The sequence below is a fragment of the Pelobates fuscus genome, chromosome 10, assembly GCF_036172605.1.
Source record: "Pelobates fuscus isolate aPelFus1 chromosome 10, aPelFus1.pri, whole genome shotgun sequence".
Lineage (NCBI taxonomy): Eukaryota > Metazoa > Chordata > Amphibia > Anura > Pelobatidae > Pelobates > Pelobates fuscus.
Genome location: NC_086326.1, coordinates 89332988 through 89405076, shown reverse-complemented (window position 1 = coordinate 89405076; position 72089 = coordinate 89332988).

Here is a 72089-nt window from a genome sequence, read left to right as displayed (position 1 = left end):
TAATTTTCCCGTAAAGATTGTCTAGAGCTTCCACCAAGCTTTCTTGAGAAACTGTTTTGCCTTTGACAATATTCTGTTTATCTGTCTGTCCTGAGTCTATAGAGGGGTTCATTAACTCATGCTGCTCTGGAGATATTGATCGTCTTTGATCTTTCCGAGAAGGGACGTTTATTTTTGGTGAAAAGAGGGTATTTATATTTGATGTTTTATTTTTCTCCAGTTCCGTTATTTTCTCTTTTTTTGGACCCATTTTCAGGGGATTTTTTTTTTTTCTAAATAGAGGATTAATAGAGGATTAAATTCTGGAGAATGTTAGCTCAGTATTAGCTCAGTATTAGCTCAAATTAATTCTGCTGCATTCCCGGTTGTGTCGTGGAATATTCTAACCACGTTATATGTTTTCCGCTATTACCCCAGGTGTCACTGGTTCGTCTGGGTAGTCTGGAAAGGCTTATAGAAGCTTATAGAGGCTTTATGCTAATTGTTTACTAATCATCCAAATTCATCCAAGGTATAGTACCCAGATAAAAGGATCTGTATAGAGATGTTTAATTCTGGGGAGTATTAGCTCAGTATTAGCTCAATGTTAGCTCAATATAAGCTCAGGTTGATACTACTGCATTCCCAATTATATCGTGGAATATTCTATCCCCGTTATCTGTTTTCCGCTTATTACCCCAGGTGTCGCTGGTTCGATCTGGTGGGGTCTGGAGAGGCTTATAGAAGCTTATAAAAGCTTATAGAGGCTTTATACTAATTATTTTGCTAATCATCCAAAATTCATTTATCCAATGTTTAGGATTGTGTGTTGCTTAAAAGAAAAAAGAGGGAACATTTTTTTTTTTTTAAACCTGTCTAAATTGCCAGTTGCTAGTTAAGCCTTGTATTGCTGAAACTATAAAAAGAGACTTAGCAGTATCTAACAACCCCCCATATCTAATCTTGAATGATATGCAAATATACTAAAAAAACCAATTCCTTTTGCGGTACAGCAGGTAATGCCAGGCAATGCCAAACAATTATATGGTGACAAGTGTTATTGTAGTTATTGCAATAATATTAATTTAAAATACTTGCGACCTCCATCGGCACCATCGTTTTTTTTTTTTGTTTTTTTTCCCGCCAGTACTTGAGATGGGTTTGCCAGTGCTGCACAACCTCCCGAAAACCCACTGGTACCATCCAGTGTCCAGCCAGCCAGTGATTCAGTATGCCGCCGGTTCAGTAAGCTGGTTCAGTAAGCCGCCGGTATCCCACTTGTCTGTTCAGATGATTAGCGTTCGTCGAGCTGGCATTTCTGAGCCGTTCCGACCACCCCTGTACCGAAGCCTCTGCAGCGCTCTCTCTCTCTTCCCGCTCAGCCGCCCTCCTCGCGCACCCGCAACGTCACTCCGCTGTCTACGTCATCACGCTAAATGAACATTTTTTGTGGGCTGCTAGGTCTGTATTAAGATGGCTGTATCGCAGTTACAGCGGCATAGTGTGCCCTAACGGTCTGCAGCCCTTCGATGAACACATCATTGTTTAAAAACTATAAAACATTTAGTTTGCATGCCCTATATGTGACCCAGTAACTTTCCAAACAAGCATAAAAACTGTACATTGGGGGTAGTGCTGTACTCTTTAGTCATTGCTGTGGCAGAACCACTGCCGTGAATTGCCTTTCTTTATATTGTGTGTGTTTTCCCCATTCTTTCGTGTATTGTGCTCGCTCCCCGTTCGGGAGGTCTTCCACAAAGGAAATCCATTCACCTCCTGAATGAAGACCACCCCAATACCTCATTTAGAATGTTAGATTAGAACGTTAACACCTCACTACATAGGTGTCAAACCGCAAAGGGAAATAGTTAATGAGTGCTTCCCTGGGTGAATGCCATTTGTACAGACATACAGAAAAACGCCACCAGGGGAGGCATTCGTGAATTGTTTTCCGACTAGTTTATCTCCCGAATGAGGACCTCCCCAGTGCCCCATTGAAACGTACACACCAATTAATCAGTTAAGTGTGAAACTGCAAGGAAAGTAATCAATGAGTGCACCCCAGGGTGGCTGCCATTTCGTATAGACAAACGCCATCCAGGGGCATTCATTTACCAAAAGGCAATGCTTCCCTTGCTGGGTTTCACACAGGAACCTTGCGAGCAGAGCCTGGTCGAGGAAGGCGCCGCTGTGAGGCTCCCTGAGGTTGGTGGGGATACTCATGGGGCACTGGTTAGGTGGACGGGCTTGTGGGTACCTGCAGGGACAAAAAGACCAGCTCTTTTCCCACTGGCGGGCTTTTCTGTGCCTGGGAGACAAAGGGATGGTACTTTTATCCCGCCTCTGGACTCCCAGGCACAGAGGCCCCTGGGAAGAAGACCGCTGGTGGTTAGTGTGGGAATCCCTGTGTTCACACTGGCGGGCTTTGGGGACAAAGACAATAAAGTCCCTTCCCGCATTAGGGTCCCGGGAGATGGAGGATCTTGGGATATGACATTGTCTGTTTGTGTGGGAAACCCCTTGCACGGGGTTATGCATAAGAGTCGTGTGTGGCCAATAAAGTGTTGTTGTACCTCTAGGCAGGGCCGGCGCTACCTGTTAGGCGGACTAGGCAGCCGCCTAGGGCGCCTCTTGGGAAGGCGCGCCGTCAGGAGCGCCAGCCCCCTCATGCTGCAGCCGCCCGAGCGCTCTGTAGAGAGCCTCAGGCGGCTGCAGCTTTGCCCAGGCTGGTGCGTCCATGAGGGCGCACCGCCCAGGCGCAGCCAGAGGAGAGGGGCTGACAGGAGGGAAGCTCTCAGCGCACCCTCCTGTCACTCCCTCACTGTAGCGTGGCCGAGCCCTGTATGGTCCGCAGGTACAGGGAGCATCTGTCTCCTGTACCCGGCCGGACTAACAGGAAGTGCACACTGAGTGTGCACTTTCTTTTAGTCCGGTCGGGTACAGGAGACAGATGCTCCCTGTACCCGCGGATCATACAGGGCTCGGCCACGCTACAATAGAGGTAGGGGGGAGGAATTGACAGTGAGGGGGGAGGAATTGACAGTGAGGGGGAGGAATTGACAGTGGGGGGAGAGGAATGGACAGTGGGGGGGGGGAATTGACAGTGAGGGAGGGGAGGAATTGACAGTGGGGGGAGAGGAATGGACAGTGAGGGGGGAAGGAATTGACAGTGGGGGGAGGAATTGACAGTGAGGGGGGAGAAATGGACAATGGGGGGAGAGGAATGGACAGTGAGGGGGGGAGGAATTGACAGTGGGGGGAGATGAATGGACAGTGAGGGGGGAGGAATTGACAGTGGGGGGGAGAGGAATGGACAGTGAGGGGGGGAGGAATTGACAGTGGGGGAGAGAGGAATGGACAGTGGGGGGGGAGGAATTGACAGTGGGGGGGAGAGGAATGGACAGTGAGGGGGGGAGGAATTGACAGTGATGGGGGATGATTTGACAGTGAGGGGGGAGAGAAAGAAATTAACAGGGAGGGGGGAGAGAAAGAAATTGACTGGGAGTGGGGGGAGAGAAATAAATTGAGAGGGGGAATTGACGGGGAGAGAAAGAAATTGACAGGGGGGTGAGAGTGACAGGGTAGGGAGGGTGAATGAGAGTGGGGAGGTGGAGGGGAGAAGAGAGTGACAAGGGAGGGGGGAGAGAGAAATTGACAGGGGAGAGAAAGAAATTGACAGGGGGTGAAAGTGACAGGGGAGGGAGGGGGAATGACAGTGGAGAGGTGGAGGGGAGAAGAGAGTGACAATGGAGGGGGAGAAGAGAGTAACAAGGGAGGGGGGAGAAGAGAGGGACAAGGGGGAAGAGGGGGAGAAGAGAGTGACAAGGAGGGGAGAGATTGACATCCATCCATCACACACACACACACACACAATCACACACAATGCACCCCTTACACACAAAGACAATGCACCCCTTGCACACAGAAAAATACACAATGTATTACACACACAATGCATTACACACACAGACACTCACACACAAGCAATGCATCCCTTACACACACAGAAAGACAATGCATTCCTTACACACACTCAATGCACCCCTTACACACACTCAATGCACAGACGCACACACTGCATCCCGTACATACACAAAAACACACCTTGCAGCCCTTACACATACAAACACAGATTCACACAATGCCTTCCTTACACACATATCAGGACATCCCCTACACACTCCAACCCCTGTGAACAAACTCATTGGTGGACAGTGGCGTACACACAACCCATGGGGCCCCGGTGCGAAAACTGATCAGGGCCCCCCCCCCTCCCACCGCGCGAGCGCTTACTCTGCGCAGGCTGGGGCCGCAACACATGGCGGCGGGCACCTGGTCGCAGGGCTGCGACCCGTGCGACCGCGGTATGTATGCCAGTGCATGCATAAACACATACACTTAAAGGACCACTACAGACACCCAGATCACATCAGCTCAATGAAGTGGTCTGGGTGCCAGGTCTCTCTAGTTTTAACCCTGCAGCTGAAAACATAGCAGTTTCAGAGAAACTGCTATGTTTCACTGAGGGTTAATCGAGCCTCCAGTGGCTGTCTCATTGACAGCCGCTAGAGGATTTTCTGCGATTCTCACTGTGAAAATCACAGTGAGAAGACGCTGAACGTCCGTAGGAAAGCATTGAGTAATGCTTTCCTATGGGCGGTTTGAATGCGCGCGTGGCTCTTGCCACGCATGTGCATTCGGAGCTGAGAGGCGGAGAGACGGAGAGATCCCCAGCGTTAAGGGAGTCCGGCGCTGGAGAAAGGCAAGTGCTTAAGACACACACACACACTCTCATGAACAGACGCACATATTTACTGACAGACACACACTCAGTGACAGACGCACACAAACATACTCAGTAACAGACACACACACTAACACACACACTAACACACACACACACTCTAACACACACACTCACTAAAACTAACACACTCACTAACACACACACTCTAACACCAACACACACACTCACTAACACTAACACACTCACTAACACACACAGTCTAACACACACACTCACTAACACACTCACTAACACACACACACACACTCACTAACACACTCACTAACACACACACTCTAACACTAACACTAACACACTCCCTAACACTAACACACTCACTCACTAACACTAACACACTCACTAACACACTCACTAACACACACACTCACTAACACTAACACACTCACTAACACACACACTAACACACTCACTAACACACCCACTCACTAACACTAACACACTCACTAACACACACACTCACTAACACTAACACACACACACTCACTAACACTAACACACTCAAAGTTTTTTTTTTTAATCCCCCCAGCCTCCTTACCTGTGGGAGAGCTGGGGGGTTCCCTGGGGTCCAGTGGTGTTGCTGGCCAGGCTGTCACCCGGCTGGCTGGCTGGCGGGCGCGCGAGGGAGCACTGTCCCCTGGGTGCTCCCTCTTCAGCTCCCTCGCGCGCCGCGTACTGATGCCAGAGCCGGAAGATGACGTCATCTTCCGGCTCCGGTTTCAGTGCGGTGCGCGAGGGAGCTGAAGAGGGAGCACCCAGGGGACAGTGCTCCCTCGCGCGCCCGCCAGCCAGCCAGCCGGGTGACAGCAGGGCCAGCCTCGGGGGGCCGGAGGTGGCCGGCTCCTGGGCCCCCCAGCAGAAGAGGCTGGCCCAGTGACCTACATACCTGGGTCGCAGGGCGGCCGGGCCCCCTGGAGGGCCGGGCCCGGTCGCAGCCGCGACCCCTGCGACCCTGGTATGTACGCCACTGTTGGTGGAACATGAAGGTGGACCCTGGGACCCAGACCTTGAGCTGTGTAAAGGGCCCCCAAAAAATGGAGCTGCTTCCCGTTCTCCCAGAACATTGATTTTTGTGACCACAGTTACAAACAGCCTCCAGCGAGCCTGTTCTACACCAGACCAGTGGAGCCAGACTGCAGCTAGAGCCCATCATCATCCTCATCTGGTTGTAAGTAGGCAATCTAGTATATTATTCGTGGCACTAATCTCTAATTTACCTCACATTAAAGAAGCACTATAGTCCCTAGAACTACTGCAGCTTAATGTAGTGGTTCTGGTGTCTATAGCCTGTCCCTGCAGGCCTTTTAATGTAAACACAGCGGCACTGCAGCACTGGTGTTATATGGGTGGGGCATTGTGATGTCACATGGGGGGGTGTCAAACTTTACTTTTGCCTAGGGCGGCAAAAATCCTTGCACCGGCCCTGCCTCTAGGACTGTGTGTCACCCAGTTACTGGGCGAAATGGGTCTCTTTGTACTTTAAATGGGTCCTGACTGGCTGAAGGAAGGGAATTATTAGAGGTAACCAGTAGGGGTACCCGTGGTCCACTCCTGGCAAGCGTCGGGATCATACTTCCCGGCAAAAAGTAACCAACATTCTGTAGCCAAACCAGTCCATGGACTACACTAAATTAAAGAGGCAAACACTACAGGAGATATTGACAGCCCTAGCCAATACCAGACTCAAGGTGGATTTGATTACCACCCTCATGGAGGATGATCTACAGAGTGACGGGGTCGCGGCACCACAACTGGTGGCCGAGAAGGATGCCTTTGACAAGGAGATGGCCCACCGCCTGGCTTACTATGGAGAAAGCCCATCCCAGGAGATCCAAGCCAGAACCATCTCAAAGGTACAGACCTACCTCCTAGCCCTGCCGGGAAGGGCAGCAGAGGGAACCCAGGCTAGCGTAGCCCCTGTCGAAACAGAAGCCCAAGGTGCTGTACATGGCGTTCAAAATGTTCACCAAAACAGAGGAGGACATTGACAAATTCCTCCAAGATTTTGAAAGACTATGCCTTTTACATGAAATTCATCCCACTGACTGGATTCCCCTGCTCTCCGGGAAGCTAAACGGTAAGTCTGCCGATGCCTGTAGAGCCATGCCAGCAGAAGGACTGAGAGATTATGACCTGGTATAGAAGGTCCTGTTGGCTTGATATGTTGTGACTCTGGAGGGGTATAGCAGGAAGTTTCAGAAGTCCAAAAGGGGGAGCCAAGACTCCTATACTGAATAGGCTTGCCGCATAATGCGGCTGCACTCCCAAGATGCCAAGTCCCCCGAGGCCATCCTCCAGCTGTTCCTGTTGGAACATTTTTACAATGGTCTCTCCCCCCGAGATAAAAATGGGTGAGAGACCGGCAGCCCAAAATTCTCACCAAAGCAGTTCCACGGGATGACGAGTACCTATATGCCCGCCGACCTCATTGTCCCGCTTCTGTGCCCATCTTCAGACCCCCCCTACATCTGGCAGGCCCAACCTACCCACCACCCAGAAACCCACCGGGCCCGGGACCAAACCGGAGGGTACCATCGCAGGCTGGCTCCAGGTGCCATCAGTACCAGCAACCCTGCCACTTCAAGAGGGAGTGCCCCCAGCTCAGTGACCAACCCCAGTGGGATCGCCCTGTGATCCCTAAGAGTAGCCACTCACTGTTACCAGGCTGCCCCAATATACCCTCTGACCCACCACATAGAAGCCTGGACCATCATACATGAAGTGGACCCCCTCCAAGCCACCACTGACAACTGAGCCTACCACAAGCAGCCGGTCCAGCTGAACGGGTGCACCGTCCAGGGGTTACGAGACTCTGGAGTCACGCTGACTCTAGTGCAAAGCCAGTTCCTTGCAGAGGCTGAGAAGAATAGGGGAACGGTCGCTGTCCGCGTAGCCGGGAAACCATCTACCACCTACCCACGGCAAACATCCGTCTCGACTGAGGCGCGGGAGACAAGAGGGTGGAAGTCGGGCTCATGGACGAACTGCCCGCAGAAGTGTTTCTCGGCAATGACCTGGGCTACCTCACTTCCACCTATGTGCAACCCCAGACGCCCGCGGAGTCCATCCCGGTTATGATCTGACAGCAAGCCCACACTACCCGGCACGGCTCACACTCTGACACTTTTAGGTAGGCACATGTACCTGTCCCTATAACACCATTCCCAGCAGTTGCCCCGGTAAGCAGGCCAACCGGGCTAGTCCCCCTGCCCCAGCACCACCTAGTCGTCCCTGTAGACAGGCCCCTTGTGCTAGCCCATCACTTCATGGCCCCGTGGTCCCCTTCCTACCCCAACCCCCTTGCCTTGCAATACCCCTGCCGAGTTTGGGAGAGAGGTAGTATCCAACCCTACCCTCCAGCTGTATAGGGATATGGCAGCCACTGGTAAGGTGGAGAAGGACGGGGAACAATTTATCTGGGATAGGGGGTTGCAACAGCGCCTAGCGGAAAAAGGGAAGTCAGGGACTCACCTGGTTATTTTGGACATTTGCCAACTGACAAATAAATGATCAGTCTATAATTTTAATGGTAGGCGTATTTTAACAGTGAGAGACAGAATAACAAAAAGAAAATCCAGAAAAACACATGTCAAAAAGTTTTACATTGATTTGCATGTCAATGAGTGAAATAAGTATTTGATTCCCTATTAATCAGCAAGATTTCTAGCTCCCAGGTGTCTTTTATACAGGTAACGAGCTGAGATTAGGAGCACTCTTATAAAAGACACCTGTCAACAGAAGCAATCAATCAATCAGATTCCAAACTCTTCCACCATGGCCAAGACCAAAAATCTGTCCAATGATGTCAGGGACAAGATTGCAGACCTACACAAGGCTGAAATGGGCTATAAGACCATCGCCAAGCAGCTTGGTGAGAAGGTGACAATAGTTGGTGCGATTATTCGCAAATAGAAGAAACACAAAATAACTGTCAGTCTCCCTTGGTCTGGTGCTTCATGCAAGATCTCACCTTGTGGCGTTTCAATGATCATGAGAACGGTGAGGAATCAGCCCAGAACTACAAGGGAGGATCTTGTTAATGATGTCAAGGCAGCTGGGACCATAGTCACCAAGAAAACAATTGGTAACACACTATGCCAGGAAGGACTGAAATCCTGCAGTGCCCGCAAGGTCCCCCTGCTCAAGAAAGCACATGTACAGGCCTGGCTGAAGTTTGCCAGTGAACATCTGAATGATTCAGAGGAGAACTGGGTAAAAGTGTTGTGGTCAGATGAGACCAAAATCGAGGTCTTTGGCATCAACTCAACTTGCCGTGTTTGGAGGAGGAGGAATGCTGCCTATGACCCCAAGAACACCATCTCCACCGTCAAATATGGAGGTGGAAACATTATGCTTTAGGGGTGTTTTTTTGCTAAGGGGACAGGACAACTGCACCGCATCAAAGGGAAAGGTGGACAGGGACATGTACCGTCAAATTTTGCGTGAGAACCTCCTTCCCTCAGTCTGGGCATTGAAAATGGGTCATGGATGGGTATTTCAGCATGACAATGACCCAAAACACACAGCCAAGGCAACAAATGAGTGGCTCAAGAAGAAGGCACATTAAGATCCTGGAGTGGCCTAGCCAGTCTCCAGATCTTAATCCCATAGAAAATCTGTGGAGGCAGATGAAGGTTCAAGTTGCCAAACATCAGCCTCAAAACCTTAATGGCTTGAGAGGATCTGCAAAGAGGAGTGGGACAAAATTCCTTCTGAGATGTGTGCAAACCTGATGGCCAACTACAAGAAACGTCTAACCTCTGTGATTGCCAACAAGGGTTTTACCACCAAGTACTAAGTAAAAGGGGTCAAATACTTATTTCACATGCGTTTTTTTAGATATTTTTTTTCTTTCTCTCTCACTGGTAAAATACACCTACCATTAAAATTATAGACTTATCATTTCTTTGTCAGTGGTCAACCGTCCAAAATCAGCAGTGGATCAAATATTTTTTCCCTCACTGTATTATTACATTATATAATCTATACATTTTATGCTTAAATGCAGTGCTTCGTGAGAAAAAAAGGCAACTGTTGCTTGGAGTGGATTTAGATATAAGGCCTCTATATGGAATGGAATAAGGAGAAAATATTTAGCTGAAGATATGCAATGCTAAGAAAGGGTGGGGGGTGGGGGGGCAGGAGAAATAAACCAATTGTTCTTTTAAAATAGAAAAATAACGTATTCTTGGGAGATTCTTCATGGGTAATTTAACAAAGTATCAATGAGTAAAAGTAGTGGAATTTCATTTTCAAAATGGCAGGTTCATTATTTTGACGCAAAGAGCTAACCGCCGCCACATCAATGTAAGCTGCCACATTTTTCCAATATTTCATCTTCTGATTTCTTTAAGGGGGGGATATCCCAATTTCTTCTTCCCTCCACTAATCACTGTCCCCCCCTCTACTTCCCTTCCCCCCTTCTCCACTCCCCCCCCCCCCCCCCGAGGTTGGGAAACTGTGATTTGTTCCAAAAATCTAAAAATCTAAAAAAGGGCCAGTACAAACAAGTGAGCCAACAGATACCCAAAAATACCCAAAAATATAGGACACCCACAAGCAAGCAAACAAATCTTGCATGCTCTCGTGTGATGGGGTACTCACATCACGTAATCACGTCCACCTTGGCTCACAAAAAAGTACCCGCAAATGGGGAGTTCACCTGAGGAAATCTTATAACACACCAGCACCCCCCCATGTTATTCTATACCGTATTCTTACACTGCGGTACAACATGCAGGAACAAAGAATGTCACTCGTTTGAATGATACATGTGGTATAAGAATATCGATTATGTACCATTATTTATGTGTATTGCACATGTGTATTCTTGTTATATTGCCAACTTTGTCAAGATGGAAAAAAAAAAAAAAAAGATGGGTCATCTTCCATTCATAGTCAAACAAATCTCCATACGCTAAGCATTTATTGTATGTAATATCATTGAAATTGGTTCATTAATAGAAAAATTATTGACCCTTCAAACCCTACTCTGAGTTTTGGCCCACAAGTTATATATCTATATATATATGGAAGGCGGAGCCTGTAGTTGTGGGAGGGGATATTGCTATAAATACACAGATCACCCCTCCCTCTGGGCTGAGACTGTCTGGTTCAGTAGAGAACCATCTACTTCCAGTTCAAAGGTCATCAACACAAACTCCCTAACCTCCAGACAAGCTGGTCTTGGCCTAGTGCGGCCCACGCGAGTATTCATTTTACCTCACTCTAGTAAACAGCCTCCACCTTAGAAGCTCATGGGGCACCGCTGTGTCTGGCCCAGCCGTGGCTGTCACTATTAACACATTTTTTTTTTTTTTTCTCTACAAATTTTAAGTTGTTCATTCAGATATGGCAAATTTCACTACTAATGCAAATTCAGCCTATTTCAATGGTACATAGCATTACAGCGATGCCTCAATTAGGTTCATGCTTTTACTTACTGTATTTGGCCATATATTGGCTCTTATCATGCAATTCAGTTGTCACCCTTCTTTTTATGTGTTCCTTGTCTGCCTTATGTGTTCCTTATCTGATAATCTCCTGATTTGACTCTACATTTTTTTCAACTAAGAGGTCTTTACGGTCTACCAACAGCGCACGTTTATATGCAGATGCTTGACGAAGAGTCAAATCAGGAGATTATCAGATGTATAGGGAATTTCGATGCGGGCTGGCATCAAATTATGAGTATCCTTGATAGGTTTTGGCCCCTACTGCACCAAGACCCACACCTACACAAGTTTTTTATTTTTGTTACATGAATACCTTTTACATGACCATAAGAATGGAGCATTAAGATGATCAGGTTCTGACATATCGGACTACTCCTTTACTGTACTTCATCTTTATACATATTCTAGTGAGTATGTACATATATACATTGTAATCGGTTTACAGGAGTGTGCCCTGAGTACATAGGATCATACTGGATTGGTGATTATGATCCATATTAATTGGAAGCCTTTGGGAGTGGGTATACCACTTTAATCTCTCCCTTAAAGGCCATCTCCTGGATCATCATAAACATATACAATATTGATCTAAACCTTTGATACATAATCAGTATCCTGATACATATAACTTGAATGTTATTCTGTGACACATTAGTAATATATTAATATTCCTGAGACATTGCCGCTGGAGGTATCTGCTATACACTACACACAAGGTGATATATGCCATTGGGGATATATTATGATTGATACACAGAGCCTATATGCATTTATGTATGGTAGCTTACGGTGTTGAAAAGCCTATACTGGACTTTCATCTTCACAATTTGTTTTCAGGCATCAGCCTGCTTCGTCATGTACCCGCCCACCTGATTTTGATGGGCGGGGTCTACTGACACGTCATTGAAGATCTTTTGCATACTGTGTCCAGCCTACATGATGTGTGGCCGGACAGATCACGTGACTCGTGACACGCCGGGTCACGTGACCGGCACTAAGCTCCTTCCCCCTGCATACCTCGTGGTTAGCTTGCTCGGGCGTGTACCCGCCCATCCGATTTTGATGGGCAGGCTACACTTACACATTATGAAAGACGGACATACAAGGTTTACAATTGGTCCAGCCCACATTATGTGGGGCTGGTCAGACCACGTGACTCGCGATATGCCGGGCCACGTGACCGGCACTAAGCCCCGCCTCCATGTACATCTCGTGGTTTACACTGATGTAATGACAGAACCCATTCAGCGAGATGCAGTACAGCTGGCACCACACTCCCCCAGCTTCTATTGGTCTAAGGTACTCATGCATCCTGGCACATATCATATATAAGAGACTCCTTAACAGTCTTATGTTGGCCCCTGACGAAGGTGCTTCTCTTTAGCACCGAAACGTACGTTGGGCGTTTTTCTTCTCATATCATGTATATGAGCACTGGGCACTGGTGGTTTTAGCACCATGATTATCACCTAAATTTACTTTCTATTTCTTTTCTTTTCTATGCCTGTCTAGTTAGATTAACAGGGAGAGAGGCTTCTTAATTTAAACTAGCAGTCTGATTTTTGACTGTTATTAGTACTTTATATCATCTTCTACCTCCCTCTATATCTGAACCAGCTCTATCTGGAGCCTTTTTTACTTATATACTGATTACTGACATTTTCTAGGAGGTATTTATGGTGGGGACTTAGGTATTTGATACTCATTCCCTTATAGTGCATTATAAGAAAGCTGATAATTAGGGTTGAGATATGACATTATATGGCATAAGTATATCCCTACCTATACCCCCTTCGATTGGCATGGAATTCTAGCATCACCTGTATATACCTTATTTGTTTATTATTATTATTATTATTGTTTCCTGTCTATGGGTCTATAGTGACAACTACAGCTTTATCAGCCAGGACCGTTATATCAGACGCTACCGCTATAGATATTTCCAGATATGTGGTTAGTCTCAAGCTATTTCTGAGTCTGACCACATTTTGTATTTGTTGTTTGGTTTTACAGTACAAACTCATCCACTTTTTAGACACTGTTAACATTTTGGCTGCTTGCTGTTTAGGTGACATGCCCCTACTGCCGGGAGGGGGGAGGGGCTGGCACAGGTATTGCACTAGTGACTGGGCAGCAAAAGCTGTCCAGTCACTTGTCATTTTAAATTTGTTTAGGCGATATGGCCCTACTCGCAGCAATGTATGTGGGTGTGTGTGTTTCTGACTGTGTGTGTGTGTGTGTGTGTGTCTGACTGTGTGTGTGTGTGTCTGTTAGTGAGTGTGTGTGTGTGTGTGTCTGTTAGTGAGTAAGTGTGTGTGTCTGTGTGTGTGTCTGACTGTGTGTGTGTGTCTGACTGTGTGTCTGACTGTGTGTGTCTGTTAATGTGTGTGTGTGTGTGTGTCTGACTGTGTGAGTGTGTGTGCCTGTTAGTGTGTGTGTGTGTGTGTGTCTGTTAGTGTGTCTGACTGTGTGTGTGTCTCTGACTGTGTGTGTGTTTGCCAGTGAGTGTGTGTGTGTCTGTTAGTGTGAGTGTGTTAGCTAGTGTATGCGTATCTGTCAGTGAGTGTGTGTGTATTTAGAAGGCGGGACGGGGGGAAGGGTTGAGTGGGGAGGTGTGGGGGGGGAGCGCCTGAGTTTTGTCCTAACTTTATACATATTTACACACATATTTCAATATATTTATATTGTTCACATAGCAAGGCAGTAAGGAAAGTCTGTGTTATTTCCTTTTTTTTCTTTTACTACAGTAGCAGTGAGCAGTCTTTCACATGCATCTAAATGAATACTGGTTGTAGCGGAGAGCCGATCTTGCACAGCTATTCTCCACTAGAGATTCCAGTGAGGCTCAGGAACAAGGTGATGTTAAGTCCATAGGCAAGGTTTCCAGCAGGTAAAGTAATACAGCAGTATCCCCATCGCAATCCCAATAACTGGACGACACACAGTTTCAGGAGTAGACTGACAAGCTTTATTCCACAGTTCCTTATAAAGCCCTCTCCCATGCAAGGGAGGAGGTTCTATCACTTAAGACATTATCCAATCTCTAAGTAGTAACCTCCCACAGATCTCCTCCCCTCCTCTAGCATCATAATCCCCTTATTGTGTACACAGTTTTCCCCGAGTTTTGGATGTACCCTAAATACATGGGGTACATCCACAAATCCAACATCCCCAGATAGCTCTATTCTGGGGGACCAACATACTTAAAAATTAGCCCATTCGGATGAATGGTTCGTGAGATATGGGGTTCCAAAGATTTGACCGACCGCATGGGTAAAGTATCCGAAAACAGTTCCATGCATTTTGGCCCTGCGGTCGGTCACAAACAAGGGAATGAAAACAGGCGAATTGCCTGTGTTATAGAGCCTGGAGAGGGTTTGAATGAATTCCCTTGTTTATGGGGTTCTTTCTACCGAACGGCGGGTCATTCGGTAGTTTCCATACGAATTTCTGGAAGTATGGGGGTCTCAGCGGTGTTTGCCTAGTCAAGTGTCCGATTTTAGTTCCAGACACTCGACGGCAAAACACCGCTGTTCGGTAGTTTAAGATGGCCGCCGCCACGTGTTTGTTTCCCGAATGGCGGCCACCCAGAGGACAAAGACCACACTGCACTGATTGCCAATTACCCGTTTGCAACATTGTTGCAAACGGTAATTGGAGGCACACTCATTCCTGGGTGGTCTGGTTGTTCGGTAGTTTCATTCCCTTGTTTTATTTGAATGATTCTACCGAACAACTAGAGGAATACAATTCTTTACATACATTTAACTGTCATTATACCCGGATACCATGCTTTCTATACATGTACATACACATTAAGCCAGCCATATGACCAAATACACTTATTCTCATATATGTCGTGGGACAGCCCGGTACCAATCCGCTACACTGCTCCCCCTTGCCCACAAGCCGGCATACACAGTCTGATCCAACACGGATCGGCTTGGGGATGTCCGGGGGCTCACGGATCATTTCTCTAAGTCAGTTTGTCTTGACAACCCGTCAGCATTTCCATTCTGCTTACCCGGCCGGTACTGGATATTAAAGTCAAAAGGCTGTAGCGCCAAACTCCAGCGCAGCAGCCTGGCGTTGTCTCCAGCCACCCGGTTCAGCCAGACTAACGGGTTGTGATCCGTGAGCAAGGAAAAGGGCTGTCCATATAAATAGGGTTGTAGCTTCTTTAGGGCCCACACCACAGCCAGGCATTCCTTTTCGATGGCGGCGTAGCTTACTTCTCGAGGTAACAGTTTGCGACTGATGTAAGCCACTGGATGTTCCCCGCCATCGGCCCCGACTTGACTCAGTACTGCCCCCAATCCAAACATAGAAGCGTCTGTGTGAACAAGAAAACGTTTAGTTGGATTGGGAGCTGCCAAGACAGGGGCATTTATCAGTGCATTTTTCAATTGTTGGAATGCCTGCTCACACTCCGGGGTCCAGTTTACTTGGCGGGGAAGGTTCTTACGGGTCAGGTCAGTGAGGGGTTTGGCCAGGGCGCTATAATTGGGAACAAACTTCCGGTAATACCCTGCTGTCCCTAGAAACGCTAAAACCTGGGTCTTAGTCCTAGGGGTGGGCCACTGGGCTACAGCCTCTACTTTGGCGGGTTCGGGTTTTTGTTTACCGCACCCTACTCTATGTCCCAGGTATTGTACCTCAGCCATGCCGATACTACACTTGGCCGGCTTCAAGGTCAGACCTGCTTCCCTTATCCTATCTAGTACAGCTCCGATGTGAGCTAAGTGTTCCTGCCACGTATTGCTAAAAATAGCAATATCGTCCAGGTAGGCACATGTATAGTCCTGGAATCCATCTAGGAGTCGATCCACCATCCTTTGGAAGGTGGCTGGGGCGTTTTTCATATCAAATGGCATGACCTTAAACTGGTACAAGCCAAATGGGGTGACAAAGGCCGACTTCGGGATGGCGTCTGGGGCCAGGGGGATTTGCCAATACCCTTTACACAAGTCAATAGTGGTGAGGTATTGGCCCCTGGCCATTCTGTCCAGTAACTCGTCTATCCGGGGCATCGGATAGGCGTCAGATACAGTCTTCTCGTTCAATCTCCTATAGTCCATGCAGAAGCGGGTCGTACCGTCTCGCTTTGGTACGAGGACTACAGGAGATGCCCAAGGACTGTCTGAGGGTTCAATCACCCCCAGTTGGAGCATTTCGTCGATCTCCTTACGCATGTTTGCCCGTACCGCTTCTGGAATGCGGTATGGCGTCTGGCGCATGGGTAGTTGCCCTGGGGTCTCGACCCGGTGAGTTGCCAGAGGCGTGTATCCAGGTACATTAGAGAACGTGTCGCGTTTCTCTTCCAATAGTTGCTGTACCTCAATCCGCTCCTGTGGGCTCAGCCGATCTCCCAGCGTAACCTCCCCTAAATCTCCGGACAGCTGCCCATCCCCCAGCAAATCGGGGAGGGGTAAGCTGTCAAACTCTTCCGTGTTAGGGGCACAGATGGCGGTTACCTCCTCAGTACGCTCGTGGTAGGGCTTCAGCATGTTCACATGGAGCATGCGTCGCCCCCCAGTCCCTGTGCAGGGGCCGATAATATAGGTGGTATCGCATCTTTGCTCCACCACCTTATATGGGCCCTGCCAGGCGGCCTGTAACTTATCATGTCGGACAGGTTTTAAAATTAGTACCTTCTGCCCGACCTGAAAGCTACGGTCCCTGGCTCCCCGATCATACCATGTACGCTGGCGGGTCTGGGCCTCCTGAAGGTTTTCCCGTACCGTCTTGGTCAACGCTTCTAGGCGGTCCCGAAAGGCCAACACATATGGTAGGATGGGAGTGCCATCTGTGCTCCGGTCTCCCTCCCAATGCTCTCTAATAAGATCCAATGGGCCTCGGACCCTCCTTCCAAACAATAATTCAAACGGGGAGAACCCTGTGGATTCCTGCGGCACCTCCCGGTATGCAAATAGGAGGTGCGCAGGAATCGTTCCCAGTCCTTGTGGGTCTCTGCGAAGGTTCGGAGCATCTGCTTCAAGGTACCATTGAATCGTTCGCAGAGCCCGTTCGTCTGGGGGTGGTAAGGGGCGCTGATAATAGGCTTAATGCCACAGATCCTCCAGAGGTGTTGGGTGAATTCTGCGGTAAACTGGGTACCCTGATCCGAGATAATCTCCCTGGGTAATCCCATCCGGGAGAATATCCGCATGAGGGCATCCGCGACCGTCTCAGCGTGGATGTTGGTCAGAGCCACTGCTTCTGGATACCTGGTGGCATAATCTACGACCGTTAAAATATACCGTTTTCCTGACGGGCTAACTTTATTGAGGGGGCCTATCAGATCCACCGCTATTCGGCTAAAAGGTTCCTCTATTATGGGTAAGGGGTGAAGTTTAGCCTTCCTGCGATCCCCCCTTTTTCCCACTCTCTGGCAGGTATCGCAAGTCGTGCAATATCTGCGTACTTCCTGGCTAATCCCTGGCCAGAAGAAACTCTGGGTTAGTCTGTACCTGGTGCGACTAACCCCTAGATGTCCGGATAGCGGAATATCATGCGCTATCCGGAGTAATTCAGCCCGGTACCGCTGTGGTACCACTAATTGTCTCCTCGCTATCGGGTCTAACCCCGTAATCTGTTTGGTTGTTTCCCTGTATAAAAGTTGTTTATCCCAGATAAACTTCTCTCCCTCCGCCCCGGGGGAACCCGTGCCAACCTTGTCCCTATACACCTGAAGCGTGGGGTCTGTTGCGACTTCAGCTACAAATTCATTAGGTGGAGCCCAGGGGACACATTCTAGAGGGGGGGTAGGGTTGCTTACCTGGACCTCCGGCAGTGTGTTGTGGTCCTGGGTGCGGGCCTGTTGTCGGGTGACTACAGGGTTGACCTCTCCTGTGGTGGGTGACTGGGGCTCAAAAGCAGAAGTGAGCCTCCCCAGATCGTTCCCCAATAAAACCTCCGCCGGTAAATGTGGCATCAACCCCACCTCCACTTCCCCTGCCCCCGCTCCCCAATGTAAATGTACCCTTGCTGTAGGTAGCCGGTACACTGCTCCCCCAGCTACCCGGACGGCAACAGTTTTGTTCAGTTTTGCCTGATCTGAAATCAGGTGGCTCTGTACCAAAGTGATGGTGGCTCCCGAATCTCGTAATCCCCGGACTGCTGTACCATTCAGATATACCGTCTGTCGATGGTGCCGTAGATTATCCACATTGGCCTGGACCGGATCTGCCTCGTGCAGTACCTCCCATTGTTCCACAGTAGTAATGGGGACTGCGGAACCATATGGGGTGGTGACTAGGTCCTGGTAGTGGTGGGCTGCGGCCGCCCTGGGTGGAGGTGGGCCTGGACGAATCCAGGTGGAACGGTCCCGTAGCTGTGGGCATTCCCTTTTATAATGTCCCCACTTCTGGCAGTGATGACAGGGGCCAGCGGTGGGTTGTCGGAACCGGGGCTGTGCAGCGGGTGGTGGAGGTGGTGGTAGCGGTCTCGGTGGAGCTGGGGTGTAGTTGTTTCCCCCGAATGTTTTAAAGGTTGCTTTTGGAGCTGCAGGTTTTTGTGACCTGCGTGCATCCAGGTAGTCATCCGCTTTCCTAGCCGCCTCGGTAAGGGAAGTAGGGTTTCTGTCCCTTACCCATTCCTGGACCTCATTGGTTACTCCCTCATAGAACTGCTCCATCAGCAACATTTGTATTACATCCTCCATAGAACGTGCCTTGCTAGCTTGCACCCACCCGAGCGCTGCCCCCTGTAATCGGCATGCCCACTCTGCGTGCGAGTCCTTCTCTGTTTTCTTTAGATCCCGGAACCTCCGCCGGTATGCCTCGGGTGTTATAGCATACCTGGCGAGTATAATTTCTTTCACTTTACTGTAATTCCTTATTTCGTCATTAGGTACAGTCCGATATGCCTCTGCTGCCCTCCCGGTTAACCTTCCGGCCAAAATAGGTACCCAGTCCTCTGCGTTAATTTTATGCAGTGCACACAGTCTTTCAAAGTCTTGCAGGAAAGCGTCTATATCTTCCTCTGCCTCCACATATGTTTTAAAAGCCTGGTATGGTATTTTAGGCTTACCTTCCTGTGGCACATTAATTGTAGAGCTTTGTTCTGGTGCCTGTGTCCTTAGGATGAATTCTTGTACCTCGGCCATTGTCCTGGTAACAATTTCTGTTGGGGGTTTTTCCCCATAAAAGGATAGCCTGAACTGAACCTGCCTCTGGAATTCCGATCCTTGTGGTGTTCCTCCCGGCTCCCTCTGTGCCGGAACTGAATCGCCCTCCATTCTGTACTCTGCCATGAGTTCTGTAACAAGTACTGCTTTCTTCTTATTGCTGGCTTGTATACCCCTTGCCTCTAGGAGGTCCTTTAGCGTGGAGCGTTTTAGCGCAGAAAAATCAATCTCCATCCGTACTCCATTTACGCTTGTTCCTCTGTGAGTTTGGATCCCAGCGCTGCCAACCAATGTAGCGGAGAGCCGATCTTGCACAGCTATTCTCCACTAGAGATTCCAGTGAGGCTCAGGAACAAGGTGATGTTAAGTCCATAGGCAAGGTTTCCAGCAGGTAAAGTAATACAGCAGTATCCCCATCGCAATCCCAATAACTGGACGACACACAGTTTCAGGAGTAGACTGACAAGCTTTATTCCACAGTTCCTTATAAAGCCCTCTCCCATGCAAGGGAGGAGGTTCTATCACTTAAGACATTATCCAATCTCTAAGTAGTAACCTCCCACAGATCTCCTCCCCTCCTCTAGCATCATAATCCCCTTATTGTGTACACAGTTTTCCCCGAGTTTTGGATGTACCCTAAATACATGGGGTACATCCACAAATCCAACATCCCCAGATAGCTCTATTCTGGGGGACCAACATACTTAAAAATTAGCCCATTCGGATGAATGGTTCGTGAGATATGGGGTTCCAAAGATTTGACCGACCGCATGGGTAAAGTATCCGAAAACAGTTCCATGCATTTTGGCCCTGCGGTCGGTCACAAACAAGGGAATGAAAACAGGCGAATTGCCTGTGTTATAGAGCCTGGAGAGGGTTTGAATGAATTCCCTTGTTTATGGGGTTCTTTCTACCGAACGGCGGGTCATTCGGTAGTTTCCATACGAATTTCTGGAAGTATGGAGGTCTCAGCGGTGTTTGCCTAGTCAAGTGTCCGATTTTAGTTCCAGACACTCGACGGCAAAACACCGCTGTTCGGTAGTTTAAGATGGCCGCCGCCACGTGTTTGTTTCCCGAATGGCGGCCACCCAGAGGACAAAGACCACACTGCACTGATTGCCAATTACCCGTTTGCAACATTGTTGCAAACGGTAATTGGAGGCACACTCATTCCTGGGTGGTCTGGTTGTTCGGTAGTTTCATTCCCTTGTTTTATTTGAATGATTCTACCGAACAACTAGAGGAATACAATTCTTTACATACATTTAACTGTCATTATACCCGGATACCATGCTTTCTATACATGTACATACACATTAAACCAGCCATATGACCAAATACACTTATTCTCATATATGTCGTGGGACAGCCCGGTACCAATCCGCTACACTGGTTCTCAAATTTATACTGGGATTAGACATTACCTTGAAATAAATCTGCCAGAATACAATGTGACCCTACAATGGTCCCATCCAAGAAATTCTCCATCAGATATACAGTAAAATTAATATAAGTCCAAAACCTATAAATTGTACATAAAGGAACATTCTAACATTAGGGATACTAGCATTATACTCACTATTTAAATTGATCCCACCAACCTGTCATGGTGTGACGGTTTAAGGTCACTCCTCGCCCATTAAGATCATCTTTACAGATGAAGCAATCAAATGCTTCACCATTATGCTGTAGTGGTTGTGGTGCTTACAATGTTCATTTAAATTACATGATTTTGCTATTACATGACGAAAAGTCATGATTTTATTAAAGACACAGAGGCGAGTATTGCATATCACTTTCTTTAAAGTCCACCAATAGCAGCAAAGATTGCAAACAGAATGGGAAAAAAAATAATGCATACGTAATAACATAGGCCACTCAACATCTAAGTCCCAATATAACAGCATCTTGAAGATGCGACACACCACCACAAGAAAGTCCGCAAAACAGAAACCAGCAGACGTAATCCAACAGCAAATAATATGTTAAAGCCCACATGGTTAATTCAGGACAACTGAACCAATAGCAGGAAACAAATCGTGAACAGCAATGGAACAGCTCCAACCCTGAAGAGGCTTCCCAAAGACAAATGAAGGAACATCATTCAGGCTGTGAAAACATAAATGAACAGGAGCCCAAGGGTTAAATCGCTGCCATAAACCAACATAAAGACCAGAAACAATAATAGGCACTAACCTCAATCCCAAAATAGTCAACAGTGCATACCTAAAATCTATACAGATATACCCAACCAAAAAAACACCGTATATACAATGCCCCACTTACCGTACCATCGAGTCCAATCAAATACAAAGAACAACATGGGGAGGGGAAACACACAGAAGTACAAGATGACAATAAAATACATATTGGGTGGGACATCCCCTCGCCTCTGTGTCTTTAATAAAATCATGACTTTTTGTCATGTAATAGCAAAACCATGCAAATTATTTTTTTATATTCTTTATTTTTGTAGTGCAAAAAGGTTTACAAACAGGCTTGCAGTGCAATGATAGCAGTAACAGGCAAATCAAGGCATTCAGTATTATGACATAGGATTGAACTGCACAATTTTAAATTTTTTAAAAAAGTAAACAGGGTAATGCAAGTCATGCCAGAAGATGAACAGGTATAAATAGTAATAAATGGTTATGTAATCTGGCATTTGTGGCATTTAAAAATAGGATAATAATATAATAAGATAATAATAGTATGCTTCACAGGTATAACCAGCTTCTGATTTATATGGGATTAGCATGGGATTGTAGATAAACCGTGAAATGTTCAGGCAATTTGCACATATATCGCTTTTCAAATGGGAAGGATGTTAGATAAGTATGATTATTAATGTTAGGCCACAACATGTGTAGCTGCTGGTCAAGGTTACACCTTGCAAAGGTAAAAAGGGCAAAAAACAACATGCTATTATGCCAGGGCCGTCTTTAATATGGATTGGACCCTGGGCAAACATTTGCTTGGGCCCCCTGAACCCTGTCGTACCCTCCCTGGCATGCAATCATGCCCCCCACCCCAACGCAGAGGCGGACGTAAAGTAGAAATGTGGTGGAATCTCGGTAAAAATAAATTTAGTAGGCCGAGATTACCACGTGGCATGTGTACGTGCATATGCTGACGTATCGATCAGTTGGTTGCACGAGGCAAGATACGATCAGTAGTGTACGGAGCATGTGCAAGAATACAGGATGTAGTATTCCCCTCCTCCATTGTGCTGGACAGGCCATGCGGTCAAGCAGGAAGTTAATTCTTATTTGTATTGATTGGTCAAGAGAATGTGCGGGTGGAGCTTAATATGGGAGGAGTTATGTGCCTATATAAGGAGCCTGCACTATTGTCCGGGGCTCAGAACTTGCTGTATTTTGGTGACATTAGTCCCTCTGAGTCCCGATCGGTGATCCAATAAAGAATCTCTTCCTTCCTGAAGAAACCTGTGTCCATCTCTCTGTGCTTTGCTTCCGTCAGTTTCTCCGGTATCATTTGGTGCATTGGCCGGGAAGCTCATCGTTCAACGGTAGCTGAGAGGCAGAGGCGTGAGACGGTCTATCTTTGCCCACGTTCTCTACGGCTGCACCCCTTAACTTCTGCGTGGACCTCCCTTCGTCTCGGCGCCACTGGTCTGTTGTCCAGGAGATCATCGGCCTCTACGTAAGAAGTGCTGGGGTGTCCCCGTCGATGAGTGTGAACTCAGGTTCAGGAACGAGGAGGTAAGACAACTGCTGTTTTAGACGGCAGACCCACTAGGGGTATACCGATTGTGCGGTAGGCCCATAAAGGGTTATTTGTGTATGGAATCTGCCCCCTCTGTCGGAGGGAAGGAGCGAAGGCGCACCGCTCGATCGAACGCTCTTTAGTCAGACCGTTTGATTTTGTTAGTCAGGCGGGGTTCTGGTGTAAATAGCCCTAGCCGGACACCGGTGTCTTGTCTAGACTAGCGTTCTAGGGTGTATATTTTGTTCGCTAGGTCGGAGGGACCGGGAGACTAAGCGGCGTCTGTGTAAATTCGGTTCGCTAGCTCTCAACCTATCTTGGCTAAGTGGGAAGGCGTGTAAATTTGGAACCCACTAGATTTTTGATAGTAATCGACTAAGAGGCGTCTGTGTAAATTCGGTCCTCTAGCTCGCTATATGTGGTGCTTGGGCAGTGTGGCTAACCAAAACGGATGTAGATAGTTTTAGGTAGTCCATTCAAGGTACTGGCCAATAGTTTAGTTGGGAATTGTAAATGTGTTAAAGATTGTTTAGTAAAGTGTATATCTTGTTAGATAGCGCGAGCTCAGCCGTCTAGCGAGAGTGTTAATAGTGTGTTGCTGTATCATAGTGCACGGTACCATAACCCTGTATATTTACTGACACTGTATATAAGTACTAATCATTGTCGTCTATTGCATGTTTAACACCATAACCACTAATAATTGTATTGTGACCTTAAATTGTGCTTTGACCTATGCTAACCGTACTGTAACCGCTATTTGTAAAAGACGATGTTACTGGGGTGTGTTATAGACGGGTAATTCATATATAGAGAATTATAGCGTGGGTGACTGTATAGTTTCGCCAAAGGGCATAATATTGATTATCTAGTGACTGGTGTAACAGCTGTGTGTGTACGGGAATTCCCTGAGTGTTTATTGTGTTATTGTGTACGTTTCACTTGGTAACCGTACCACGTGGTGCTGTTGCCAGAGGAAACGGGTGTGACTGTTGAATAGTACGCGTGCATAGTATTCGTTGTCAACGACGTTCCATTGATAAGTATGGGCGCGTCGGAGTCAACGATTCCGGATCCCTTAGGTTGTATGGTAAAGAATTTTAAAAAGGGATTCAAAACATGTGATTTTGGGGTTAAAATGTCTCCTGTACGTTTGGTCACTTTGTGTACTAGGGAGTGGCCTACTTTGGTTGCGGCATGGCCGCCACGTGGCAGTTTGGATCCAACTCTGGTACAGCGCGTACACGTGGCTGTATCGGGTAGGCCTGAACTTTACGGGCAGTTTCCTTATATTGATTGTTGGAGACAGGCCGTAAATGACTCGCCAAAATGGATTCAGACATGCCACGAGGAGCAATGTCGCCTCATGGTGGCTAGGACTTGTTTGTCCACTAGGACTGGTGTTAGGCCCATTTTGGACACGCCCCCTGAGTCCGAGATCCCTTTGCCGCCCCCTTACTTTCCTTTAAGAGGAAGTGACGCGAATGCAGGAAGTCCTGCACCCCTTCCCCCATTGCCCCCATCCACTTCCGCTTCCTCCTCCAGTACAGAATCCACCCCCTCTCGTACTAAATCTCCCCTTCCGGAACCAGAACCAACCCCCATTAGATCTGAATATCCTGATTTGGCGCCACTTCAGACTTCCGGTCAAGCTTCTTCTAGCTCGGCTCGAAGTGTTCTATTTACTAACTTTTCCCAAAACCAAGCTCCCACATCCTCATGCTTTATTACCCCCCGACCGGAACCTCTAACTGACGCCCCTCTACGTAGCCCCATACTAACCCGACAACTGATCGGTACCCAACAATTAAAACATTATCAGATGCCTCTTCGTCTGAATCCCGGGTCAGCCTATATCGATGCCGCAGGTCAAATGGCACATGCTGACCCAGTCTTCGTATATGTCCTGTTCACGACAACCGATCTCTTGAATTGGAAGACCCACAATTCCTCGTATACTGAGAAACCACAAGCTATGACCGATCTGTTCACCTCGATAGTTCAGACACATAACCCGACATGGGCTGATTGCCAGCAGTTATTAATGACTTTGTTCAATAATGAGGAAAGGACAAGGATTAATCAAGCGGCCATTAAAGCGCTAGAGGATAGAGCCCGTGCTTTGAATCAAGCCAATCCAGCAGCATGGGCCGCAACACATTATCCTAACACCGATCCCGACTGGAATGTAAATGGTGCTGATATGGTTCAACTCAGAGCCTATAGAGACGCTATAATTGCTGGCATGAAAGCCGGAGGAAAGAAAGCCATTAATATGTCGAAGACAGTTGAGGTGATTCAGAAAAGTGATGAAGCGCCCAGTGTCTTTTATGACCGATTATTGGAGGCATACCGCTTGTATACCCCCTTTAATCCGGAAGACGCAGATAATAATTCCCGAATGGTGAACTCCGCCTTTGTCAGCCAAGCTTACGGAGATATTAAGCGCAAGCTACAGAAGTTAGAAGGGTTTGCAGGTATGTCTATCACCCAACTAATGGAGGTAGCGAATAAAGTGTATATGATTAGGGAAACAGAAAGTAAGAAAGAGGAAGAGCGCAAGATGCGTAGAAAGGCAGATATGTTAGCGGTAGCGATCGCAGGCGTAGATAGACGGGGCCCAGATAGAGGCGATAGTAAGTGGAATGAGGAACCTCTGAGTAGAAATCAGTGCGCATACTGTAGAGAAGAAGGGCATTGGAGAAATGAGTGTCCGCGAAGAGAACAGTATGAGAGAGACAGACCTAGGACAGGTTATGGAAACTTTAGAGGCAGAGCGAGAGGTAGAGGAGGCCCCGGAGGGAGTAATGGTAATAGAGGGAGCAATGGGAACAGAGGAAGTGTTAGGGAAGATAGGTATTTTCCAGCAGCGCAAAGGTCCCGCGATAGAGAAGGTAGGGACTTTGTAGGATTGGCTGACACGGTCATGGAGGACTATTGATACCGACCGGGCTCCATCCCCCTTGGTCGAGCGGAGCCTATGGTCGATGTATCAATAGGGGGAAAAAGGAGTGCGTTCATGATCGACACTGGTGCTGAACATTCAGTGGTGACTAATCTAGTTGCTCCTCCATCTGGAAGGACTATTACTGTAATAGGAGCAACTGGAAGAAGTGCTGAAAAACCGGTTCTTAAAAGTCGACTATGTACATTGGGAGGCCACGTAGTAAAACATCAATTCCTTTATATGCCTGAATGTCCAGTCCAATTGCTGGGACGTGATATGCTATCTAAATTACAAGCACAGATTACGTTCCTACCAAATGGAACAACATCCTTAAAGTTTAATGGACCTTCAGGTATTATGACATTATCCGTACCAAAGGAAGAAGAGTGGCGACTTTATACAGCGTCGACTAGCCAAAACCCTAGGAGTGATGAATCCTTATTCAACATACCAGGAGTTTGGGCAGAGAACAACCCACCAGGACTGGCCCGCAATATTCCACCTATTAAAATCGAACTAAAACTTGGGGTTTATCCAGTGAGCCTAAGACAATATCACATCCCGCAGAAGGCTAAGAAGAACATCCAATCTTATCTGGATAAGTTCATACGGTATGGTATCCTAAAATTCTGTACTTCCCCCTGGAACACCCCATTGCTGCCTGTTCAAAAGCCCGGTACAGATGAGTATCGACCTGTGCAGGACTTGAGAGTAGTCAATGATGCGGTTGTTAGTATACATCCAGTTGTACCCAATCCATATAACCTGCTTGCTTTAATTCCGGGCGGGGCTACTTACTTTACAGTCTTAGACCTCAAAGATGCCTTCTTTTGCCTCCGAATTGCCGCAGAAAGTCAATGTATCTTCGCTTTCCAATGGGAAAACGCTGTAACGGGCTCAAAACGCCAAATGACCTGGACAAGACTGCCCCAAGGGTTTAAAAATTCACCTACCCTATTTGGTTCAGCTCTAAGTCAAGATCTACTGGATTTTGAGTCCATCCCAGGAGAGTGTGTATTGTTACAATATGTAGATGACTTGTTGATAGCAGCAGTTACAAAGGAAATATGTCAGCAAGCAACGCACGATCTACTACACATTCTCTGGAAGGCAGGATACAAGGTGTCTAGAAAGAAGGCTCAGTTGTGTTTGCCAACTGTCAAATATCTGGGATTCCATATCTCTGAAGGTCAAAGAATTATGGGGCCAGAGAGAAAAGAAGCTGTGTGCCAAATACCGATACCCAAGAATAGAAGACAAGTGCGAGAATTCTTGGGGGCAGCAGGCTTCTGTAGGATATGGATTCCCAGCTACGCGATACTGGCAAAACCTCTGTATGCAGCTATCAAAGGTACAGAGCACGACCCCTTCTTATGGACTCAAGAACAGCAAATGGCATTTGAAGATGTGAAGAAGGCTTTGATGAGTGCCCCAGCATTAGGTCTACCTGATCACACACGACCATTCTACCTGTATGTACATGAGCAAAGAAGAATGGCTGTGGGAGTATTGACACAGTACTTGGGATCATGGCAAAGACCTGTTGCCTACATGTCTAAGCAACTGGATGCAGTGGCCAGCGGACTTCCACCTTGTCTAAGAGCCGTAGCTGCAGCCGCCCTGCTAGTAGCTGAAGCCGATAAACTCACTCTGGGTCAAGAACTTTATGTACGAGTCCCACATGCAGTACAGACGTTGTTGGATTACAAAGGAAATCATTGGTTTAGTAACAGCCGTATGACCAAGTATCAAGCAATGTTGTGTGAAAACCCAAGAGTGCATTTAGAGACTGTAAACACCTTAAATCCAGCTACCCTTTTGCACAACCTACTGAAAGTTAACATGATTGTTTGGAAGTAATGGATGAAGTATTTTCAAGTAGACCAGATCTTCGTGATTTTCCCATCCAGAACCCCGATGTTCAATATTATACCGACGGCAGTAGTTATGTGAAAGAAGGGATCCGCTATGCAGGATATGCAGTAACAACAATTGACAAGGTGATAGAAGCTCGGCCACTGGCAAAAGGAACATCAGCACAAAAGGCAGAATTGATAGCACTGACACGAGCGTTACAATTGGCTGAAGGTTTAAGAGTGAACATCTACACGGACTCCAAGTATGCGTTCTTAACCACTCATGCCCACGGAGCTTTGTATAAAGAAAGAGGACTATTGAATTCAGAAGGCAAAGAAATCAAGTATGCAGCTGAAATCCTACAACTATTGGAAGCAGTGTGGGAGCCGAAAGAAGTCGGTATCATACATTGTCGAGCGCATCTGAGAGGAGATGGTGATGTAACTAAAGGAAATCGGATGGCAGACAGTACAGCTAAGCGTGCCGCTGAATCGGGAAGACAGGAATATGTGGGGCATATAGCTGCTCTTATACCAACTCCACTGTCTCAATGGACTCCAGTTTATACAGCTCAAGAAGAGGAGTGGTTAAAGACTGAACCTGGAAAGTATTTGGAGAACAAATGGTATCAGTTAGAAGATGGAAGAATAGTCATTCCAGCCTCACTAGCGGTAGAAATTGTCCAAAACTATCACAACGGGACACATTCTGGGAGAGACAGCACAGAAGAATCTCTCAGAAAACATTTCTACATACCAAGATTGTCCAACTTGACTCAGGCCATTGTACGAAGATGTGTAACGTGTGCTAAAAATAATGCAAGGCAAGGACCAGTAAAGCCACCAGGAGTCCAGTTTGTGGGGGGACTCCCCATGTCCGATTTACAAATAGACTATACAGTGATGCCTAAATCGGGTGGACATCGTTACCTGCTGGTAATTGTGTGTACCTATTCAGGCTGGGTAGAAGCATGTCCTACTCGTACAGAGAAAGCAGGAGAAGTTGTGAGATTCCTGCTACGAGAAATAATACCCCGATATGGACTACCCTGCTCTATAGGATCGGACAATGGTCCAGCTTTTGTTCATCAGTGCCTACAACAACTGACTCATATGCTTGGTATAAAGTGGAGGCTTCATACGGCATATAGACCCCAGAGTTCTGGTAAGGTAGAGAGAATGAATAGAACTATTAAGAATCAGTTGGCTAAAATGTGTCAGGAAACCCAACTTAAGTGGAACGTTCTCTTACCCATAGCTCTATTGCGAATCCGCAGTACCCCTACCAGAAGGATGGGCCTCTCTCCTTTTGAAATCATGTATGGGCGACCACCTCCCGTACTTGGTAACTTAAGGGGGGATTTGAGTCAGTTGGGAGAAGGAATTACCCGGCAGCAGGTTGTAGAGTTGGGTAAGACTATGGAGGAGGTACAGAAATGGGTACAAGATAGATTACCTGTGAATATTTATCCCCCAGTTCATAGTTACCACCCAGGAGACCAAGTGTGGATTAAAGAGTGGAATAATGTACCGTTAGGGCCCAAGTGGAGAGGTCCTTATGTTGTTCTTTTGTCTACCCCTACAGCGATAAAAGTAGCCGAAGTGACTCCATGGATACATCACTCCAGGGTTAAACCAGCAGCAGTCGATTCTTGGCAAGTTACAGCAGATCCAGAGAATCCCTGCAAGATCCGGTTAAAACGCACTACTCAGTCGGAGTGACGAGGAACTTTGTGGATTACAAAATTTTATTGTTTCAGAGATTTGGTACGTGAGTGAGAGGGCCATAATAAAGCCTGTTCGCTCACCGACGTATAGTGTATAAGCCAGGAAAAGTCTCGAAGGGACTCCTGTGAAGACGAGCAGAACTCCATTCCCTGCAGCCCTTACATCCTGGAAGCTGAGGTGCCTTTGCACGGACGAAGACTGAGGATGACGACGAAAGATGTGTTCTTGATAATGTTTATTTATGTGTATTTTTATATTCAGGAAGGTAGAGGTACCGACACTCCTAGCTGTGAGGTATGCATTAAGACTACAAGAACAGGTAACCATATTTCCCAGACCCTAATTTGGCATTCGCAATATGAGTGTAAAGGAGATGTATCAAGATGTAGATACCTAAATATAGAATATAGTGTGTGCCATTTAGGAGTAGGAGAACCTAAGTGCTTCAGTCCGGAGTATCAACCTCGTACAATTTGGTTGACTCTCAGGAATGGAGATCCTCAGGGGACCCTAATTAACAAGACAGTATTAGAATCCGTACATTCTTCGGGTGTTCTGCTATTTGATGCGTGTAAGGCGATATCAAGTGGTAGAAAGCCGTGGAATGTATGTGGGGATCTTAGATGGGAGAGGACGTATGGGTCTAACGATAAATATATTTGTCCCAGTAGTAAAAATAAATATGTGAGTCCTAGATGCCCAAATAGAGATTATAACTTTTGCCCATATTGGTCTTGTGTGGGGTGGGCAACTTGGGGACAGACAGTAGACAAGGACATGATAGTGACTAAGTTGCCTACCAGCCCATATTGTAAGTCTATGGAATGCAACCCAGTCCATATACTTATAAATAACCCCGACAAGTTCTTAGATACATATGGTAATTTATTTGGGTTTCAAATATATGGGACGGGTTTAGATCCTGGGACAGTATTGTTTATAGGGATAGAGACTGATACGGTATCCTCCCAGACTCATCAAGTATACCATTCCTTTTATGAAGAGATGAGTATAGATAATAAGATCCCCCATAATGCTAAAAACCTGTTCATTGATTTAGCCGAAAGTATTGCCGGTAGTCTTAATGTTACCAACTGCTATGTGTGTGGAGGTACTAACATGGGAGACCAATGGCCTTGGGAAGCAAAGGAGGTAATGTCCGGTTCTGAGGCAGTTGACCAATTAATATCTACACAAGCCGATTATCATATGAGTGTTAGAGGTAAATCTGAGTGGAGATTAAAGACCTCCATCATAGGTTATGTTTGCATAGCAAGGAAAGGAATGATGTATAATACTTCTGTAGGAGAATTAACTTGTCTAGGGCAAAAAGCTTATGATGATGATACAAAGAATACAACTTGGTGGTCGGCTTCAAATGTCTCAGAACCATCTAACCCGTTTGCTAGATACGCCAATTTAAAGGATGTGTGGTTTGACCTATCCATCACATCTACCTGGAGAGCCCCAGCAAATTTGTACTGGATCTGTGGTAAGAAAGCCTATTCGGAGTTGCCACAGGACTGGGAAGGGGCATGTGTGTTGGGTATGCTCAAACCATCCTTCTTCTTGTTACCTATTGAAACAGGTGAGACTTTAGGTGTTAAAGTGTATGATGTGAATCATAGGAAGAAAAGGGGACCCATAGAGATAGGCGCCTGGGAAGATAATGAATGGCCTCCCCAGCGTATTATAGATTATTATGGGCCAGCCACGTGGGCAGAGGATGGTACTTTTGGTTATAAAACCCCTATTTATATGCTCAACCGTATTATACGATTACAGGCGGTGGTTGAGATTATTACTAACGAGACATCACAAGCGCTCAATCTTCTAGCGAAGCATAATACCAGGATGAGGACAGCAGTCTACCAAAATAGATTAGCCTTGGATTACCTTTTGGCAGGAGAGGGAGGTGTATGTGGGAAGTTTAAACTGAGCAATTGCTGTCTTCAAATAGATGACGAAGGGCAAGCAATAGCTGAGCTTACTAGCCATATGGTTAAACTAGCGCATGTGCCTACTCAGGTATGGAAAGGGTATAATCCAAGCAGTTGGTTTGGTAGCTGGTATGAGTGGTTTGGAGGGCTTAAGGCAGTGGTAGGTGGAGTCCTACTGATTTTAATGTTGTGTCTACTCCTGCCGTGTCTTATACCCTTAGTAGTTAGGTCTGTGCAAAGCCTGATAGAAAATATAGCAGAGAGGAAGGCTGCTGCACAGATAATGGCAATTTATAAATATAAGGCTCTAGATCAGGGAGAACCAATGCAGGTGAGTGTTGAAGATTCACATCATAAGATAAGTCTGGTCTGGTTCAAGGTAACTTGCGGTGTATGCAAACTAAGGTTAAGTGATGCCTCAAGTAATTGTGAAATATCAAGAGGCATCAAAGGGGGGAATGTGGTGGAATCTCGGTAAAAATAAATTTAGTAGGCCGAGATTACCACGTGGCATGTGTACGTGCATATGCTGACGTATCGATCAGTTGGTTGCACGAGGCAAGATACGATCAGTAGTGTACGGAGCATGTGCAAGAATACAGGATGTAGTATTCCCCTCCTCCATTGTGCTGGACAGGCCATGCGGTCAAGCAGGAAGTTAATTCTTATTTGTATTGATTGGTCAAGAGAATGTGTGGGTGGAGCTTAATATGGGAGGAGTTATGTGCCTATATAAGGAGCCTGCACTATTGTCCGGGGCTCAGAACTTGCTGTATTTTGGTGACATTAGTCCCTCTGAGTCCCGATCGGTGATCCAATAAAGAATCTCTTCCTTCCTGAAGAAACCTGTGTCCATCTCTGTGCTTTGCTTCCATCAGTTTCTCCGGTATCAGAAAGGGCTCTGGTGCATGAACTATTTTGGGCAAGAGGGGGGCAAAAGGTAGATCCCCATCTGTCATGCAACTCCAACAATGCTTTGACAGCTGGGGCGCTACCATTTTCCCATGCATGCAGGGTTGTATTTAGCCCTGAGCAGTATTTGTGTGTTTGAGTGTAAACATGTTTTTGTATGGAGTATGTTTGTGTGAATGTAGGGGTGTGTTTGTATGTGGAGATGGCATTTAAATTCAAGTATGCATTTATGTGTAGTGTTGTTTTATGAATACACTGGTGTGTTTATATATAATTTTGTAGTTTAAAAAAGAGGTGTGTTTATATGTAGTGTTGAAGTTTGAATGCAGGTGTGTATTTGCGTGTAGTGTTGAATGCTGAGATGTATGCACAAATACACATGCACTGTCACAAACACACACACACACACACACTGTGATACACATACACACACAGAAACATTTGCAGATACACAGATATGCACAATCATACAAATGAAGATATACAGACACATTTACACACACACATACAGACACAACCTGGCACACATGCAGACACACAGATGCACACACTGACACACATGCAGATACACTGACAACATACAGATACACAGACACACACAATGACAACATACAGACACACAGATACATAACCTGACAAATGCAGATACAAACACTGACACACATGCAGATACACACATTGGCTACATACAGATACATGCACGGGTATACACACTGGCACACACACAGATACATACATACATACTGACAACATACAGATACAAACTGACACACACACACACAGACACTGTGACAGACATACTGACACTGTGACAGACATACATACTGACACATACACAGACATACTGACTGGCACACTGCCATACATACAGACACACAAACTGACACACACAGACATACAGACACACAAACTGACACACACAGACATACTGACATACACACAGACAGACATACTGACACACACACAGACATACAAACTGACACACAGACAGACATACTGACACACAGACATACTGACACACAGACATACATACTGACACACACACATACATAGTGATGTACCGAACTGTTCGCCGGCGAATAGTTCCCGGCGAACATGGCACCCTCTATTCGTCATCATTGAGGAAACTTTGACCCTGTGCCTCACGGTCAGCAGACACATTCCAGCAAATTAGCAGCAGACCCTCCCTTCCAGACCCTCCCACCTCCTGTACAGCATCCATTTTAGATTCATTCTGAAGCTGCATTCTTAGATAGAGGAGGGAAAGTATAGCTGCTGCTCATTAGATAGGGAAATTGATAGCTAGGCTAGGGTATTCAGTGTCCACTACAGTCCTGAAGACCTCATCTGATCTCTGCTGTAAGAACAGCATCCCAAAAAGCCCTTTTTATGGCTAGAACATCAGTCTGCTTTTTTTCCCTGTGTAATCTAATTACAGTTACCTGCCTGCCAGCTTCTGTATCAGGCTCACAGTAGATACTGTGCCCACTTGCCCAGTGCTACCACTCATAAGCTTGACATTTAAAAACAAAACATTTTTTTTCACTGTAATAGATTGAATAGCAGTTAGTTGTCTGCCAGCTTCTGTGTCAGGCTCACAGTGGATACTGTGCCCACTTGTCCAGTGCCACCACTCATATCTGGTGTCACAGTAGCTTAAGCTTGACATTTAAAAAGAAAAAAATGTTTTCACTGTAATAGATTGAATAGCAGCTAGTTGTCTGCAAGCGTCTGGTGTCACAATAGCGTGCCTTTAAAAAGAAAAAAGTTTTTCACTGTAAGCTAATAGCAGTTAGTTGTCTGCAAGCGTCTGGGTGTCAGGCCTTCAGCGTGTACTCTGCCAACCTCTGCAAGTACACTTTGCCACTCATATCTGGTGTGACTATAGCATGCCTTTAAAAAGAAAAAAGTTTTTCACTGTAAGCTAATAGCAGTCAGTGTCCTTCAAGCTGGTGTGTCAGGCCTTCAGCGTGTACTCTACCAACCTCTGCCAGTCCACTTTTCCACTCATATCTGGTGTGACAATAGCGTGCCTTTAAAAAGAAAAAAAGTAATTCACTGTAAGCTAATAGCAGTCAGTGTCCTTAAAGCGCGTCTCAGACCATCAGTGTGTACTCTGTCAACCTCTGCCAGTCCACTTTGCCACTCAAATCAGGTGTGACAATAGCGTGCTTTTAAAAAGAAAAAAAGGTTTTCCACTGTAATAGATTGAATAGCAGTTAGTTGTCTGCCAGCTTCTGTGTCAGGCTCACAGTGGATACTGTGCCCACTTGTCCAGTGCCACCACTCATATCTGGTGTCACAATAGCTTAAGCTTGACATTTAAAAACATTTTTTTTTCACTGTAATAGATTGAATAGCAGTTAGTTGTCTGCCAGCTTCAGTGTCAAGCTCACAGTGGATACTGTGCCCACTTGCCCAGTGCCACCACTCATATCTGGTGTCACAATAGCTTAAGCTTGACATTTAAAAAGAAAAAAAATGTTTTCACTGTAATAGATTGAATAGCAGTTAGTTGTCTGCAAGCGTCTGGTGTCACAATAGCGTGCCTTTAAAAAGAAAAAAGTTTTTCACTGTAAGCTAATAGCAGTTAGTTGTCTGCAAGCGTCTGGGTGTCAGGCCTTCAGCGTGTACTCTACCAACCTCTGCAAGTGCACTTTGCCACTCATATCTGGTGTGACTATAGCGTGCCTTTAAAAAGAAAAAAAAGTTTTTCACTGTAAGCTAATAGCAGTCATTGTCCTTCAAGCTGGTGTGTCAGGCCTTCAGCGTGTACTGTGCCAACCTCTGCCAGTCCACTTTGCCACTCATATCTGGTGTGACAATAGCGTGCCTTTAAAAAGAAAAAAAGTTTTTCACTGTAAGCTAATAGCAGTCAGTGTCCTTCAAGCGAGTGTCAGGCCTTCAGCGTGTACTCTACCAACCTCTGCCAGTCCACTTTTCCACTCATATCTGGTGTGACAATAGCGTGCCTTTAAAAAGAAAAAAAAGTAATTCACTGTAAGCTAATAGCAGTCAGTGTCCTTAAAGCGGGTGTCAGACCATCAGTGTGTACTCTGTCAACCTCTGCCAGTCCACTTTGCCACTCAAATCAGGTGTGACAATAGCGTGCTTTTAAAAAGAAAAAAAGGTTTTCCACTGTAATAGATTGAATAGCAGTTAGTTGTCTGCCAGCTTCTGTGTCAGGCTCACAGTGGATACTGTGCCCACTTGCTCAGTGCCACCACTCATATCTGGTGTCACAATAGCTTAAGCTTGACATTTAAAAACAAAAAAATTTTTTTTACTGTAATAGATTGAATAGCAGTTAGTTGTCTGCAAGCGTCTGGGTGTCAGGCCTTCAGCGTGTACTCTGCCAACCTCTGCCAGTCCACTTTGCCACTCATATCAGGTGTGACAATAGCGTGCTTTTAAAAAGAAAGAAAGTTTTTCACTGTAAGCTAATACCAGTCAGTGTCCTTCAAGCTGGTGTGTCAGGCCTTCAGCGTGTACTCTGCCAACCTCTGCCAGTCCACTTTGCCACTCATATCTGGTGTGACAATAGCGTGCCTTTAAAAAGAAAAACGTTTTTCACTATAAGCTAATAGCAGTCAGTGTCTTTAAAGCGGGTGTCAGACCTTCAGCGTGTACTCTGCCAACCTCTGCCAGTCCACTTTGCCACTCATATCTGGTATCACAATAGCGTGCATTTAAAAACAAAAAACTTTTTTACTGTTATAGATTGAATAGCAGTTAGTTGTCTTCAAGCGGGTGTCAGGCCTTCAGCGTGTACTCTGCCAACCTCTGCAAGTGCACTTTGACACTCATATCTGGTGTGACTATAGCGTGCCTTTAAAAAGAAAAACGTTTTTCACTGTAAGCTAATAGCAGTCAGTGTCCTTAAAGCGGGTGTCAGACCTTCAGCGTCTACTCTGCCAACCTCTGCCAGTCTACTTTGCCACTCATATCAGATGTGACAATAGCATGCTTTTAAAAAGAAAAAAAGATTTCCACTGTAATAGATTGAATAGCAGTTAGTTGTCTGCTAGCTTCTGTGTCAGGCTCACAGTGGATACTGTGCCCACTTGCCCAGTGCCACCACTCATATCTGGTGTCACAATAGCTTAAGCCTGAATTTAAAAACAAAACAATTGTTTTCACTGTAATAGATTGAATAGCAGTTAGTTGTCTGCAAGCGTCTGGGTGTCAGGCCTTCAGCGTGTACTCTGCCAACCTCTGCAAGTGCACTTTGCCACTCATATCTGGTGTGACTATAGCGTGGCTTTAAAAAGAAAAAAGTTTTTCACTGTAAGCTAATAGCAGTCAGTGTCCTTAAAGCGGGTGTCAGACCTTCAGCGTGTACTCTGCCAACCTCTGCCAGTCCACTTTGCCACTCATATCTGGTATCACAATAGCGTGCATTTTAAAAAAAAAACCTTTTTTCACTGTTATAGATTGAATAGCAGTTAGTTGTCTTCAAGCGGGTGTCAGGCCTTCAGCGTGTACTCTGCCAACCTCTGCAAGTGCACTTTGACACTCATATCTGGTGTGACTATAGCGTGCCTTTAAAAAGAAAAACGTTTTTCACTGTAAGCTAATAGCAGTCAGTGTCCTTAAAGCGGGTGTCAGACCTTCAGCGTCTACTCTGCCAACCTCTGCCAGTCTACTTTGCCACTCATATCAGATGTGACAATAGCATGCTTTTAAAAAGAAAAAAAGATTTCCACTGTAATAGATTGAATAGCAGTTAGTTGTCTGCTAGCTTCTGTGTCAGGCTCACAGTGGATACTGTGCCCACTTGCCCAGTGCCACCACTCATATCTGGTGTCACAATAGCTTAAGCCTGAATTTAAAAACAAAACAATTGTTTTCACTGTAATAGATTGAATAGCAGTTAGTTGTCTGCAAGCGTCTGGGTGTCAGGCCTTCAGCGTGTACTCTGCCAACCTCTGCAAGTGCACTTTGCCACTCATATCTGGTGTGACTATAGCGTGGCTTTAAAAAGAAAAAAGTTTTTCACTGTAAGCTAATAGCAGTCAGTGTCCTTAAAGCGGGTGTCAGACCTTCAGCGTGTACTTTGCCAACCTCTGCCAGTGCACATTGCCACTCATATCTGGTCTCACAGTAGCTTGCACGCATAGTACCACTAATCCCCCAAAAAATGACAGGCAGAGGCAGGCCACCCCGCAGGGGCCATCGTGGTCGTGGTGCTGTGATTCCCTTTGGCCCTAGAATAATGCCCAGTTTTCAGAGGCCACGTACCCTGAACTTGAAAAGTTCTGAGGACATAGTTGACTGGCTAACACAGGACACCCAATCTTCTACAGCTTCCGCTCGGAACCTTGACGCACCATCCTCCTCCAGCTTAGCTTCGGGCACCTCTCAAGATACCACTCACCCGCCTGCCGCCACCACCAACACTATCACCACAGCTGCTTCACTTGGTATGTCAGAGGAGTTATTCACACATCCGTTTGAAGAAATGAGTGATGCGCAACCATTATTGCCAGAGGATGTAGATAACAGGGATATGTCTCAGGCAGGCAGCATTAGACACATGGACGAAGGGTGTGATGATGATGATGTTGTACCCGCTGCTGCTTCCTTTGCTGAGTTGTCAGATACAAGTGAAGCGGTTGATGATGACGATGAGTCCATGGATGTCACGTGGGTGCCCGCTCGCCAAGAAGAAGAACAGGACGAAAGTTCAGATGGGGAGACAGAGGGGAGGAGGAGGAGACGAGTTGGAAGCTGGGGGAGGTCGTCGCAAGGAGCACAGTCAGACAGCATGCATCGGCACCCGGGATCAGCCCGACAGCACACCAATCAACGCATGCTGTGTCCACCACCAGAATGCCGTCATTGCAGAGCTCAGCAGTGTGCCATTTTTTTTTGTGTGTCTGCCTCTGACAACAGCGATGCCATTTGTAACCTGTGCCAAAAGATACTGAGTCGTGGGAAGTCCAACACCCACCTAGGTACAACTGCTTTGCGTAGGCACATGATCGCACATCACAAACGCCTATGGGATCAACACATGAGTACAAGCAGCACGCAAACTCAAAGCCGCCATCCTCCTCCTGGTCCAGCATCTTCAGCCACGTCAACCACTGCTGTCCTCCTTGCCCTCTCTCAACCATCCGCCACTCCGTCTCTCGCCTTGAGCAGTTCCCGCTCATCTGCCCACAGTCAGGTGTCTGTCAAGGACATGTTTGAGCGTAAGAAGCCAATGTCAGAAAGTCACCCCCTTGCCCAGCGTCTGACAGCTGGCTTGTCCGAACTATTAGCCCGCCAGCTTTTACCATACAAGCTGGTGGAGTCTGAGGCGTTCAAAAAATTTGTAGCTATTGGGACACCGCAGTGGAAGGTACCCGGACGAAATTTATTTTCACAAAAGGCAATCCCCAACCTGTACTCGATTGTGCAAAAGGAAGTAATGGCATGTCTGGCACACAGTGTTGGGGCAAGGGTCCATCTGACCACTGATACCTGGTCTGCAAAGCATGGTCAGGGCAGGTATATCACCTACACTGCGCATTGGGTAAACCTGCTGATGGCTGCCAAGCATGGAATGCGTGGCTCTGCAGAGGAGTTGGTGACACCGCCACGACTTGCAGGCAGGCCTGCTGCCACCTCCTCTACCCCTCCTACTCCATCCTCTTCCATAACCTCCTCGGCTGAGTCCTCTTCTGCTGCTGCGTCTTGCTCCACATCAACGGCACCTCCCCAGCTCTCCAGGTACTATTCCACATCCCAGATACGGCAGTGTCACACCGTCTTGGGTTTGACTTGCTTGAAAGCAGAGAGTCACACCGGACAAGCACTCCTGTCTGCCGTGAACGCACAGGTGGAAAAGTGGCTGACTCCGCAGCAACTGGATATCGGAAAAGTGGTTTGTGACAACGGAAAAAATTTGTTGGCGGCATTGAAGTTGGGCAAGTTGACACATGTGCCGTGCATGGCACATGTGTGTAATCTGATCGTACAACGCTTTGTGCATAAGTACACAGGCTTACAGGACGTCCTGAAGCAGGCCAGGAAGGTGTGTGGCTATTTCAGGCGTTCCTACACGGCCATGGCGCACTTTGCCGATATCCAGCGGCGAAACAACATGCCAGTGAGGCGCTTGATTTGCGACAGCCCGACACATTGGAATTCAACACTCCTAATGTTCGACCGCCTGCTCCAACAAGAAAAAGCCGTTAACGACTATTTGTATGACCGGGGTGCTAGGACAGCCTCTGGGTCACCATCACCACCAGAAACAGCCTTATCAGCATCGCTTGCTGGACCTGCGGCAACGCTGGAAGAGGATTGTGAGGAAGAGGAGTCAGAGGAGGAATGTGGCTTTGAGGAGGAGGAGGAAGACCAACCACAACAGGCATCCCAGGGTGCTCGTTGTCACCTATCTGGTACCCGTGGTGTTGTACGTGGCTGGGGGGAAGAACATACCTTCATTGACATCACTGAGGAGGAGGAACGGGAAATGAGTAGCTCGGCATCCAACCTTGTGCAAATGGGGTCTTTCATGCTGTCGTGCCTGTTGTTAGGACCCTCGTATAAAAAGACTGAAGGAAAACGACCTGTACTGGGTGTCCATGCTACTAGACCCCCGGTATAAGCAGAAAGTGGCAGAAATGTTACCGAATTACAGCAAGTCGGAAAGGATGCAGCATTTGCAAAATAAATTAAAAAGTATGCTTTACACAGCGTATAAGGGTGACGTCACAGCACAATGGGAATCTAACAGGGGAAGAGGTGAAAGTCATCCTCCTCCTCCCACGACCACGCCGGCAAGGACAGGATGCTTTAAAGACGTGTTGTTGATGGAGGATATGCAGAGCTTTTTAAGTCCTACACATCGCCACAGCCCTTTGGGATCCACCCTCAGAGAACGACTCGACCGACAGGTAGCAGACTACCTCGCCTTAACTGCAGATATCGACACTCTGAGGAGCGATGAACCCCTTGACTACTGGGTGTGCAGGCTTGACCTGTGGCCTGAGCTATCCCAATTTGTGATAGAACTTCTGGCCTGCCCCGCTTCAAGTGTCCTGTCAGAAAGGACCTTCAGTGCAGCAGGAGGTATTGTCACTGAGAAGAGAAGTCGCCTAGGTCAAAAAAGTCTAGATTACCTCACCTTTATTAAGATGAATGAGGGATGGATGCCGAAGGGACTGACACTGGGCGATACATTCGACTAAAAAAGGCCTGATGAGATGAGCTGCCTTGGGCTAAAAATGGTCCACACGCTGCTGTATTTTAGCTCTGAATGGCGGTTGACTTGCGTGACTTATCCGCCACCAACTAGGGTTCAAGCTGCAATGTTTTAGGGCACTTTCTGCCTGGGAAACAAACATTAATTTTTCTGGCCGCTGCTACAGCAGCGGCTGCAACAATACCTAATTTTTCAGGCATGTGTACCTCTGGTGCTGCACTGTGGCTTCAAAAACCAAACCAAAAAAAAGGCACATAACAGGGATTAAACTGATAGGAATAGTACTACTTAACACACCACTCCTATCTGGTGGCACATTAGATTGCATGCGCAGTGCCCCAAATTTGAAGTAGGAGGACCGACCAAGCATCTTTTTCCATCTCCCGGTTCCTAAAATCGATGCCATATATCGATGCCTGATAGGGAGCCAGCTCGTTATTCTCTTGGGCGCCAGCTCGTTATTCTCTTTTTCACTTCACTAGGGACACTTTACTGCACTATGGGCACTTACACCCACTCTTTGTCTTGCAAACTGATATTCCTAGCCAGCATCTGTGATGGGAAATCAGGCAGTCATCTAAACGTTTAGATTGAGCTTTAGCTTAGAACACCCTTGAAGATGTTTAAGGAGATAAGGGCTAGTTTAGAGGATTCTTTATAGCCCTTCTACCTATCCAGCATTTCTGGAAACTAGCTAAGAGAAAGGGTGGCTGTGTGTCTGTTATACATTTAACTTTATATCACCTTATTGACACTTTATAACTCTGGTCTCCATACTCTCTGCCTATACCCATCTATTTAGAGGGAATTTCCTTGCCCCTGCCAATATTATATAATAGGTAATAGTATTACTATTATTACACAATTAGGTCTCTGAGGACAGGTGTCAATCCATATCTGCTAAGTGACCCTATGTAGGGGGAACAGTCTCTATTCTGCTCTGTGTCAATGTGTATCATGGTCTCTGAGGACAGGTGTCAATCCATATCTGCCAAGTGACCCTATGTAGGGGGAACAGTCTCTATTCTGCTCTGTGTCAGTGTGTATCATGGTCTCTGAGGACAGGTGTCAATCCATATCTGCCAAGTGACCCTATGTAGGGGGAACAGTCTCTATTCTACTCTGTGTCAGTGTATATCAGGGATCTTTAGGATAGGTGTCAATCCATATCTGCCAAGTGACCCTATGTAGGGGGAACAGTCCCTATTCTGCTCTGTGTCAGTGTGTATCAGGGATCCTTAGGATAGGTGTCAATCCATATCTGCCAAGTGACCCTATGTAGGGGGAACAGTCTTTATTCTGCTCTGTGTCAGTGTGTATCAGGGGCTCTGAGGACAGGTGTCAATCCATATCTGCCAAGTGACCCTATGTAGGGGGAACAGTCTCTATTCTGCTCTGTGTCAGTGTGTATCAGGGTCTTTGAGGACAGGTGTCAATCCATATCTGCCAAGTGACCCTATGTAGGGGGAATAGTCTCTATTCTGCTCTGTGTCAGTGTGTATCATGGTCTCTGAGGACAGGTGTCAATCCATATCTGCCAAGTGACCCTATGTATGGGGAACAGTCTCTATTCTGCTCTGTGTCAGTGTGTATCAGGGTCTCTGAGGACAGGTGTCAATCCATATCTGCCAAGTGACCCTATGTAGGGGGAACAGTCTCTATTCTGCTCTGTGTCAGTGTGTATCAGGGATCCTTAGGATAGTTGTCAATCCATATCTGCCAAGTGACCCTATGTAGGAGGAACAGTCCCTATTCTGCTCTGTGTCAGTGTGTATCAGGGATCCTTAGGATAGGTGTCAATCCATATCTGCCAAGTGACCCTATGTAGGGGGAATAGTCCCTATTCTGCTCTGTGTCAGTGTGTATCAGGGTCTCTGAGGACAGGTGTCAATCCATATGTCAAGGTGTCAATATGTCACAGTCAGGTGTCAATCCATATCCATTGTGATTTAGGAATGTTAGGTGATTTCTGCCCTTTATGGATTAAAACCAGACTCTGCATCAACTGTGTAATTTTCCATGGGAGTTTTGCCATGGATCCCCCTCCGGCATGCCACAGTCCAGGTGTTAGTCCCCTTGAAACAACTTTTCCATCACTTTTGTGGCCAGAAAGAGTCCCTGTGGGTTTTAAAATTCGCCTGCCCATTGAAGTCAATGGCGGTTCGCCCGGTTCGCTGGTTCGCGAACGTTTGCGGAAGTTCCCGTTCGCGAACCGAAAATTTTGTGTTCGCGACATCACTAGTGGACAGTAAAGAAAGGGATATGCAATATGAGCCTCTGTGTATTGATATAATATGGGGTTGTTTCCCTGAGTATGCCTGGAATTACTCTTTTAAGAGTCATATTGTTTGTCCGTCCACGAATTGTGTAATATATTTCCCTCCATTTAAAGCTGTAATGTCCTTTATTTTGCAAGATTTTCTTTGGATGTGGCTCTGGTGGCTCCTTATGTTAGTTATTGCTGATTCCTTTGTCATTTATTCCCAAATAGTCTAGCATTTATTTGTTTCTCCTTTTTCTTCAGTTGTCCAGTTGCTTGGATATAAACTCTCCATTCACCAAAATATATCACTAATAAAAAAAAATAAAAAATATTTCAATTGCTCTTTGCTATCGTGGAATATATACGCCTCTCAGTGCATACAATGTATATAGCATGTATAGAGTTTTTATATCGACTACATGATTAGAGTTAATCTGTAGCATTATAAAGTATATATGTATAAATTGTATACAGGGTATATAATATTTGTAGTGTTACATAATTAATATAGATTCTATAGTTAAGTATATAATGTATGTAGATGTAGTTTTACACTATATATATATATATATATATATATATATATAGTGTAAAACTACATCTACATACATTATATACTTACACTATACTCTATCTATATATAGTGTAAAACTACATCTACATACATTATATACTTAACTATAGAATCTATATTAATTATGTAACACTACAAATATTATATACCCTGTATACAATTTATACATATATACTTTATAATGCTACAGATTAACTCTAATCATGTACTCGATATAAAAACTCTATACATGCTATATACATTGTATGCAGTGGCGTACGTACCGCGGTCGACCGGGCCCGGCACTCCAGGGGGCCCGGCCGCCCTGCGGACCCCCGCGACCGGGTAGCAGCTGCCACGCTTTGCGGCCCCGGCCCGTGCGGCAAACCGCCGGGGCCGCATGTTAAGGGGTTCATCGGGTAGCCCATGATGTCAGGGCCACCCGATGGACATGGATTGTAAGGGGGCCCGGTCTGCGCTGGGCACTTCAAGAGCGCGACCGGCCCCCTGTGATTACATCATCGCGGCTGGGAGGAAGTGACCGCACGTCACTCCTCCCAGCATACTGAGAGCCCGCGCGGGAGGAAACCGAAAGGAGGAGGGAGTCAGAGTGGGAACTCTGACTCCCATCAGACTGAGCCACCACTGGACCCCAGGGAAAGTCACACATGGTAGGAAACATTTTGTGTATTTGTGTCTCTGTATGTCTTTGTGTCTGTGTGTATGTGTGTCTGTGTCTCTGTATGTGTGTGTGTCTGTGTCTCTGTATGTGTGTATATCTGTGTGTCTGTGTGTATGTCTGTGTCTCTGTATGTGTGTATGTCTGTGTCTCTGTATGTGTGTATGTCTGTGTCTCTGTATGTGTGTATGTATGTGTGTATGTCTGTGTCTCTGTATGTGTGTATGTATGTGTGTGTCTGTGTCTCTGTATGTGTGTATGTGCCTGTCTCTGTATGTATGTGTGTCTGTGTCTCTGTGTGTGTGTATCCGTATGTATGTCTGTGTGTGTGTATCCGTATGTATGTCTTTGTATGTGTGTGTCTGTCTGTGTCTCTGTGTGTATGTATGTCTGTGTCTTTGTCTGTGTGTGTATCTGTACGTATGTCTGTGTATGTATGTTTGTGTCTCTGTGTGTGTGTGTATGATTGTGTGTCTGTGTCTCTGTCTGTGTGTGTATGTGTGTGTCTGTCTCTGTATGTGTGTATCTGTATGTATGTCTGTGTGTGTCTGTGTCTCTGTATGTGTGTGTGTGTGTCTCTGTATGTATGTGTCTGCGTGTGTGTGTCTCTGTATGTATGTGTCTGCATGTGTGTATGTATGTATGTGTCTGTCGGGGGTGTGTGTATGTGTTTGTGTCTGTATGTATGTGTCGGGGGGGGGGCACAGTCACGGGGGAGTGGGTCAGGGTAGGGGGGGCCCACAGATCAGTTTCGCACCGGGGCCCCATGGAGTGTGTGTACGCCACTGATTGTATGCACTGAGAGGCGTAACTACAAACCATGGGGTCACGGTGCGAAAATTGCCCTGGGGCCCTCCCTATAGGTTTACCCTCCCCTCATACGTCTAGTAAAACCCCCATACGTCTACTTCTCCCCTTCCCCATACGTCTACTTCTCCACTCCCCCCAAACGTCTACTTCTCCCCTCCCCCACACACACATGCAGACATGCAGATACACATGCAGATACACATGCAGATACACATGCAGACACACACATAGACATACACACATAAACATACAGACACACAAACATACAGACACACAAACATACAGACACACAGACATACACACACAGAGACACATATGCACACACACATACAGAGAAACATACATACAAACACACATACACACACATATAGAGACACATACATACAGACACACATATAGTAACACACATGCAAAATGTTTAAGTCACCCTCCTGTTTCCTACCTTTTAGGTGCAGGAAGGTGACTTTCCCTGGGGTCCAGTGGTGGCTCAGGCTGATGGGAGTCAGAGTTCCCACTCTGACTCCCTCTTCTTCCTCCCATGTGGCTCTCTCTGATAGCTGGATGGAGTGACCGGGGCAGTCACTTCCTCCCAGCATCTGACGTAATCACAGGGGGCCCGGTCGCGCTGTTAATGTGCCACAGTGCTGACTGGGGCCCCTTGGATATTCATTGCCATCAGGTGGCCCTAACAGCATGGGCCACCCGATGGACCCCTTTAATGTGGCCTCGGCGGTTACATTCTATAGTTAAATTATTTATAATATACAGGGTGGGACAAAAGTAAGAGTAGGATTTGAAAGGTAAATAATTTATTTGTTAGTTGCTGAATTTGTTTGTTGCCGGTATATATGATAACTGAGTCTTGAGAGATTTATCATGGGTAATTTCATGAAATAACAACGAGTAAAATAGGGGAATTTCTTTTTTTTAGAATGTCAGGTCCATTATTTTGATGCAAAGAGCTTACTGCCATCACATCATTATAAGCTACCACATTTTTCCAACATTTCAGCTCCTGATTTCTTTAAGGGGGGATATCCCGATTACTTCTTGTGGGGATATCTGAAGGCGTGGGTCTACATGAACAAAGCGTGTACACTTGAGCAGCAGATATTCGAGCGCTAGACCCTCAAACATTAATTTTTGTTATGAACAATCTAAATGAAACTCATTTAAGAAATATCATCTTCCATTTAGAGTCAAATAAATCTCCATATGCTAGGCATTCAGTGTATGTAATATCATTGAAATTGGTTCATTAATAAAAAAAGCTATTGACCTTTCAAACCCTACTCTTTTGGCCCACAAGTTATATATCTATATATCTATTTATAAAAGCTATACTCATATATATTGTGGTGGAACTTACCACCTATTTCATGTGTTTTCCCTTCATTTTGTCTGTTTTACCCTTTTTCAAAAAACAGTGTAATGGGGCTGCGCCACAATAAAATATAGAAATGAAAAATAAATATATATAAGTCCTCGCTTTGGTAAATTTCTGTATGTGCAGAGTCCAGAAGGCAGTGGCGTACACATGACCTATGGGGCCCCGGTGCGAAAATTGATCCAGGCCCCCCCCGCACGCTTACTCTGCGCAGGCTGGGGCCGCAACACATGGCGGCAGGCACCTGGTCGCGACCCCTGCGACCGCGGTATGTACACCAGTGCATGCAGATGCACACACACTCAAAGGACCATTACAGACACCCAGATCACATCAGCTCAATGAAGTGGTCTGGGTGTCAGGTCACTCTAGTTTTAACCCTGCAGCTAAAAGCATAGCAGTTTCAGAGAAACTGCTATGTTTCACTGAGAGTTAATCCAGCCTCTAGCGGCTGTCAATGAGAGCTTCCGCGATTCTGAGACACTGAACATCCATAGAAAAGCATTGAGTAATGCTTTCCTATGGGCGGTTTGAATGCGTGCACGGCTCTTGCCGTGCATGCGCATTCGGAGCTGAGCGGCGGAGGGATCCCCAGCGCCAAGGGAGTCCGGCGCTGGAGAAAGGTAAGTGCTGAAGACACACACACACTCTCACGAACAGACGCATACACACTAGCTAACAGAAACACACATTTACTGACAGAGACAAACTCAGCGACAGACATACATACACACTCACTTACAAAACATACACTCTCACTGAAAAACTCACACTCACTAACAGACATCAAACAGACTCACTAACACAAACACACTCAGTAACAGACACACACAGTAACACACTCACTGACACTCACTAGCAGACACACACTCACTGACACTCACACTAACACACACACTAACACTCGCAGTAACACTAACACACACACTAACACTAACACACACAGTAACACTAACACACACAGTAACACACACACACTAACACACACACACTAACATTCACAGTAACACTTACACACACAGTAACACACACACTAACACTCACAGTAACAGTAACACACACTAACACACACACTAACACTAACACACACACTAACACTAACACACACTGTAACACTAACACACACTGTAACACTCACACACTAACACTCACAGTAACACTAACACACACAGTAACACTAACACACACAGTAACACTAACACACACAGTAACTCTAACACACACTAACACTCACACACTAACACTCAGAGTAACACTAACACACACACACACACTAACACTTTTTTTTTTTATTTAATCCCCCCAGCCTCCTTACCTTTTGGAGTGCTGAGGGGATTCCCTGGGGTCCAGTGGTGCTGCTGGGCTCCTGGGGGGCCGGTCACCCGGCGGGCAGTCAGGCTGGCGTGCGCGCGAGGGAGCACTCTCCCCTGAGTGCTTCCTCTTCAGCTCCCTCGCGTGCCGCGTACTGATACCGGAGCCGGAAGATGACGTCATCTTCCGGCTCCGGTATCAGTGCGGCGCGCGAGGGAGCTAAAGAGGAAGCACTCAGGGGAGAGTGCTCCCTCGCGCACCGGCCAGCCTGACTGCCCGCCGGGTGTAAGCAGGGCCAGCCTTGGGGGGCCCGGAGGTGGCCGGCTCCTGGGCCCCCCAGGAGAAGAGGCTGGCCCAGAGCGTACATACCGGGTCGCAGGGGCGGCCGGGCCCCTTGGTGGGCCGGGCCCGGTCGCAGCCGCGACCCCTGCGACCCTGGTATGTACGCCACTGCCAGAAGGTGGGAATTGCTGGACTCTGAACATACAGGAATTTACCAAAGCTAGGACTTATATATATTTATTTTTTATTTTTCTCTGAGAAAGCCTGGTTCGGCTGGCGAAACGCGTTGAAGTGTGATCGGCATTTGCAGTCAGAATGCGGAGAACAACAGGCTTTTAAACACCGATACCAATCTACAGCCTCCTTCCTGCATGGACACTTTGTCTTATCAGCACTGAGATTGGGCGGCATTTTGCACTGTCAGGACGGTGGACGGTAAACGGCTGTAAAGCCTCTGGCACACTGAAGCTTACTTGTGGTATCTTGGAAACGAGTACCACCACTTGCTAATGTAAGGGTTTTATTTGGGGAAAAGGGAATCATGTTTTAATTGAATAAATTGCAGTATTACGCTATGAAAAGTCTTTTTGTATCCTTTAAAGGTACACGTTCCCTGAGCTACAGTGTATCAATAGATGCTGCATCCTAAACTGCAAAAGAGGATTAACCTTTTAAAGACTAACATCCAAACACTCTCTGGACCCTTGAGCAAGCTTTTCATGTTTTTGTTTGAAATCACACTTGTTGTGGTGTATATGGTTTTATGTATATGCACAATTAATCCGTTCTGGGGGTCAGAAAAAAGTCAAAATGAGCTGGTATGGAAACCAACCCACAATGCAGAACACACAATAAAAGGCATGCAAACGATGAAGCTCAGCTCCCTACCTTTCCACAGCTTGAGAAATGCACAAAAAAGTCCCAAAACAATTGAAAACAATTTCCAGAATGGCTCCAAAACTCGATGCAAAAGCCGCTCCAACACCTTCACACTTGACGCCACATGCTACCCACAGGCTCCAGCATGCAGGGGCGGTGCTATAAACCTCCCAGGTGCTATGCATCCTTGCTTTGTATTGCAAAAATAATTTGTAAACCGAGGCATTATTTGTAAACCGAAAATTATGTTAACCGAGTCGTTTGTAAACCGAGGTCCCACTGTATCTTGAATCCAGACTTATAAGTGTTGGTATTTCATACTTATATTGATCACCTATAGTGATGTACCGAACTGTCCGCCGGCGAACAGTTCCCGGCGAACTTAGCGTGTTCACGTTCGCCACGGCGGGCGGATACATGCGCAGTTCGATCCGCCCCCTATTCGTCATCATTGGGCAAACTTTGACCCTGTGCCTCTCGGTCAGCAGACACATTCCAGCCAATCAGCAGCACTCCCTCCCTTCCACACCCTCCAACCTCCCTCCCAGCATCCATTTTCGATTCATTCTGAAGCTGCATGCTTAGTGAGAGGAGGGAAAGTTTAGCTGCTGCTGATTAGATAGGGAAATTGATAGCTAGGCTAGGGTATTCAGTGTCCACTACAATCCTGAAGGACTCATCTGATCTCTGCTGTAAGGACAGCACCCCAAAAAGCCCTTTTTAGGGCTATAACATCAGGCTGCTTTTTTTTTTTTTTTTCCTGTGTAATGTAATTGCAGGTGCCTGCCTGCCAGCTTCTGTGTGAGGTTCACATTGGATACTGTGCCCACTTGCCCAGTGCCACCACTCATATCTGTTTTAACAATTGGTTAAGCTTTAGATTTTAAAGAAATCATTTTTTTTCACTGTAATAGAAGAGCAGTTGCCTGCCTGCCAGCTTCTGTGTCAGGTTGGATGCCTTGCCCATTTGCACAGTCAGTGCCACCACTCATATCTGTTTTAACAATAGCTTAAGCTTTAGATTTTAATGAAATCATTTTTTTTCACTGTAATAGAAGAGCAGTTGCCTGCCTGCCAGCTTCTGTGTCAGGTTGGATGCCTTGCCCATTTGCACAGTCAGTGCCACCACTCATATCTGTTTTAACAATAGCTTAAGCTTTAGATTTTAAAGAAATCATTTTTTTTCACTGTAATAGAAGATCAGTTAGTTGTCTGCAAGCGTCTGGGTGTCAGGCCTACTTCAGCGTGTGCTCTGCAGACCTGTGCCAGCGTGCTTTGACAGTTGCCAATCATATCTGGTGTCTCTTTAGCGTGCTTTTACAAAGAAAAAAGGTTTCCAGTGTAAGCTAATAGCAGCCAGTCAGTGTCCTTCAAGCGGCTCTGTCAGGCCTTCCTTCAGCGTGTACCCTGCACAACCCTGCCAGCGTACTTTGACAGTTGCCACTCATATCTGGTGTCTCTATAGCGTGCTTTTACAACCAAAATTTTGTTTCCACTGTAATAGAAGAGCAGTTGCCTGCCTGCCTGCCAGCTTCTGTGTGAGGTTCACAGTGGATACTGTGCCCTCTTGCCCAGTGCCACCACTCATATCTGTTTTTACAATAGCTTAAGCTTTAGATTTAAAAGAAATAATTTTTTTTCACTGTAATAGAAGAGCAGTTAGTTGTCTGCAAGCGTCTGGGTGTCAGGCCTACTTCAGCGTGTGCTCTGTAGACCTGTTCCAGCGTGCTTTGACAGTTGCCAATCATATTTGGTGTCTCTTTACCGTGCTTTTAAAACCAAAATTTATTTTTCACTGTTATAGATTGAATAGCAGTTACTTGTCTTCAAGCGGTGATGCGCAACCAGTATTGCTAGAGGATGTAGATAACAGGGATATCATGTCAGTGTGTATCATGGTCTCTGTGGACAGGTAACAGTCTCTATTCTGCTCTGTGTCAGTGTGTATCAGGGATCATTAGGACAGGTGTCAATCCATATCTGCCAAGTGACCCTATGTAGGGGGAACAGTCCCTATTCTGCTCTGTGTCAGTGTGTATCAGGGGTTTTGAGGACAGGTGTCAATCCATATCTGCCAAGTGACCCTATGTAGGGGGAACAGTCCATATTCTGCTCTTGTGTCAGTGTGTATCAGGGGTTTTGAGGACAGGTGTCAATCCATATCTGCCAAGTGACCCTATGTAGGAGGAACAGTCCCTATTCTGCTCTGTGTCAGTGTGTATCAGGGGTTTTGAGGACAGGTGTCAATCCATATCTGCCAAGTGACCCTATGTAGGGGGAACAGTCCCTATTCTGCTCTGTGTCAGTGTGTATCATGGTCTCTGTGGACGGTGAACAGTCTCTATTCTGCTCTGTGTCAGTGTGTATCATGGTCTCTGTGGACAGGGAACAGTCTCTATTCTGCTCTGTGTCAGTGTGTATCAGGGGTTTTGAGGACAGGTGTCAATCCATATCTGCCAAGTGACCCTATGTAGGGGGAACAGTCTCTATTCTGCTCTGTGTCAGTGTGTATCAGGGATCATTAGGATAGGTGTCAATCCATATCTGCCAAGTGACCCTATGTAGGGGGAACAGTCCCTATTCTGCTCTGTGTCAGTGTGTATCAGGGGTTTTGAGGACAGGTGTCAATCCATATCTGCCAAGTGACCCTATGTAGGGGGAACAGTCCCTATTCTGCTCTGTGTCAGTGTGTATCAGGGGTTTTGAGGACAGGTGTCAATCCATATCTGCCAAGTGACCCTATGTAGGAGGAACAGTCCCTATTCTGCTCTGTGTCAGTGTGTATCAGGGGTTTTGAGGACAGGTGTCAATCCATATCTGCCAAGTGACCCTATGTAGGGGGAACAGTCCCTATTCTGCTCTTGTGTCAGTGTGTATCAGGGGTTTTGAGGTCCGGTGTCAATCCATATCTGCCAAGTGACCCTATGTAGGAGGAACAGTCCCTATTCTGCTCTGTGTCAGTGTGTATCAGGGGTTTTGAGGACAGGTGTCAATCCATATCTGCCAAGTGACCCTATGTAGGGGGAACAGTCCCTATTCTGCTCTGTGTCAGTGTGTATCATGGTCTCTGTGGACGGTGAACAGTCTCTATTCTGCTCTGTGTCAGTGTGTATCATGGTCTCTGTGGACAGGGAACAGTCTCTATTCTGCTCTGTGTCAGTGTGTATCAGGGGTTTTGAGGACAGGTGTCAATCCATATCTGCCAAGTGACCCTATGTAGGGGGAACAGTCTCGATTCTGCTCTGTGTCAGTGTGTATCAGGGATCATTAGGATAGGTGTCAATCCATATCTGCCAAGTGACCCTATGTAGGGGGAACAGTCCCTATTCTGCTCTGTGTCAGTGTGTATCAGGGGTTTTGAGGACAGGTGTCAATCCATATCTGCCAAGTGACCCTATGTAGGGGGAACAGTCCCTATTCTGCTCTGTGTCAGTGTGTATCAGGGGTTTTGAGGACAGGTGTCAATCCATATCTGCCAAGTGACCCTATGTAGGAGGAACAGTCCCTATTCTGCTCTGTGTCAGTGTGTATCAGGGGTTTTGAGGACAGGTGTCAATCCATATCTGCCAAGTGACCCTATGTAGGGGGAACAGTCCCTATTCTGCTCTGTGTCAGTGTGTATCATGGTCTCTGTGGACGGTGAACAGTCTCTATTCTGCTCTGTGTCAGTGTGTATCATGGTCTCTGTGGACAGGGAACAGTCTCTATTCTGCTCTGTGTCAGTGTGTATCAGGGGTTTTGAGGACAGGTGTCAATCCATATCTGCCAAGTAACCCTATGTTGGGGGAACAGTCCCTATTCTGCTCTGTGTCAGTGTGTATCATGGTCTCTGTGGACGGTGAACAGTCTCTATTCTGCTCTGTGTCAGTGTGTATCATGGTCTCTGTGGACAGGGAACCGTCTCTATTCTGCTCTGTGTCAGTGTGTATCAGGGCAGGGCTTTGAGGACAGGTGTCAATGTTAGGTGATTTCTGCCCTTTATGGATTAAAAGCAGACTCTGCATCAACTGTGCAATTTTCCATGGAAGTTTTGCCATGGATCCCCCTCCGGCATGCCACAGTCCAGGTGTTAGTCCCCTTGAAACAACTTTTCCATCACTTTTGTGGCCAGAAAGAGTCCCTGTTGGTTTTAAAATTCGCCTGCCCATTGAAGTCAAATTTCGGGTTCGCGACAACACTAATCACCTAATCTAAGGTCTTCAAAACATAGCGCTGACACTCAATTTGAAGATATCGATGTAGCATTGATTGAGAGAGTCCTAAATGGATCCCCTGTTTCATATCAAACAAGAGTTTATCTATACTACAGTAACAGTGAGCAGTCTTTTACGTGCATCTAAATTAATACTGGTTCTCACATTTATACTGGGATTAGACTTTACCTTTAAATAAATCTGTCAGACTATAATGTGACCGTACAATGGTCCCATCCAAGAAATTCCCCATCAGATATACATTAACATTAATATGAGTCCAAAACCAATACAATGTACTTAAAATAACATTCTAACGTTATAAGCTTTTTTTCTCCCTATTTAGATGTATCCACCCCTCCACCCCCCCCCCACCCCCCCTTAAAATATTAAATTGTAAAATAAATAATATTTCTTTAACTTTAGTTCTATGGTGTGACGGTTTATGGTTTTGCTGCAGATGCCACTCCACTCCTGCTAAAATTATATAATGCTTCCCCGTTATTTTGCAGTGGTTCTGGTGCTTGCATTGTTCCTTTAAATGGGGTTGTTGTTGCCCTGAGTATGCCTGGAATGTTCTTTTAAGAGTCGTATTGTTGTTTGCGTGTCCACATATTTTGTAATATATTTCGCTCCATTTAAAGCTGTAATGGAGTCCTTTATTTTGCAAGCCTTTCTTTGGCTATGGTTCTGGTGACTCCTTCTGTTAGTTATTGCTGATTATGTTTTCACGTATTTTCAAATATTCTGGCATTTATTTGTTTCTCCTTCTTTTCTTCTCTTTCTTCAGTTGCCCAGTTGCTTGTATATAAACTCTCCATTCCATTCACCAAAATACATCACTAATAAAAAAAAAATTTAAAACCAAAATTGCTCTTTGCTTTCATGGAAAATATACATATATATAATGTGTAAAACGACATCTACATACATCATATACTTAACTATAGACACTATATTAATAATGTAACTATGTAACACTATAAATATTATATACACTGTTTACACGTTATACATATATACTTTATCAATCGTAGATGCTAAATATTTACTCTAATAACGTTCTCGATATAAAAACTCTATAAATGATATATACATTGTTTGCACTATATATGCTATATGTATATGTAGATTATATACTGTATATATACTTGTTATGCTCAAATGTACTAAATACTGCACTATATACATATATACACTATATATGCTGTGTATTTTATATATAATCTTTATTGCTTATAATTGTACACCGTATATACGCTATATATACTATATTCAATAGTTATATACTCTATAAATACTTGTTATGCTCAAATGTACTATATACTCTACATGCACTATATACATATATACACTATAGATGCTGTGTATTTTATATACAATCTTTAATGTATATAAGTGTACACCGTATATATGCTATATATATATATATATATATATATATATATATATATATATATACACTTTATTTAATAGTTTTATACTCTATATATACTTGTTATGCATAAATGCACTACATACTATAAATGCACTATAAACATTTACACACTAGATATGCAGTGTATTTTATATACATTCTTTAATGTATATAAGTGTACACCGTATATACATTATATCTACTATATTCAATAGTTACATACTCTATATATACTTGTTATGCTCAAATGTACTATATACTATAAATGCACTATATGCATATATACACTATATATGCTGTCTATTTTATATACAATCTTTAATATACATATACAGTTGCAAGAAAAAGTATGTGAACCCTTTGGAATGATATGGATTTCTGCACAAATTGGTCATAAAATGTGATCTGATCATCATCTAAGTCACAACAATAGACAATCACATTCTGCTTAAACTAATAACACACAAAGAATGAAATGTTGCCACGTTTTTATTGAACACACCATGTTTCACACTACAGGTGGAAAAAGAATGTGAACCCCTAGACTAATGACATCTCCAAGAGCTAATTGGAGTGAGATGTCAGCCAACTGGAGTCCAATCAATGATATGAGATTGGAGGTGTTGGTTACAGCTGCCCTGCCCTATAAAAAACACACACCAGTTCTGGGTTTGCTTTTCACAAGAAGCATTGGCTGATGTGAATGATGCCTCGCACAAAAGAGCTCTCAGTAGACCTTCGATTAAGAATTGTTGACTTGCATAAAGCTGGAAAGGGTTATAAAAGTTATAAAAGTATTGCTGTTCATCAGTCCACGGTAAGACAAATTGTCTATAAATGGAGAAAGTTCAGCACTGCTGCTACTCTCCGTAGGAGTGGCCGTCCTGTGAAGATGACTGCAAGAGCACAGCACAGACTGCTCAATGAGGTGAAGAAGAATCCTAGAGTGTCAGCTAAAGACTTACAATAGTCACTGGCAAACGCTAACATCCCTGTTAGCGAATCTACAATACGTAAAACACTAAGAATGGATTTCATGGGAGGATACCACAGAGGAAGCCACTGCTGTCCAAACAAAACATTGCTGCACGTTTACAGTTTGCACAAGAGCACCTGGATGTTCCACAGCAGTACTGGTAAAATATTCTGTGGACAGATGAAACCAAAGTTGAGTTGCTTGGAAGAAACACACAACACTATGTGTGGCGAAAAAGAGGCATAGCACACCAACATCAAAACCTCATCCCAACTGTAAAGTATGGTGGTGGGGGCATCATGGTTTTGGGCTGCTTTGCTGCGTCAGGGCCTGGACGGATTGCTATCATCGAAGGAAAAATGAATTCCCAAGTTTATCAAGACATTTTGCAGGAGAACTTAAGGCCATCTGTCTACCAGCTGAAGCTCAACAGAAGATGGGTGTTGCAACAGGACAATGACCCAAAGCATAGAAGTAAATCAACAACAGAATGGTTTAAACAGAAGAAAATACGCCTTCTGAAGAGGCCCAGTCAAGAGTCCTGACCTCAACCCTGATTGAGATGCTGTGGCATGACCTCAAGAAAGCGATTCACACCAGACATCCCAAGAATATTGCTGAACTGAAACAGCTCTGTAAAGAGGAATGGTCAAGAATTACTCCTGACCGTTGTGCACGTCTGATCTGCAATTACAGGAAACGTTTGGTTGAAGTTATTGCTGCCCAAGGAGGTTCAGTTATTAAATCCAATGGTTCACATACTTTTTCCACCTGCACTGTGAATGTTTACATGGTGTGTTCAATAAAAACATGGCAACATTTCATTCTTTGTGTGTTATTAGTTTAAGCAGACTGTGATTGTCTATTGTTGTGACTTAGATGATGATCAGATCACATTTTATGACCAATTTGTGCAGAAATCCATATCATTCCAAAGGGTTCACATACTTTTTCTTGCAACTGTATGTAAACCATAGATACGCTATATATACTCTATTTTTAAATATTTAAATGCACCATATACTATAAATGCACTATAAACATTAATACACCATATATGCTGTGTATTTTATATACAATCTTTAATGTATATAAGTGTACACAGTATATAAGTTATATATACTTTTTTAATAGTTATATACAGTACTCTATATATACTTGTTATGCTTTTTTTTAATTCTTTATTTTTGCGTGCATGAGAGATATAAATATGGTACAACAAATGCATCACATGAGAGTATGACAGGTTACAATTGTAGTTGTTTGATGCATTCAGCCGGATTCAGCACAATTTTTTGTTACTGGTATGTAATCCTAGGTATAGTGTGTGGCTTTGTAGGAGTGTAGTTGAGTTAGTATTTTGCGGGTTTGTTACCTAGATGTTGGGTTGTAGTTGAGGTCTGGGCCCAACTAAGCTGTTAACTCATTGAGTGAGGTTGTAGCGCGTTTCGGGAGCCTGGATTGGTTCAGTGAGAGTTGTGTTGTCGGTTGGTGAGTCGCATGAGTAGCCCTAGTGAGTGTTTCTACGCCCCGTGGGGGTTTAATGGGTCAGTGTCAGTGGAGACTACTCGTGAGGGGTGGCAGCCCTAACCATGGGGCTGTCGGGGGGGGGGGGGGTGTGTGTGTCGTCCGGAGCTGCGGTTTCCGTGTGCTGGTAGTGCGGTTGTGTGTCTGCGTCGGCCGTTACTGCTAGTATGTGCTAACCAGGTGCATTAAACTTTGTGGTTATAGTGCATGGAGGGTGGGGAGAAAACAGAATACATGAAGCCTTAAACATGGCAAAGTAGTGTCGCCGTTGAGCGGACAGGAGCTGGAGACTTCTCCCCCCCGTCCGCCAGGTGGCTTGTGCATTGGTTCTCTGTCTTCTTGGCACAAATGTTTCTGAGGTCGCCGGGTTCCAGTCGTGAGTTGTGCCCTGGGCAGGCAGGTTCTGTAGGCCCAACTTTGTGAGAAGTTCAGAGGCCTCAGTCCCAGAGGTGAGCTTATGTGTTGCCCCCTGGTGGGTGACAAGTAAGGAGCGTGGGTTTCCCCACCTGTATGGTATTCCCGCCGTGCGTAATAGGCTGGTGAGTTCAGTTAGCGATTTAGCGAGGGTGGCCTTGGATAAGTCCTGGTAAAAGGTCAGTTGGGCTTCTTCAAAATTAAGCGGGGTCTTGCCCTTGAGCGCGCTCATGATGTGCCCTTTATCTTGGGGTAGGACGCAGCGAATGATGACGTCTCCAGCTAGTGTTGCTGCTGCTCTGGGTGGGGTGGGCAGTCGGTAGATCCCTGCGAAGGTGAGCTTCTTCGTTACTGCCAAAGGGAGTAGTGATTGTGTGAGTCGCCTCACGTAGTGCGGTAGGTCTTCGTTGCTAGCCGAGGCCAGGATTCCTCTTATTTTGATATGGTTACGCCGGCTTTTGTCCTCCTGTACTGCTAGTTGGATTGCCATGTGCTGGTGGTCTTGTTGTAGTTGGTGGAGTGAGTTTTACAGTGTGGAGATTTCTCCCTGGATTTTTTTGACTTGTCCCTTTGTGTTGGTCACTTTTTCTGTGATCTGCTGCATGCTCATTTTGAGCGCTGGTAAGTCTGCTGCCAGCAGGCGTTGGATATCTTGCAGCATGGTCTGCATCTGCTGCAGATCCTGTTTGGTGGATGGGTTTGAGCTCCTAGCAGGGGTATGGGTTTGAGGGGCATAGCCTGGGTGGGTTGCTGGGTTTTCCCTGTTTCCCCTGTTTCCCCTTGGGTGTTTTGGGCTGGAGGGGAATCTGCCTGTGGAGGGTCAAGGCCCTGTTCGCCCGCCATTTTGGCTGGGGTGTGTTTTTGCAGCATTACCCCTATGTCTGACTGTGCTGTACATTGCTGTGGTTTTTGGGATCTGCGCCCAATCTCCTTGTGGATGTGCTCAAGGTCCTGCAGTGGTTCGTCGCTGTAGTCTCCCAGGCTTTCTCCGCCCCACAGGTACTCCAGGCCGCGGTAGTTTGGTGTGAGGTAGGCCCGGTTTTTGGATTTGGGCTTTGCCTGCCTCGGTGTGTACCGAAATGGCATCGGGTTGTGCAGGATGGTCTCCCCCTATGTGGTGCCGGTAGTTTTTCGTCTGGATGGCGTGTGGTTTGGCAGATATGCCGCGGATTCTGTGCCGTTGGATTCTGTGCCTGTAATGGCGTCCGGCTCGTTTCGCCGTGAAGCTCCGCCCCTGTACTTGTTATGCTTAAATGCACAATATACTCTACATGCACTATATACATATATACACTATATATATGTGTGTGTATTTTATATACAATATTTAATGTTTATAATTGTACACCGTATATACGCTATATATACTATATTCAATAGTTATATACTCTATATATACTTGTTATGCTCAAATGTACTATATACTCTACATGTACTATATACATTTATACACTATATATGCTGTGTATTCTATATACAATCTTTACTGTATATAAGTGTACACTGTATATACACGATATCTACTCTATTCAATAGTTATATACTCTAGACATACTTGTTATACTTTAATGCACTATATACTATACATGCACTATAAACATTTACACACTATATATGCTGTGTATTTTATATACAATCTTTAATGTATATAAGTGTATACACTATATATACTTTCTTCAATAGTTATATACTCTATATATACTTGTTATGCTTAAATGCACTAGATACTATAAACATATATACACTATATTTGCTGTGTATTTTATATACAATCTTTAATGTATATAAGTGTACACCGTATATACACTATATCTACTCTATTCAATAGTTATATACTCTATATATACTTGTTATACTTAAATGCTCAATACACCCTGTTCCAAATTATTATGCAAATTCTATTTAACCCCTTAAGACCGCAGGGCGTTCTATGCCGTCCCCATTTTGGTGGCTCTAGACGCCGCAGGGCGGCATAGAACGCCCTGCGATCTTATGTACTTGATAGTGAAAAAAGTGATAAGTGCTCTCTATCCAATAAAGCAGCTATTCACCAACAAGGAGTTCCTTTTACCTTGCGAACAACAGAACAAAACAAGCAAGTAAATTAGGTGGACAGCGCTAAGAATTATTATAATAAAATCATACATACACAGGTAGCAGCAGATTTCGCAATTATGTGTCTTACTCTTAAAAAAAAGGGAAATAAAAGTACAATGATAGTGCAGTATGTTATGAATAATATGGTTATAAAGATATATTCCAAAGGGGCACTCACGTTTTCCAGAGCTTAAAAAGCTCTATTTTAGGAGCCTGGACGAAACAAACCCCGTCTAAGGATTTCTTTTTGCTGGTATCAGATTCCCAAGGTAGTGCGATTCATCATATGAAAAAAATAAGGATGTATACCAATGGTACAGTACGTATGTGAAAGTAGGATAAGTAAATAATATTTGACCTACTTACATTTGCTAGAGCAATGACCTGCTCCAGTGTATGGATCTTTAGGTGGAACAATCCCCACCTAGGGATATATGTAGATCAGGAACAGCAGAGTGATGGTGAGAGTATAAGGAGCTCAAGAATGACTGGGTATTAAAACAGAATCTTTATTAGTAAACAGATTAAATAAAACTATTTAAAAGTGAACTATATAGTAAAAAGAAGTATAAATAAAACCAGTCCTTGTAGGCAATCCTTAATCTCCACAAGTGGAGATTAAGGATTGCCTACAAGGACTGGTTTTATTTATACTTCTTTTTACTATATAGTTCACTAATGTTCCGTCCACAAGTGGAGATTAAGGATTGCCTACAAGGACTGGTTTTATTTATACTTCTTTTTACTATATAGTTCACTAATGTTCCGTCCACAAGTGGAGATTAAGGATCACATGGACCCCGCGATCACATGGACGGCATAGCCGTCCATGTCAATGCCAGCAGGGGGAGTGCCTGTAATAACATTATATATACTTAGATCATATATTTATATATTATATATATGATCTAAGTATATATATACACATATACACACATACACATAAATATACATACACTGTCTACGTGTATTTTAATATTTATACATAATTATATGTATTAAGGCCTTTTGGCCTGTAATTGTGGGAGGGGCGTATGACTCACCTTCTACCTACTTAAGGGACACCCCTTACCTGGCTCCATACCGTCCGAGGTCAGCGCTGCATCCTGAATCCACTTCCGGTTCACGGACGGCGCCATCTTGCTTTCGGGAAAACTCTGCGTTTCGTTGGTGTTAGCTGTGTCCAGGAACTCCTTTCAGGTCTTTCCTCCCGGCCAGCCACGCACAAAAACCCGGTCTTCATTGTTGATTGAGTCCTCAGGACTTCAAAAACGTAAGTCCGTCGCCCGGATCACTTCCCACGGCGTCGCGATTTTTCACGGCCTTACTTTACGGCCGCACGCTTTACGGCCAAGTCACAGGCGAATTAACCCTCTGGTTTCCGGAAACCTATGTACCGTGTATGTAGCAATCGTATGCATCCTTATTCAGTATTCACAGTATGTTACCATGTTTCTATTTATCCTTATAAAATTTTCTGTACTTGGCAATTATCCTGGTAAATAAGCTTAATTTTAGTCTTTTATTAAGTACCTCTGTATATATATTTTCATCTTGATACTTCATCTATTTTATACATACACACACACAGACTGTATTTTATATACATATGATGTTTAAAGCATATCCTCCCTATTCATGTGTTATAAATTATACTTAAGTTAGGGCTCAAGATATATTATTAAATTGGGATATATTAGTATAACATCCTGTTATACAACAGTTATGGTTAGCCTACATTACGGCTCCTTTTTCTGTCATGCTCGTACAACATACCACGAGCTCAAGGACACGGTCCTATTTTCTAAGAGTATAATGGAGATATGATGTTATTACAACCATGTACATTACGATTACATGGCACTAACTATTCAGGCCATTTCTTATCATACTCATACGAAATACCACGAGTATATAAGAACACGGTCCTACCTTCCACAGAGGGTTTCGGGTTGAATCACACGCATTGGTTCAACCACTCATACGTCACAACATTTTCTGCATAGATTGTCATTTCACATAATTTCACATGGCATTTACAAACTCAGGCCTTTTCTTGACACACTCAGACGACGTAACACGAGTATTCAAGAACACGGCATATACGTCTCACAAGACTTTCGGTTTTGAATGACACGTTCTGGTTCATACATTCATACGTCACTTTACAGCAACATTTATGATTCTGCATATTGTCATTTTCACATTAAAAAGTCCCTTACATTCCCAGATCAGTTTAGTGACATGCATATCATCTGATCACCTTCCATATATACACATTACACGCCCAATCCCCTGCTGCCAGGTATCGGACTCAGCGTAACGCTTGTCACCAAGCATGGGCAGTCATGTCACTATCCTACTCATAGACTTTTACACCTCCCACACATACTGCTAGAAGCCCTAATCCCAGCCTATACAGATTACACAGGTCTCACGGGATCCATTCTCACTCTATCCCTTTTTAGGTTTATCCAGGTTTTCATACCTGTCGATTCTCAAAACTTTATACATGCTACCAGGTACGTAAGCCTGCTCACGTTGTAGTTCACATACGTTTCATTCTTCTAGGCCATAGAGTACTGGCAAGTTAGGGGTATAGGCCCAAATAGGTATCTCCCTTCTTGGCATTTCTGCCTATCGTTTAGTGGTCCGCGAGGCCAACACCCCGCCTCAACGTTTCGGAGGCAAACGCCATCGGGCCACACGTGAGTTAGCCGCCTCGCAATATTTATAGAGAGGGCCTCACCTGTCACTCCCTCCCCCTGTTTTCTTTTACTATCACCGAGAGGCCTACGATTCCTGCCACTACGACGGGTGGCCTCAATAACCCCTCGCGCCAACTCATAGACAGAGCCTCTCATAGCCACTTGGCAACTAGCAGGGCCTCACCTGTCACCAAAGAACAAGATTAATGGTTTCGCCTTACCCGGCATAATTAGCCTGCCAGTACATCCCCTAGGATTTTTCCAAAGTGTCTGGCGCATTCTCACAGTACGGGACAAGGTCCAACTGGAGCAAGATTGATACAGTCATTTTCTGCAGACACTTTGCAGGTCTGAGAACACCGGCCCGTGCATACTGCTCCTCCATGGCCATACTGCCAATTTTTGTCCTACCACTGCAAACGAACCTACTACCTCACAGGGCACTGGTTCCGCTGGTTCAGCAGAGGAAACGCCCAAAGATAAACTGGGTCGTCCTATCAAGTTTTTGGGGAAATCCCAAATATGTAATAATTTCAATGCCTGTGCATGTAATTACAGTGCATGTAGGTTATTGCATATATGTTCAAACATGCTTTAGAGCACAGGCGAAAACCATGTGTCCGAATAAAATGTACCCTAAGCAATACTAAACGGATATAAACATTTCTGTACTCACGGCATTACTGTCACAACATCCATCTAGACATCTGGTAGACTTCATCATCACTGGTCTATCACAAGGATTCCATACTGGTCTAATACACATGCCTACAGAAATCATTGAATGCCCTAATTTGCAATCTGCCCAACAAAACCCTACAGCGGTTAGCACACTTATTGCCAAAGAAGTGGCAGAGGGCTTCTTATTAGGACCCTTTCAGTCCCCTCCTTTTTCCACATGGAGGACAAATCCCATTAGTATTTTCACAGGGAAATCTTCCCACAAACAAAGACTTATCATCGATCTGTCTGCACCTCACACCTCTGCCACACCGAGTCTGAACTCCCTTATCCCCTCTGAGGAATTTTCTCTTCACTACTCCACCATAGATCACGCCATTACGGCTATCATGCAGGCAGGTGTCGGAGCACGGCTCAGCAAGACTGACATAACACATGCTTTCAAATTATTGCCTATCCACCCTACACTATGGCACCTGCATGGCATTAAGTGGGCCGGGCACTACTACTTTTTCTCACGTTTAACGTTTGGTTCAAAAGTAGTCCGCCCATTTTCGACGTATTCGCCGAAACACTATGCTGGTTATTGTTAAATGTAGCCAGATGCCCTACAGTTATACACTACTGGATGATTTCTTACTGATCGAAGAGAATATTTCTCCACCCAGTAGCCTCATAGAAACCATCAGTCTTTTTAAACAGGTGGGCGTCCCAGTTTCCCCCACCAAACCGAAGGACCAGATACAGTTATCACTTTCCTAGGAATCATACTAGACTCAGCCACAGCCAGCAAGCCAGCCTGCCACACACCAAGATAGAGAACATTCTTACCAACATCAACCTTTACTTACACCTCGGTACTTGCAACCGCAAGAATTACAATCTCTACTTGGGTCACTAAATTTTGCCATGCGCATTATACCCCAAGGCCGGGCTTTCATCTCACGACTCCTAAACATGTTCCCACTGTTTAGCATGATGCACACAGGTTACCCCTGGATACCCAGGCCACGGCAGACCTACTTATGTGGAGAAACTTTTAACCACCTGGAATGGGAAAAGCATGTTCCCCCCTGAATTGTCTGACTCTTCACCTACCATCTGGTCAGACGCGGGTCTACCACAGGTTTCGCAGTAATTTACGGGAATGAATGGCTTTGGGGTAGTTGGCCTCCAGAGGTTCAGGACCTGGAGAGTTTTTCAACTACTTCAGCTCTATTTGAGATATATCCCATTGTGGCAGCTGCCGTGACATGGGGGCATCTATGGGCAGGTTCGTCAGTACGTTGCTACTCAGACAACCAAGCAACGTACCACATCATAAACAAGGTCGATCCAAATCACTGACCATTATGAGGTTCTTGAGGAAACTCACCTGGCTGGCCGCGTGTCACAATTTCTTCTTGTTTTGTGTGCATGTCCCAGGTGTATGCAACACGGCTGCTGACCATTTGTCTCGTTTCAATTTACAGGCTTTTCGACAAATACTTCCGTCAGCTGCACGCACAGCCACGACCACTCCACCTTTCCACCAACTAGTCATGGACTAGACGCTAATGCAACATAGCAGGACATTGTAACAATTAGCGCTATCCGCCAATAGCCGGAAGACCTATGACAGGGCTTTCCTTCTATTCAAAAGATTTCTGTCATCACAATATCGCACAACCTTTCATTATGACATCCTTGTTGGGTTTTGCTTCCTTTTTGCCACCTCAAACTCAAATTATCATACAACACAATCAAGCTATATCTAACAGGCATACAACATCACATGTTAACATTACAACCAAACAACACAAGTTTCATGTCCTCCTACCAGATCAAAAATATCCTTAGGGGTATTCAGAGATCCGAACCTCCACGTACTGCGCAAAGGCTACCCATAGACGTCAATATTTTCAAAGATCTATCCAAACTACTAGATTTAAAACCCTTTGCCAACAACACAACCTTGTTATTAAAACCGCCATCTATATGGCTTTTTATGGGTTTTAAGACCAAGAGAATTTACCGCCATCAACACAACCCAGTCCACTCACATTCTGCTTCACTCACACTTAACAAAACACATGGAGTACTATATCTTGCCTCTGCATCACTCCAAAACCAATCTACACGCACCTCCGGTAGAGGTTAGATACTATCCTACCCACAACGAGTGGTGCCCCGTCACATTACTGGACACATATACCCAGGTTTTACAAGCATCACCATCTCAACCACTTTTGTCTACAAGGTTCGGTACTCACTACCACCACCTTCATGACCCACGTCGGGTCATTACTTACACAACTAGGCCTTAAAGCAACTAACTATTCGGGCCACTCCTTCCGCATAGGAGCAGCCACTACAGCGTCCAGTGCAAACATTCCAGTACATGTTATCAAGTCACTAGGGCGCTGGAAGTCCTCTGCATACTCTAGATACATACCTAACCCAGTACAAGAAGTTAGAAATGCCTTTCAAGATATGTCTGGTTAAAGTATGTATATTGCTCGTTTCGTAATACATTTTGATTTTCTACTTTTGCCCTCTTTATTTACAGGTCTACCTCATCGTCGGTTCCGGCACACCACAACCGACTTGCTCTTGTAATACCATCCCACACCTAACAGTGTTTGTATCTTCTGTACTATCAGGAGCCCTTAACACAAGTATTAAGGCCTTTTGGCCTGTAATTGTGGGAGGGGCGTATGACTCACCTTCTACCTACTTAAGGGACACCCCTTACCTGGCTCCATACCGTCCGAGGTCAGCGCTGCATCACCCTCCCACCCACTCCTCTTTATCTACTCCTTTTTCTTACATTTCTTCTTGGTGGGCCCTCTTTATTTACAGGTCTACCTCATCGTCGGTTCCGGCACACCACAACCGACTTGCTCTTGTAATACCATCCCACACCTAACAGTGTTTGTATCTTCTGTACTATCAGGAGCCCTTAACACAAATATATATATATTAATATCAAAATACACGTACAATGATATTGATTAAATATATATATAATTTTCATTATATATATATATTTATATATAATAAAAATAAATAAATATATAAATACGTTAAAAAATAAAATTAAAAAAATAATTAAAAAAAAATAGATAAAAAATATATATACATGCGTAATTTCGTTCTAACTGTATTTTAAAATTAATATATATATATATATATATATATATATATATTGATATCAAAATACATGTAGACCGAAATAATATATATATCTATATACATAAGTATATACGTATACATCACTATATATAAATAAAAATTATATACATATATATATATATATATATATATATATATACACACATATATATCTATCTATATATATATATATATATATATATATATATACATACACATATATATCTATATATATATATATATATATATATATACACACACACATACATATATATATATATATATATATATATATATAAATAATAATTCTACGTATATATTTATGTAATAATTTTACATAATTAGGTCATTTTATTAATTACAATTTTCAGGACCTGCCTGTAAACCCAGGCTGAAAGTTCAGGGAATTTAATTTTCTAGCACTATATTTAACCCTATAACTTTCCAAGACACCATAAAACCTGTACATGGGGGGTACTGTTTTACTCGGAAGACTTCGATGAACACAAATATTAGTGTTTCAAAACAGTAAAATATATTACAACGACGATATCGTCAGTGACAGTGACATTTTTTGCATTTTTCACACACAAATGGCACTTACACTGACGATATAATTGTTGTGATACTTTTTACTGTTTTGAAACACAAATATTTGTGTTCATTGAAGTCTCCTGAATATAAAAGTACCCCTCATGTACAGGTTTTATGGTGTTTTCAAAAGTTACAGCGTCAAATATAAGGCTTGGGTTTCATTTTTTTCACATTAAAATTCGCCAGATTGCTTACGTTGCCTTTGTGACCCTATGGTAGCCCAAGAATGAAAATTACCCCTATGATGGCATACCATTTGCAATAGTAGACAACCCAAGGTATTGCAAATGGGGTATGTCCAGTCTTTTTTAGTAGCCACTTAGTCACAAACACTGGCCCAAATTGGCGTTTTTTGCATTTTTCACACACAAACAAATACTAACGCTAACTTTGGCCAGTGTTTGTGACCAAATGGCTACTAAAAAAGACTGGACATACCCCATTTGCAATACCTTGGGTTGTCTACTATTGCAAATGGTATGCCCTTATGGGTGTAAATTTAATTCCTGGGCTACTATACAGTCTCAAAGGCAACGTAACCAATCTGGCGAATTTCAATTTCAAATGTAACGTGCTATATTTGACCCTGTAACTTCTCAAAACACCATAAAACCTGTACATAGGGGGTACTGTTTTACACGTGAGACTTTGCTGAATACAAATATGTTTATTTCATTGCAGTAAAAGCAAACAGTATTATGACATTGACAGTTAAAATGTCATGTAGAGGGGGGCGGAGCTTGAACTCAAACCTGAACAGACGCCATATTCCAGAGCTCTCCCTGAGTGACCCTTAATCCGCCTGATATCGCCCAAAATACTCCCGATCCGACCCAACAACTTGGAGAATCCAAACAAGCAAGCGGAGCTTAACCGGCTGATGCCTTTTTTCCAGCCGCAAAAGCAGCAGAAGCGGCGCCGCCGAGTTGAGGCCTACCGCCCGCTGACAACCACGGACCTCGAGGCACTCCTGAGGAGCAGCTACGCAGGCCACCCAAGAGCAGAGGTGCCTACAAATGAACCAGCTATGGGCCGAAGGTCGCAGAAACCTACTGCGGGGTCCGATAACAGAGATATCGGGACCATGCTCCAGCGGCCGGCACAACACAAACCCCATGCATCATCGGAGGGTACCCAAAGTGAGGCCGAAACTGAGCCACACAGCCAAGAGGCAGAGACAGCACCAGCCTCTCAGGCATCACCGACCCTAATTGCGGACGCCTCAGATGACACCGCTCCGCCCACCAAGGGTGATCTGAAAATTCTTCTGGCAAATATACACAAACTGCTAGAGGCGGACTCAGCAAGGCTCAAAACCGAACTCAAGGAGGTTAGAGAGAAAGTGGGAGCGGTAGAAGATGGGGTAACAGAGGCACACACCAAGATCCAAGCGGTGCAGGACACGGTCCTCCAGCTGCAACAAAACCAAAGGCTCCTGATGGGACGGGTCGCAGTTATGGAGGACCGACACCGCCGGCTTAACATAAAAATCAGGGGGATGCCGACCACAGTATCCGCGGAGGAATTGCCCCATTATACAAGACGCCTCCTCGCAACTTTCTTGCCCCCAGCAGCAGCCCGCAAACTGACTCCGGACGGAGTATATCGCCTACCCTCGACAACACACATGAAACCTAACCTGATCCGGGATGTCATCCTGAAATGCCGCACAGTCCAGGAAAAGATACAGGTCATACAAGCCATAAGAGACAAAACGTCACTTACCTTCGAGAACTCCGCCCTGCTGTTCTTTCAAGATCTTTCCAGGGCTACGCTGTTATGGAGAAAATCCTGCAGCCCCGTCACCACCCAATTACGAGCAGCTGGCCTAACATACAGGTGGGGAGCAGACAACTCTATACAAGTCATGCGAGCTGGAACTACGCACGTCCTACAAGCCATGGAAGAAGCCACGTTGTTCCTTCAAAAACTGGGACTGCCTGATACGACAACAACTCCAGGTCTACCTACAAACACCTGGGACCCGACCACGGTGACACCCTTTGTGCCGCGTTCCAGAGCCACACCGCCACCATACCCGTAGGATACCATGCTGGGCACAGATATATGGCCATGCTAACGGGACACAGACACCCATGCCATATGGACATAGTTGGGACTCTTGACAAACACTCCCTGGACTGGTTTGAGTTACTCTGGTTTTAATTGCTACTAATTTTCACTTATTATTGTTTTTATGTTTGTTATATCTTCGTACCTCTACTGCTATTGTGGTGGAATCTCGGTAAAAATAAATTTAGTAGGCCGAGATTACCACGTGGCATGTGTACGTGCATATGCTGACGTATCGATCAGTTGGTTGCACGAGGCAAGATACGATCAGTAGTGTACGGAGCATGTGCAAGAATACAGGATGTAGTATTCCCCCTCCTCCATTGTGCTGGACAAGCCATGCGGTCAAGCAGGAAGTTAATTCTTATTTGTGTTGATTGGTTAAGAGAATGTGCGGGTGGAGCTTAATATGGGAGGAGTTATGTGCCTATATAAGGAGCCTGCACTATTGTCCGGGGCTCAGAACTTGCTGTATTTTGGTGACGTTAGTCCCTCTGAGTCCCGATCGGTGATCCAATAAAGAATCTCTTCCTTCCTGAAGAAACCTGTGTCCATCTCTCTGTGCTTGGCTTCCGTCAGTTTCTCCAGTATCATTTGGTGCATTGGCCGGGAAGCTCATCGTTCAACGGTAGCTGAGAGGCAGAGGCGTGAGACGGTCTATCTTTGCCCACGTTCTCTACGGCTGCACCCCTGAACTTCTGCGTGGACCTCCCTTCGTCTCGGCGCCACTGGTCTGTTGTCCAGGAGATCATCGGCCTCTACGTGAGAAGTGCTGGGGTGTCCCCGTCGATGAGTGTGAACTCAGGTTCAGGAACGAGGAGGTAAGACAACTGCTGTTTTAGACGGCAGGACCCACTAGGGGTATACCGATTGTGCGGTAGGCCCAAAGGGGTTTTGAATCTGTGTATCTGCCCCCTCTGTCGGAGGGAAGGAGCGAAGGCGCACCGCTCGATCGAACGCTCTTTAGTCAGACCGTTTGATTTTGTTAGTCAGGCGGGGCTCTGGTGTAAATAGCCCTAGCCGGACACCGGTGTCTTGTCTAGACTAGCGTTCTAGGGTGTATATTTTGTTCGCTAGGTCGGAGGGACCGGGAGACTAAGCGGCGTCTGTGTAAATTCGGTTCGCTAGATCTCATCCTATCTGGGCTAAGTGGGAAGGCGTGTAAATTTGGAACCCACTAGACTTTTGATAGTGCGACTAAGAGGCGTCTGTGTAAATTCGGTCCTCTAGCTCGCTATATATGTGGTGATTGGGCAGTGTGGCTAACCAAAACGTATGTAGATTGTTTTTAGGTAGTCCATTCAAGGTACTGGCCAATAGTTTAGTTGGGAATTGTAAATGTGTTAACGATTGTTTAGTAAAGTGTATATCTTGTTAGATAGCGCGAGCTCAGCTGTCTAGCGAGAGTGATAATAGTGTGTTGCTGTATTATAGTGCACGGTACCATAACCCTGTATATTTACTGACACTGTATATAAGTACTAATCATTGTCGTCCATTGCATGTTTAACACCATAACCACTAATAATTGTATTGTGACCTTAACTTGTGCTTTGACCTATGCTAACCATACTGTAACCGCTATTTGTAAAAGACGATGTTACTGGGGTGTGTTATAGACGGGTAATTCGTATATAGAGAATTATAGCGTGGGTGACTGTATAGTTACGCCAAAGGGCATAATATTGATTATCTAGTGACTGGTGTAACAGCTGTGTGTGTACGGGAATTCCCTGAGTGTTTATTGTTATTGTGTACGTTTCACTTGGTAACCGTACCACGTGGTGCTGTTGCCAGAGGAAACGGGTGTGACTGTTGAATAGTACGCGTGCATAGTATTCGTTGTCGACGACGTTCCATTGTTAAGTATGGGTGCGTCGCAGTCAACGATCCCGGATCCCTTAGGTTGTATGGTGAAGAATTTTAAAAAGGGATTCAAAACTTGTGATTTTGGGGTTAAAATGTCTCCTGTACGTTTGGTCACTTTGTGTACTAGGGAGTGGCCTACTTTGGTTGCGGCATGGCCGCCACGTGGCAGTTTGGATCCAACTCTGGTACAGCGCTTACACGTGGCTGTATCAGGTAGGCCTGAACTTTACGGCCAGTTTCCTTATGTTGATTGTTGGAGACAGGCCGTAAATGACTCGCCAAAATGGCTCCGGACATGCCACGAGGAGCAGTGTCGCCTCATGGTAGCTAGGACTTGTTCGTCCACTAGGACTGGTGCTAGGCCCATTTTGGACACGCCCCCTGAGTCCGAGATCCCTTTGCCGCCCCCTTACTTTCCGTTAAGAGGAAGTGACGCAAACGCAGGAAGTCCTGCAGCCCTCCCCTCATTACCCCCATCCACTTCCGCTTCCTCCTCCAGTATAGGATCCACCCCCCCTCGTACTAAATCTCCCCTTCCGGAATCAGAACCAACCCCCATTAAAAACGAATATCCTGATTTGGCGCCACTTCAGACTTCCGGTCAAGCTTCATCTAGCTCGACTCGAAGTGTTCTATTTACAACCTTTTCCCAAAACCAAGCTCCCACATCTCCATACCCTATTTCTCCCCGACTGGAACCTATGACTGACGCCCCTCCACGTAGCCCCATACAGACCCGACAGTTGACCGGTGCCCAACAATTGAAACACTATCAGATGCCTCTTCGTCTGAATCCTGGGTCAGCCTATATCGATGCCGCAGGCCAAATGGCACATGCTGACCCAGTCTTTGTATATGTCCCATTCACGACAACCGATCTCTTAAATTGGAAGACCCACAATTCCTCGTATACTGAGAAACCACAAGCTATGACTGATCTGTTCACCTCAATAGTACAGACACATAACCCGACATGGGCTGATTGCCAGCAGTTATTAATGACTTTATTTAACAATGAGGAAAGGACAAGAATAAATCAAGCAGCCATTAAAGCACTAGAGGATAAAGCCCGTACTTTAAACCAAGCCAATCCATCAGCATGGGCCGCAACACATTATCCCAACACCGATCCCGATTGGAACGTAAATGGTGCTGATATGGCTCAACTCAGAGCCTATAGAGACGCTATAATTGCTGGCATGAAAGCCGGAGGAAAGAAAGCCATTAACATGTCGAAGACAGTTGAGGTGATTCAGAAAAGCGATGAAGCGCCCAGTGTCTTTTATGACCGATTATTGGAGGCATACCGCTTGTATACCCCCTTTAATCCGGAAGACGCAGATAATTCCCGAATGGTGAACTCCGCCTTTGTCAGCCAAGCTTACGGAGATATTAAGCGCAAGCTACAAAAGTTAGAAGGGTTTGCAGGTATGTCAATCACCCAACTAATGGAGGTAGCGAATAAGGTTTATATGAATAGGGAAACAGAAAGTAAGAAAGAGGAAGAGCGCAAGATGCGTAAAAAGGCTGATATGCTAGCGGTAGCGATCG